Source organism: Talpa europaea (assembly GCF_964194135.1).
Source record: "Talpa europaea genome assembly, chromosome: 15".
Lineage (NCBI taxonomy): Eukaryota > Metazoa > Chordata > Mammalia > Eulipotyphla > Talpidae > Talpa > Talpa europaea.
The window spans coordinates 69,771,909-69,841,437 of record NC_140083.1 but is presented as its reverse complement, the minus strand read 5'-3'; the positions used below and the strand labels follow the sequence as shown (position 1 = coordinate 69,841,437).

Here is a 69,529-nt window from a genome sequence, read left to right as displayed (position 1 = left end):
CGGTTGAGCGCTAGGTTGCGAAGCTGCCCGCGGCCTCTGCGGCGCCAGTTCGATCCCTGGCTGCTCCCCGGCCACCAGAGGAGGGTCCCACATGGCTCGCAGACCTCTCCTGCCGCCCACTGCTCCCCTCAGCAGTGTCCTTCGGTCCTTCTGCCTGCTCTGCTCCCCGCTCTGGCTCTGGTGAATTCTCTCACCCTCCCTCACTTCTGACTCTACCCAGTGCTTGTATAAACAAACAAGCAAACAAACAAACAAATAAATAAATAAAAACATGCCTCTATAAAAAAAATAATAATAATAAAAAAATAAAAATAATAATAAAAAAAAAAATAAAGCCAGGGCCTCCCTGGCTCAAGACTAGGTCTTGAGCCTTCCTCCTTTAAGGTGATCTGGCAATGTCCTTTCAAAGAAAGGATTCTCATCTGGAAAGACTCTCTCCAGCACTATACTCTCACTTTCTCACTCTAGTCCTGCTTGTCCCTTACTCCCAAGGCCCGGCAGAGTACTAGAGGGCACCCGTGAGCATGATGGGCGTACCGACTTCCCGAAACCAAGGGTCTCATCTTCCAAGTACTGCCAGGCCTTGGCTGTGGGAGTGAGGATGCAGGTGTTCTCCACAATAGAATAACACAGAATCAACAAGGCGTCCACGTGGGGCAGATGCAGGAGGCTGCAAGAAGACAGTGCTGGCTGGTGGGGACGGGCCAGGGGGCTGGGGCGGAAGCCACAGCCACTCTCTTCTCCTCCCCTTAGCATGTGGCCATGGGCACAGGCTTTCAGCATGCTGGATGAGGCCTCTGAGGCCTCTGAGGCCTGTGGACAAACTACCTCCTTTTACAAATGAGGAACTGAGATCCAGGAAGGGGAAGTGATCTCCTCACGGTTTAATGCCAACCAGGGCCTGAGATAAGACCAGAAGCCCAGCCTGGAAGCAGCAGGTATAGGGCTCTTTGCACTATGACACAGAGAACCGGCAGCCCGGACAGGGGTTAAGCCAGTGATGGGCCCCGAACAGGTAAGGCTGGCAGTTGCCAGGTGCACCTGAAGGCCAGGCAGGGCTGAATGGGTTGAAAGCCAAAGCCGGGAATGTGGACTTCTCATTCCCAAGCAGGCAGCAGGGAGGACGGGGCCGGAGGGAAGGGGGTGGTCAGAACTTCCTGTACCTGCCAGGGCTTTGGTTTTTCCAGATAGAGTCTTCATCGTACATATCACTCACTTCATCCGTTTCCTGGGCTGATCGAATAAGCTCCTGGATGTTCTCCATCATCAGAGGAGAAGAATCCACTTCCCGCACCCGGGGAGTGAAGGAGAAAGGTTTGGAAGACATAAATTCAGCCCGGAGCTTAGACTTGGCCTCTTTCTGCAGCCCAGACATGGATTCCTGTTCCTCCTCTGTCCCCTGTCCTTCCTCCTGCTTGCCCTCCTCCTCCTGCTCCTCCTCTTGCTCTTCTAGTTCCAGCCCCTCCTCCTGCTTGTGCTCCTGCTCCTGCTCCTGCTTGTGCTCCTGCCCCTGCTCCTGCTCCTGCTTGTGTTCTGATGGTTGCTCCTGGCCTCCCAGGGACAGGGAGGACTGCAGCAGCTCCTCCACGTTGTTGTTCAGCCGCTCCGGCCAGGGCTGGAAGACCTGTCGCTCTGTGGCAGGTACTGCAGGGTTTGGGAGGGACGACCGAGAAAGAGAATGGAAAGGGACATCAGGCTCCAGACTCCTGAGTGTCTTTGTCACCTAAACATAAAGGCAGAGCATAGCAGCCCAGGCCACTATTTTTTACAAAGTCAAGTATAAAAGACAGAGAAAATAGGAACACAAGTAGGAACACAAAAGACTACCACCAGCCATGGAGGTGGATGGTGATGGTGGTGGGTGGGGTCACCTTCCCACCAGCTTCCCAAGTGTTCCTCTTCCCTAACACCCACCTCAGACACCACCTCCTGGCCCTCTCACTTAGGAAAGCCCGAGTATTCTGAATTCTCAGCCACTCATCCTTTCTAGGGTGAAGATGCTCCTTCTTTATAAAAGTCCCAGAAGAATTCCAAGTGTAGGGGCCTCCCCTGGTGGTGCAGCGGTTGAGCGCTGGGCTGCGAAGCTGCCTGCAGCCTCTGCAGCGCCGGTTCAATCCCCGGCCACTGGCGAGGGTCCCACATGGTGCGCAGACCTCTCCTGCCGCACCCACTGCTCCCCTCCGCAGTGTATTTCTTCCTCAGTCTGCCTGTTCTGTTCCCCATTCTGGCTCTGGTGAATTCTCTCACCTTCCCGCGCTTCTGACTGTACCCAGTGCTTGTATAAATAAATAAATAAATCTTAAAATAAAAAAAAAAAAAAAGAATTCCAAGTTTAGGAATGTCCCTGGCAGCTAGGAAAAATGGAGCTGGGGGGCCTCCCCGGTGGCACTGCAGTTGAGCGCTGGGTTGCAAAGCTGCCCGCGGCCTCTGTGGCGCAGGTTCGATTCCCGGCTGCTCCCCGTCCACCGGAGGAGGGTCCCGCGTGGCGCACAGACCTCTCCTGCCGCCCGCTGCTCCCCTCAGCAGTGTACTTCGGTCCTTCTGCCTGCTCTGCTCCCCGCTCTGGCTCTGGTGAATTCTCTCACCTTCCTGTGCTTCTGACTGTACCCAGTGCTTGTATAAATAAATAAATCTTAAAAAAAAAAAATGGAGCTGGGGCTAAATTGTAAGTCACATCAGGAGGAAAATATCTGGAGACTAGACAGCCTGCTCTCAGATTAATAAGAGTAATACAGCAGGTCCTCAAATAATGTCATTTCATCCAATGTCGCCATTTCACTATAACACTGATGAGTAAACAAAGCAGTGCCCCCAGGGGTTGCTGTCTGTGTGGAGCCTGCATGCTCCCCCATGTTGTGTGTGGTAAACTATTTTCCTCCCACACCCCAAAGACGTGCACGCTCACATCTGGGTTGCTGGGGTCTGAGTGAGTGTGGGTGTGCATGCACGTGCCCTGAGAGACTGGGTTCAGCCTTGTGGCCCCAGCCGCAGGGACGGGCTCCAGCCCCTGGTGACCCTGAACTGGAAACAGCGGGGTGGGGAATGAATGAGCACAAATAATTGTTCCATAGCACATGTGTTTGGGGTCTTTACTGAGAAGTTTGGTGATGATTTTGTGACCATAAACATGCCGGAGGAACTTAGCTCTTGTTTTTATCAGTTGCTCTATGGTCAATTTGGTTTCATTATAGGTCGTCTTGGCTCAAAGTTGCAGCTTCCAAGAGCCTATCCACGACCTAAGTGAGGACTTCCTGCAGCTGCCCACGGGCATCCCTCCTCCCGCTCACCATCTTTCCCCCTTCCCTACCACTGCTGCCCTAAATCCTGGGCTCTGGAATCGCGGAAATTGGTGCTGGTGGTGCCCCAGGTACCGGGAGGGTCTCACCTGTGGCATGGGAGGAGGCAGGGGAGGTCAATGTGGTGGGCTGGGCATCAACAGAAGTGTCCAGCTCCTTGAGAGTGTTAGGTGAAAGAATTGAGACAGGCTGGGAGCACCGGACTCTCTGCAAGAGAAGGGAAGAGGCAATGCCTTTCCAAAGCGTGGACTGCTCCCCCTGCCAGCTCACCCCTCAGGCCCCCACTGGCACGTTTTCTCTCCGAGTTCTGGGCAGGGATGAAGGGTGGAGGTCCCTGGTGCCGGGCTAGACCTGAGGAAGGGTTTCCCCTGCCAGAAAAAACTTCCTTTGTTTGGGTCACGCCCCTGACTTCCCTCTTTTGCACTGGACTTGAGTGAAGTCACTGGCCTGTTAGAAGAAATGGAAGGGCTTATCTATTTGCTGCTTCCTATCCCTCCCCTGGATTTTTCTGGGAGTAATGGGGTTGTTCTGACAGTCTGAATGCCCAAGGCGAGGCTGTGTTCATATATAAACTGGGTAAATGATTGACAATCTGGGTAAATGATTCCCCCCCTGCAGAGGGGGGGAACCCAAAGACGGCCCTTGCTGGTGCGTCCCCAGCTCGGCACCGCCACCACCTCTGCGGGCCCTGGGACTCCAGACCCAACCTTTGTCCTGGGCCTCACCTTGGCATAGTAGACGTGGTTGGAGCAACGATATTGAGTAAACTGGCAGAAGGACTCAAACCAGGAGGCATAAGGAAGGTCAGAGCAGACAGCGCCTGAGAAAGGGAAGGGTGGAGATTGGGGCTAGGGAACGGCGTCAACTCTCCCCGCACCCAGTCTCCAGGGCACGCGCGGCTGCCCCCCAGCCGGCCCTCACCGTCGGGCACCAGGCCGTGGTTTTCGTATTGGTCCAGCTGGACCAGCGTGGGGTTCCGGCAGCCGTGCGTGGCACGGAGACGGCAGGTGGTCTCTGCCTTCCAGGTTGGGGTCAGCAGCGCGAAGAAGCGTTCATACTCGGTGGGAGAGAGAGGGCTGCCCGGCGTGGAGGTCAAAATCGAATCCTGGGCTGGGGCGGATGCCGGAAGCCGGAGCAGAACTGCGGGCCGGGGGAACACAGCGATGGATGGACCCCAACTCCAAAACCCTCCCGGGGCTCAAGTCAGACCCAGCAAGTGGGGCTCCGTGTCACCTAGGAATGACGGGCACCTGACGGGCCACCCCTGCTAATAGGGCTGAAAGGTTCCAGGGGCAGGGGCAAAGGTCCGACCCCCGGGGACTGAGATGGGGGAGCTCAGAAGTTGGGGAGCACACTCAACGCGACCAGCAGAGGAAAGCGGTTCAGAGAGCGCGAGGGAGGGGCTCTCTGCAGGTGGCGGCTTGCGCGGGGAAGCGCACTCAGGCACCCCTCACCCATCAGCAGAGGCAGCGGGACGCCAGCAGCGAGCTTTCTCATGGCCCCAGACCACCCGCCCGCGTCCTCCGGACCGAAGCTGCTTCTAACGGGCCAAGCCGGAGAGAGCCCGCAGGCAGGCGCGAGTACTAGGGTGCCGCCCCGACGTCACAAAGGGCCGGGGGGCGGGCCTCGGGGGCCCCAAGGGCGGGGCCTCGGAAACTGCCTCGCTAGGGTCTCCGGGGTCTTATTCTAGCTCCAGAAGATAATGGCAAAAGCTACCCGGACTTGAACCTACAATGGCACACGTGCCATGTGGTTCTTTATGTGTCTGTCACTCTGTCGTATTGCCAAGGTCATCCCATAAGGTGATGACCATTTTATCCCTATTTCACAGCCGACCAACTGGAGCTTAGAGAAACGCTTGCTCAAAAGCTGGTGAGGACTACACGCGCCTACAGGCGGGGTCTGGAGCAGGCAGACATGGGGCGGACAAAACAAAGTGATGGGCTCTTTGGGTAGAAGGTAGAGAGGAAAGCTCCAGAGAAGAGATGAGCCAAGGCGGGAAACACCTGTGGGGTGCAGGCAAGGAGGAACACAGGTGTAAGAAGGGCTCAGTCTAAGGACATGGCTTCCAAGTGGAGATGAGCAGGAAAACCCACTGACATAGGGGGAAAAATACTTGCTTTTGTTTAGAATAAGGAGCCAAGCTAATATTTAGTATAGGATATGTATGAAACACAAATACACATTTATTGGAAATGAAGGGAAAGATGGAGAAAAGATGCAAGATTTGTAAGGTTTTGGAACCCCCTGGGCCGAGGCATCCCCCAGCAGCTTAGATCTCCCAGAGGTGAGAAGTTGAAGATTTAGCACTGAGGTACCACTCCTGGTTCCTTGCTTATCCCACTATTGGCGTGTCATCCTCCAACCTCTTATCTCACCCGGAGGATGCAAAGGATGCTTAGCATGTGTATTAAAATGGTGTCTCTACAACAAACACAGGCAGCCAACACATACTTTATTCACCTACCCCAACGCTTTTACATGTGAGTTATCTGCATTTCACCTCACCCCCACTCCCATTCGCAAGGCCAGGATGAATCCATTTGGCACAGAGGAGGGGATGCCCCTTCAACTCAGGTCAAAGCCCAGGTGATTTGGGGGAGCCCCCACCATGGAAAAAGCAAGAAGAGAATGAAAAGTTTATCACACCATAGTCCCCCACGGGGGTGGGGGCGGGGGGTTAGGAGGGCCGGGGGAGTGTCCCCACGACACTGCCCCAGTCCTTAAATACAAAGCAAGGGGAGTAAGGAGGATCATCTCTCGAAAATACAGCACCAACCTCAGCATGGAGGCAAAAGGACAGTGGGCAAGACCCCTTCCCTCTGAAGGGGTGGGCTGAATGAGAGCACATACCGTTAATGGCTGCAGCACCCCCCACCCACCAGGGTTTGGATGCAGCCTCAGCACCAGGAGTGGGGATGGGGGAGAAGGGAGGACCACACTACGCCATCCACTTCTCCCTGAACCCCCATGGCCTCAGCACAGGCTTTCCTCTCCCCACGAGCCCAGGTCAGGGGATGCGGAAGGAACTGTGTTGGAATCCAAGGCCTTTATCTATTTCTTCTTCCGTTCTTGAGAGCAGCGTGGGCAAAACCTAAAAAGGAACGTAAGAGAGATGGGAAGGGAGAGTGTGAGTGAAAGGGAAGAAGCTGTCCACCTCTCAGCTTCAGGGCCTTCCCCCTCCTACCACAGCCCTCTCACTCACCATTTCCCCCGAGGCTTGGTTGTCAGCCCCACACAGGCAAAATGGAACCACTCAATGGAACACTGGTAAAGGAAGAAGTAGCAGTCAGGGGCAGAGGAAAGGAAAGAGCACGCCCCAGAGATTCCTCAGGAGCATTTCCTTATTCTGTCCCTCTGGGGAATTCTTGGGGGTCCCAAGGCCAACCAACTTATATCACGAAGTTCCACTCGTCAATCATTTCTTCCCCTCTTGTAACCGCATCCTTCAAGTCCCCAGAAACACCGCCCCCATCCTAAGGCAAAATGGTCCTCACATCAGGGTTGTCACAGCCAATCATCTCTCCATAGGAGACCTGGTGACAAAGGCAATAAGTGGGTTCGTTGGGGTCCACAGGCATATCCAACACATCAGAGGGGTGGACACTGCCAAAGGTCACTGAGGGCATCCCGTACTCAGGACTTCTGCGTGCCGAGAGGAAGAGAAAGTGTCATGTGCAGGAAGGGAAGCTGCCACTTGACTCTCAGAGGTGACAGGAGGAGACCCTGAGTGATGGTGGGGCAGGTCACTTGTGCTTTCTCCCCTTTACCCAGCAGATACCAGAACGGTGAGGCGCCGAGTTACTGAGACAGACAGCAAAGTGGCAAGGGCAATGCAGGGCGGGAGGGCAGCGGGATGGGAGAGGGCAGCGTGTCATTTGGCGGGGTGCCCCCAGTTTCACTCACGAGCGCACAAGCTTTAACTTCTTCTGGGCGGCCTTGGGGGCTTCTTCGTCTGAGTTTTTCCCTTTGGAACGCGCACGGGCAGCTTTCTTCTCCTTCTGAGTCCGACCTTCTAGGGAAAAGGGGGAAAGCCAAGAGGCAGGGACACAGAAAGATGGGTTAAGTCCTCCTCGTCCCCACTCCTTCCAACCCAGTTCTCCCCCATCATAGCTGACGTGCTGGCGGCTTCTCCCTCTGGCTCCTTGTCCCAGCCCCACCCCCCTCCTCACTCTTTTTGCCTTTGCTGGAAGAGCTGTCATAGTCACTTGACTCAATCTGTTTCTCCTTCAAATCAGCCTCAAAACGGGCCAGGTCTGTGTCCAGTCGCCGAATGTGTTTGTCCACCTGGGTGGGAAGGAAAGAGAAAGGAGAGGTATAAGGCGGGTCCCAGCAAAAGTAAACAGGTTAAGGCAGAGTCTATGGATCTCCCAGACCCAAAACAGACCCCGACACAGCCGAAGGAGGGGTCCAGGACCCCAAGGATTAGATGGGAGGTAGGTGGGGAGCCATGAACAGGGCCATACCATCTCATAGGTCTGCATGGCAAGCTGCACCTTGTCGTCACCAAATTCCTTGCACTTGCCATAGGCTTCCTGGATCTGTTTGAGAAGGGCCAATTTTTCCTCGGAGCTCAGGCTGCGGGCGCTACTCATATACTCAGTGGCCAACTTGTCAATTTCAGCCTTCAGGTCTACAACAGAGACAGAGGCCTGGTCACAATGGCCCCTGGGTGGCTAGGTGAAACACACTTCTTCCTCTTGTTCCTCGGACCTTTTCCATGACCATCATAACCTTCAAACTAAAATGTACCGAACGTTCACAGGTACTGTGCCATGTACTCAAGTAATGCAACACACTGACAATATCTGCTTTAAAGGCGCCTTCAGATGCTGACAACATTGCTATCACAGTTGAACTTAAATTACTAAAACATAATGAAGAGTCCTTTGCATACTGCACTAAGATGAAGTATACTTGTCGATGTCCGACGTTTCTTGGCAGAGCTCGCCATTTCTTGAATCATGAATTTCGTCTTGAAAGTCACTTAGCTTCTCAAAAACCTCCCCGAGTAGCTCTGAGCACTGCAAGGCAGGCTGGGTTATCTGGGGCTGGCATCCCGGTCTGTACACCTATCTCATCATTTACAATGAGGGCCTACTTCATTCACATAATAGTTCTACTTATTGTCCACCCTATTTTGCTCATCAGTTGCAACTTGCTTATATTTCTCATCACTTTGTCTTCCGTTTGTTCATCTTAGCTACTGCTCCAAACTCTGGTGATGTCCGAAGACACTCAGTCTGTAGACGTGTGCTGCCTCCTATTTGGCAGGGTTCATAAAACAATGTTGATGGAAAGAGACACAAGGATGACCGTTGCAGAGTGCAGCACCAGGTGACAGGGAGGATCTGCGCATATGCTGTGTTTATGTCGCACATCATTTGAGGCTCTTGAGGAAGCTGAAAAGCGTATATAGTTCGATAATCGCCAACTGCTCTTTCTGTGCATCAACTTAAGAGCTGGAACTCTATTACAAGGAAAGCATTCCTCTATGTCCAGGGTTGGAGATGATCACCTTTTCATGAGTCAACTTACCCAAAAGAGTTTAAATAACAGCTTTAGGTAGTCTAACACCAGCTTGCTATCTCCTCAAGCATGGCTACCTAAGGATGGAAGAACAGACCTATATATCCTTCAGCAGGTATGGGGGTAGTTCCCACAGACATCTTTGACCTTGAAGAGACCAACCTGACCACTGTAGTGTAGCCTCAGGCTCCAAGTGAACGCCTCCGAGCAGCCCAACATGCTCAACGTCTAAGGCCACAGATCGTATCTAGTGCTTCTGCAGGGCTGAAGGATAGTGCAGAGATCCTGATGTTAATTGCTGCTTTTCGTTCTTCTTTCTTTCTTTTTAAGAACGCCTCACACAGCCAAGCTCCTGTCTATCACCGTGAGTTGCAGTCTAAAGTCATATGGAATTTTGTGAGGGTAACCAAGAGTTACAGTGGAAAAGAGACAGCCTAGTCTTCCTATAAATACGTTGCGTACGGAGAACAGAAATGATCTGAAAGTTGACTTTGGCTGTTTGAATTCTTCTTGAGGAAGATATAAGAAACAAAGCATCTTTGAATTCATGAGGCATGCTCACAACATTTCATTTCTTATGGAAAGGCTGAGATAGAAATTCGGATCATCGTTACTCTCCTTTTAAGAGAGAATTGCAAGAGAGAGCGAGAAGCCACAGTTCTCCAGAGCAGATGAGCTGATACGGTTAACACCAAAGAGAAAAAGAATCACGCGCACTCATTACACACGTCCACTCTACTTGCTACATACCCTCCGTTCTTTGGTCCAGGTCCCTCATGAGCTGGAAGTTTCTCTGCAGTTCAAAGGGGAGGTTTTCAATGCCTAGGGAGAAGAGGGGAAACTGAGAATCACTGCAGCTCACAGGACTACTAGCTAATTTGCAAATCTGGGTCCTCCTTCAACCTGTTGGCTTTATCTGTGTCAGTATTCACCACTCATTCATCTGCCTCTCTCCATAACCAACCTCTCTATCTTTGCATGGTTTTCCCACCCTCTCCCTTCCCATTCAATCTCTATCTCCATGTTCTTTGTCCTCAACTTGCAAATACATTCCGGGTATCCTCCACCTCTCATCACACACACACTTCCAACTAGAAGCCAGAGGTGCTTTAAAATATGCAAATCTGATCAAGTCATTCTGCTTATAAGCCTCTAGTAACTTATCATGATTCCTAGTCCAATCCTGCATTTTCTAGCCCTTGCTTGCCTCATACCCAGTCCCTTTTGTGCTCTCTACTCTGATCACACTGGCCTTCTTTGAGTTTCTCAAACCTGCCAGTGTTCTTCCTGCCCCTTGCTTTTCCACATGCTGCTCTGTCTGGAATGCACTCTTCCTCATCCCACCTCCACTATACCTCCTGGCTGATAAATTCTTGTTCATTCTTCCAAGTTCAGTTTAACCCTGACTTCCCCAGATTCCTGAATCATGTCACATGATTCTACTCTACCCTTTTGACACTTATCCACTGTCATTAAATAAATAAATGTGTGATTAGTTATTTGGTATCTGCCTCACCAGCCCTCCAGGAGGGCTGGACATTTGTCTTCTCTCCTATTCCCCTTGTTTTTAGAACTATGACTTCTGTACAGAGGGTCCTCCAAACTTTTTACATGCCCTCGCTCCTTTAACCTATAAACCACCAGTTTACTGAGATTAAGTCACCAATGACTTACCTAGTGAAATGATCTGTTATTAGTTCTATCCTACAAAATATGTCTGCAGCAGCTGGCACCATCTTCTCTCTTTCCAGTAACTTTCTTCCTCTTAGGATTCCAAATCTCCTCATATACTTCCTGGTAACTCCAACATTGAGGTTTTCCTAGCCTGTCCCTTAAATGTGAATGTTTTCTTGAGATTACACTTTAATCCTCTCATTTTCTTACTTATTTTTCCTGAATGACCTCATTCACTCATGGATACAAGGACCATTCCTACATTTAAGTCTAAATTGAATCAAATATATGGCTACCTGATATTCCCATCTTATTGACGATAGACTATCAACCTCACTTGCCAACTAGGAAGTCAAAAAAGTCACCTTAGATTCATCTTCTTTCAACTGCGAGGTCATTCAGTCAGTCCTGTCATTTGAATGATTCCTAAATACTGTCTCTCCCACACATTAGTCCCTTATCTCTCCTCTGAACTACTGTCACCAATCTCCCTATTTTCCCTGTTTTCATGCTCAATTTACTGTACTATTTAAAAATCTGCTGGTTCCTCACTTCTGAAAGTAAAAACTCTTCTTGGCTTAAAAAAAAAAAAGAAGTGAAAACCTCTTGCACAATCTAGCCTCTGTCTCTTTCTCTAGTCTCAGGTCCCATTCTCCCCACCTTGAGAAGTCCCATTTATCAAACACTCTGATCTCACTTTTTCTTGATTTTGACATGGTGCTACCTTTGCTGCTACTTCCCCCAAACTGCAGCTTCCTTTCTCTCTCCACACCAATAACTAAAACACAACCTCCAAGACTCTGTTCACACTTCACATCCTCTGTAAAACTTTACCTACATCCCCTGTTAAGCATCCCCTTTCTCTGGTGTAACCCACTGTTCTTTTAATGTATTTCCATTATTTCATTTGTCATAGTGCTTAAAAAGTATTAGCAGAATTTGCTTCCTTCTAGCCCAAGAGCACTTGAGGGCAGAGGGCAGAGGCTGTGTCTTAGTAATTTTTGTACATCCTCAGTACCTGCCCTTGTGTCTGACCCACAGCAGGAACCTCAAATTTAAAAAGTGAATGAACGAATGACTGGTAACACTGAGACAAATAAGGGGTTTTGTGAGGGGGTGAGTTACACAAATGGCACGAGCAAAACACCAGATTTCCACTTGATGGGAAATTGGATCTTTACTCCGAGAAGTGTTCCAGTTCATTTGTCAGCGATCACTCATAAGCCCCTTTCCCCAGGAGAAGCGGCTTCTGAGAACTGAGGAGGAGCCGCGAGTATGTCTTTGTCACTGCTCCAAATAGCAGTGAGTGATATACTAAAAGGACCGATTCTGAACGATCTGGGGAGAGGGTGGGAAAATCCTGAGGCTGGAGACCTTGAAGATGGGAGCAGCAAATATCTTCCCGGCTATGCCCATCAGCCCTTCAACAGACACCCCTCGGTCCCACCACTCAGCCCCTCCCTCGTCTACATCCCAAAGCGAGGCCTCGACCCTGCTGCCCCGCCCCCTCTTTCTTCTCACCCTCCAATTTTTTTTTCACAGAACCACCTTACAATTGTGACCTTCTAACCACCGGGACTTCGGGGCCACAGATCTTCTCAGCCCCGATCCCCCCGCCACCACACTATGACCCCTGACCCCCTCCTCCAGCCTGCTCTTACTGTCCAGATAATGTTCCAAATACATCCCCGCGGCCATCTTGAAGCAAAACAAAGCAACTTCCGATCCGCCCCCGGAAGTGACTGAAAGCTGCAGGGGCTGAAGTTATTATACTAGGGTTAGAGCCTTTCCGCCCTTACAAAGAGAACTTCCGCCCTTACTTAATTATCCGCAGGGACACATCCGCCCAACGTTGAAACCTTTCCTTTTGCGAAGGGAGCCAGAAGCGCCCGTAAGGAGGCACCGTTAGCCACTTCCGCCCTTACTGAAACCCCAGTACGCGACCGAGGCAGGCATGACGTCACTCGAGGTCGCCATTTTGCCTCTCAAGCAAACTTTTTTTTCCCTCCAAAACGGGTCTGTGAAGTAATGAAGCAAAGAAAACTTTTCCCTTTAGATCTGTTATTTCATAAATATCTCTTTTCCCTTTTGCAAAATATGAATCTGGTGACCAGAGCAAGTCCCGGCTGAATCAAGACTTTCCCCAGGGTGGTGTCTTAAAGAATATTTAGGAGGAGTATCTGGTTGATTTTAAACGTTTACATTTCTGTCCACTCACACAAACATCATCTCCCCGAGGTTATTTTTTAACGTGGAAAATTTTTGTTATTAATATATGAATTCTACTTACAAAGAATCACAAAGCCGTAGTTCTCCACATTTTTCATGGTTCCTTTTACATTTGTATATATTCTCACATATGACGTACAGTACTTCCGGTCATATCTTGTTTTTGCCTCCCTTCTAATTCGAGTGTACATGTGCTGTTAACTAGTACCACGATTCTGAAAGAATTGGGACTTGGAGTTCTGTTTCCAAGTTGTGACTGGGCCAATTAGATGCCAGTTATCACCCTAGTCACCTAGGGTACAATGAACACTAGGCTTTTCATCAGGATGTAAAGCAATCAAGCATATTACAGAGTGGTATCACACTAGGGAAACAGAATTCAAAACCCATAACCTAATAGTAGTGTAAGTAAAACAGTGTCTCAAGTTAGCGCCCCTAATTCACAAGTTCTAGACAATTACCAGTGTCACATGGCAGGTTTTTAATTAAAATCTTTAGCCACATAATTTAGACCAGAGTTGAAGAGTAAAGTGAAACCCCATTTACTACTGAACAGGTGGTAAAATACAGCAGAAGAATCTAGATGACTTCACCCTACAAATGATGAGTAATTTAATCAGTGCCTATTCTGCCATAAAATGAGTAACAGCATTTAAAGGTTGTTGCAGTAACTCTTTCCTTAGATTCTATTTCTAATATCTGTGAAGGTAGGGCTGTGAGGACCTTTCACCTCTTAGAGGGGAGGGCAAAAGAGCAGAGAATATTCAAAAAGCTAACAAATATTGGCACATTTGGTCCTGTGATACATTCAAGTGTCACAACAGACTGAGACACTATTTTGGATGGGCATGTGAGCTCCAGCCCTAACATAAGCATATTTGACTATTCACACTCCACTGGGTAATGAAGTTACCCAGCAGTCCCATAGAAAATAGCCCTGTTGTGAGATGTGGGCGCTTTGTCACCCCTTTTCGGTTAAGGTTATTTTTAAAAAAGTAATCTTGGAGGTGATCTAGTCAAATTCCTTCATTTAACAGCTGAAGAAGCATCTTGGTCACCCAGTTGATGGCAGACTTAGAGCTGAAGATCGTGTTTCCTGTCCATGTTCGACAACTCAACCATTAATTATCCTGCATCATTATTCAATCCTAGTTAAGATTTCCATTACTGGAAATGTCTGGTTTTTAGGTGCGCAAGATAATGAACATAAGTGGTATACACACCAAGATCTGGAATTAGCACTGAGCCCACTGATGCTCAGGCAGTACAGAAACTTTCAAAACGTACAACCATCTCTTAGGGAGTTTAGTTGTTTTGTTAACATGACTAGCATTCTGCTTACTTATTTAGACAACGCAGTCCCCAGGACAGGATTTGTATGTAGAAACCCTCATTTAACAAAAATTTCGTTTTAGAAATACCAAGCTATATATACCTTTCTAGGTTGATACACACGTGGAGCCTTATTACCACACAACATTCATTCTACACACACGCAATCCTGAACTTCCCTCCAAACAGCTTTTTCCCATGCTCACATCAGTAGCTCCATTGCCTCTGATCCTTTTACACGAATTTATTTCTATACAAGGTTCTAAAAACACCCCTTGGTTTGTACATAAGTTTTTTTTTTTCTTCATTTTAAATTGCTTTATAACAACCGGTTTCCTGATTTTTTTTCATTTTCTCTTTTCTCTGAAATCTGCCATGGTTTAAAAAAAAAAAAAAAAAAAAGGAACTAAAAAAGCCATTGGCCAGAAGACAGGGTGGAGGAAAAAAAGAACAAAAATAAACAAAACGTCAAATATGAAAATTCTCAGAGATAATGCATTTATAAACACAGAAATGGTTACAACAAAGATGGCCGTGATGAGTGGGTATATATATATTTATATATATATATTTATATATAAATCCATGTCCGGCAACTGACCGTGGCACCTAGGGAGCTAGTCCAGTCCTCGTGTTTGCCCTGAACTCCCCCTTCTCTGCGATACCCCTCATTCTGGGGTTTTATAAAGAACACAAAGCTCCCACAGCTCCTTAGGCTTTAGGATGGGGAGACTGAGAAGATAGGGCCTTGGTTGTCAGAGAAGGGAAAAAACCATAACCCACACTTCTAAGCCACCCCTGACCATCTTGGGGATCTCCGGCCCCTTGGGGACCACATCTCAGCCCTTGCCCCCTTACAAATAAAGGGGGTCTGACACCCACCCAGATCTCCTCCTTCCAGCATTAGGTAGGAAATGAAGTGAGACCACGGAGGGGAAGAAAACGGCTCCCAGGGGCTGGGGTACGTGAGATACCTCTCTGTTCTTTCACAGGCAAGAATAGAACAGAAGGCTGGTTGCATACAGGGCTCCCTTCTCTCTCATATCTGGGAAGGCCAGCCTCTAGTCGTCTATCAGCCTGAACTCTGAGGATTATGAGGGTAAGGAGAGGGTAAGTGCCCACACTGGAAAAATTTCTATGAGGTCATAGCAACTCCCTCCCTTGAGCACCAACCCCCAATTTTTAAAAGCTATGCTTGGGAGGGAAGCTGCTGGATTACACTACCAGCTCAGTAACCTTTGCCAATCAGGAGGGCTGATATTCCTTGTGAAGAGGAGTTGAGAATAAGGATGATATCCTGTGAAGGAAGGCTGTGCCTGAGGCCCAAGGAGATGGAGCCAAGGCCTGTCAAGGAAGAAGAGGACTTTTCCCACCAAGAGAAGTTGGAGAGAGAAAGGACCAGAACTTCTTTCCTCTCTTCCCAGTGGGTTGCAGCACAGGTCTCTATGAGCTGGCCAGATGCTCCACCTGGATGGTGCTGGTGGTGACAGTGAGGCAGATGTCCTTATGATGCTCCGCCGTCTTGTAGGGGGTCAGGTCAAAGGAACACTGGGGTGGAGGGTTGGGGTTGCTGTCCCCACCACCACCACCCTGGGGTGCTGCCCCAGGGGACTGGAAGTGTGGTGGCTGTGGCGGCTGCTGCTGCTGCTGTTGCTGTGATGCCTGAGAGGCCTGGGCTTGGGCCTGGGCCTGGGCCTGGGCCTGGGCTTGAGCTTGAGCTTGGGCCTGAGCCACTGCTGCTGCTGCTGCCGCTGCCTGCACTTGTTGCTGGAGATCAGGAGGGTTGTGTTTGCGCATATGTTTCATAAGATATGTTTCCTGATGGAGAAGGTAAAAAGGGAGTTGAGGGAAGAAAGAGAAGCAAAGAAGTAAGTTACTTGTAACCAGTATCCTGGGCTTTTTTTTTTTTTTTTTTTTGCTTTAAATAAAGTAATACTGATATAGAGATACTGTGGAGCACTGATAAGAGTCAAGTCACCTTAAACTGTCACATTCTCACACACCTTTGAATTGAATTTTATAACCCTTTTCTGGAGTCTAACATCTAGCTGAACCCCTCCTCCCCGCCCCGACACACACACACACACACACACACACACACAAAATTTCAAGCTGCTTCCATTCTGTCTTATGTTTAAACAAAACGAAGCATCACAGTTTAGCAGTCCTATTGGTCTAAGGGATCAGGCACCTCCCAAGTTCCTATCTAATGTCTCTTCTCTTTACTGATTCTGGTAAGTTGGAGCTAGGAAGGTGGTACATTCACTACACAGATCTATATTCAGAAAGATGGGGGACAAGTGGGTTAGAGCTTACAGGCCTAGACACAGGGAAGGAACGGGTAGGCTTGCACTCACCGACGTGTATGCCCGACTACAGATGGTGCAGGTGTACACCTTGGCATGCTTCACCGTATGCGTAGACAAGTGCACTTCCAGTGAGGCTGCGTCTGTGTACGCCCGATGACAGTTGTGGCACTTGAAGGGTTTATCTTTGTTGTGCTGCCGTCTGTGGGACTGAGAATATTGGGAGAAATCAGGAGCGCACTGAACTCTTCTCTCCTGCTTCTTTGACCTTAGTGGAAATCCCTGAACTGGGTGTCAGGCCCCCCAAGATCTCTTTCCATCTAAAGGTGGCAGCCATTGCTTCAAATGAAACTTCAGGAGCTACTGGTTAAGGGAAGAAGCAAACCTCATGCAGCACATACCAGGATCCTGAAAGTGAGAATGACGACCATGCCTGGTCCTACTAGGCCCGTGGTTCTCAAAGTGAGGCATGGGGATTCGCCACGGAACACCAAGACCTTTTCACGGGGCCCACAGGTCAAAACTATTTTCAGAATCATAATTAGACAGTTTGCCTTTTCATTCTCAGTCTCTCGTGTGTACAGAGATTACGAGACGTGTACTGTCACAGTAGACTGAAGGCAGAGGACATGACGATACAGCCATTTTCTGAAAGCCAGACACTGATGAAACGTGCAGCAATGTAAAAACATTCTTCTCAACATGGGGGCCAAGGTATTTGAAAATATGTGATTTATATTAGCATGCAAGGGTTCTGCTGGCTTTACTTATTTTTACCACTACCACATAGGTTTTTGTTTTTTTTCCAGATATGACCCCCATCAACACAAGCCCACCAGACTCCCCAATAATTGTTAAGAGTGTAAAGAGGTCTTGAAAAAGTTTGAGAATGATTGTACTACTTGTTAGTTGGCACTGTGACACCAAGTCTTAGATTCCAGGCCTCGGGCGGAGGGTAAACTTTACCTGCAGATTGGAGAGCTGTGTGAAGGCTTTCTCGCAGCCTGGGTGTGCGCATTTGTATGGTCTATCTCCGGTGTGGATTCTGCATGGGATGAGAAAAGAAAGGGAGAATGTCAGCCAGGCCACTCAGGGACTGACTCCTCAGCAAACCTCAAGGTCATTCCTGTCCTCCTATGAGATGGGTCTCCAGGAGGCACCAGCCTGAGCTCTGACCCGGCTTAGGCCGTGATGCCTGCCTTCTGCTCACTGCCTGCCACGCGGGGCTCCTCTCTGCTGGGGGAAGAGGGACTGTGGTCCAGCAGCGAAGGGACAGGCAGTCCACAGTTTACCACACAAGTCAGCTCCTACAGTAACTGTCCCTAATAAATGTTCAGAAACATAAGGAAAACACAAAGGTAAGGAAAAAAACACAAAACACTTCTTCCTTGGCCCCCACCCTACAGTCAGAAACTAGCCCCTCAGCTTTGAGAACCACTCCCAAAGAAAAGTTCTGGTATCAAAGCAAAGCAGAGTTACACTAAATTACGGAGAGCAGCAGTGCTACCAACACTCGTGGAACCTCCTTGGGGCTTTTCCCAGTCCAGACCCGAATGGCAGGAAATGCCTAATTTAGTGCCAATTTGACCTCTTTTCAAACACTATAGGCCCCTGTGCTGAGACGAGTCAAGGACTTGAGAACATGTGGACACCCACTCCTCCTCAGGGACTTCAGACCATCTTTGTGACCGGGTGCTTTACTTGACCTCTGGTGTAAAACCTTGCAAACATGGCGCGACACATCCCATCTCCTCCTGTGAACAAAGCCCAACTCTCAGGGACTGCCACATCCTGAAGCAGCCGGGTGACGAGAACTCTGGCTGGTGAGAGTGCACATTCCAGCTCAACCTGAGATGTCACTGAAGGTGATCACCAACTCTCCCCGCTGGCAGCTTCATTTCCTCTTGGCCACTCCAGGTTCACGGGCCAACAGCAGGCCTCCTTCTTTCCAATGTGCCAGTTCTCTCTATTTCACATGTGCTTTGTTTCGTTTGCTACTCCATGCATCCCGTGAAGCCTTGCTCTCTAATTAGGTGTCCCCAGGCTGGTGCCCAGCCAGTCTCTGAGCATGTCCGCCGTTCACAATCAGTGCCTCCGGGGCTGGAGGTGGGGTCTTCTCCAATCATCTTCTCTAATCCAATGCCCCTGCTTTGGCATCAAGGAGAAAATCTTGCATGATGTGTGCATGGATGATTTCAGGGAAAGAAATGCAGGAAAAAAATCATCTCTGCCCCAGATGTCTCTCTTCTCCACAAATGAGGGAATGTCACAGTCACTGCGTCTCCCCGGTGCAGCTTTTGCCCCAGCCAGACTCTCTGAGATCCACTTGTGTTTCCAGTGTTGTCGCTTGTTCCTTCTCCCAGATGCCAGTCGTTCTCTCTCCTCCAGTCAGGCCTCTCCCCCGCCCCCCGCATGCGGGTTGTTGTGTGTGTCCGGGGCGGGGGTGGGGAGGGCATGCCAGCGGGGCGGGGGCAGTAGCCCGCCACTCTCCCTTACCGTGTGTGCTGCTGGAGGTGGGAGAGCTGGCGGAAGGCCTTCTGGCAGTAGGAACAGTTGTAGGGCTTGGCCCCCGAGTGGATACGGAGGTGCTGGGCCAGGTAGGAGGTGTTGGCGAAGGTCTTGGAGCAGTGCGGGCACTTGTGGGGCTTGATGGTCTCGGTGTGCATCTTGGAGTGGATCCTGCCGGAGAGGAGAGGAGGGAAGGGGGGGAGGAGGAAGCAGTTCGACACCAGGGGCTCAGCTCTCTGCTGGGTGAAATGATGTTGCTTGACGGATGAGAGCACCCCCTCCTCCCTCCTCCCAAACACACTCCGGCCTGGAGAGGCTAATGAAGAGGACACCCAGATCTAGGTTGTTGCTGATCTTAAGTCGGCGGCTAGAATGGCAGTGAGATGATGAAGAGCTGCAACCCATGGCTCCTGGTAACCTCAGGTGTCCAGTCTTGTCAACCCTCTGCTTTGTTCTAAGGTTACATACACACTCACCACAGATACCCTGCTTCCAAATAGAAATTTGAACAAAGACAATACCGCCTGTCCCCATGGACCTGAAGTTGAATGCACACCTTGGCTCTGAACTGAAGCAGAGAGTAAAAGCAGGGGCTGCTCTGCAGAAGATTTCCAAACACAGACACAGAGAGAAGCCACAGAAACCGCTCCAGACTTTGGGATTGGAGACCACCATTTTCCAGGCTCCCCCAAACTGCTAGGAGATATGGTTTTATTTTTCATAGACAGTAATGGGAAAGAATCGAGGCTCCCAGACGGCAAGGTCGAAAGGGGAAAAAGAAACATGGAGAGAAGAGTAGGCACAGACCATGTGGCCTTGGGGTGAGGGGTTCACAGCCAGGAAGTGGGGTGAAACTGAGAGCAGCCTTACCGGGTGTGCTGCTGGAGGTGAGAGAGCTGGCGGAAGGATTTCTCACAGAAGTTACAACTGTAGGGCTTGGCCCCTGAGTGGATACGGATGTGCTGGGCCAGGTAGGAGCTGTTGGCGAAGGTCTTGGAACAATGTGGGCACTTGTGGGGCTTGGTCTCGGTGTGTGACTTGGAGTGGATCTGCATCTCCGACTTTGAGTAGAATGTCAGTGAGCACATCCGGCACCTGGGCCAAGTGAGGGCAGCAGTTAGAAGGCTTCCCATCAAGAGGCATTGCTAAATACCTCCCTCCACTTCCACAGAAGCCAACCTAGCTGACTCTCCTAGCCCGACAGCACTGACACCCCGAGAGCAGACGCTCTGTTTTACTCATCTTTATGGCCTAAGCGCCAAACACAGATTATTAGGAGTATTCAATAAATGCTTGCTGAATGACTGGACTCCCTTAGTGTGCACAAAACCAAGAATTCAATCAGGTCAGACAGGAAAATCTCACTGGCTTTGATCTGATAAGAATTTCAGGGAACCAGGAATATCAGCTAACTTCTGCTTCAAACTATCAGGTTTTCCTCAAGTCCCAAGATGATCATGAGGACAAACTATCTAGATTCCCCAGAAGGACTTCTCTTCTGTCTCCTCACATAATTGTCTTCTCCAAGATTCCCTTCTACGTCCTTTCTGCCAGTGATTCCTTGAGGGATGAGGGTAGGATTACCTGGAGGGGCTTTCCCAGACTATGTCTGTCTGCCCTCTGCATTATAACATTTCACCAATCACCCCCACCTCCCGCCTGTTGGCAATCAAGTGAGCACCCCCTTTCCACAATGAGCCAACATAGTAACTAACCATGACAAGTGGGTTATATTCCTCAAATATTTAGGATTTGCAAAAATGCTGAACTTTCATGCTAAGCCTTTCCTCCTTCCTAGTACATGGAGCTGTGGTGGCAGTTTGGGTAGACAGCAATAGCTTCTGAATACACTTAAACTCATCATCTGAGTTGATAATCCTTCCTGCTACAACATTGCCCCAAACTATCAAATAAGGAGGTCTCTGAACAAGATAAGCAACTGCTACTGGGTAAAAGCTATCAACATGTGATCTAGAACCCTATCATTTTCCAGGGCAATTCACCGGCACAGAATTTGGGCTAGTAGGTAGGGATATGGCCTAGAAGCTAGGGAACTGGGGCAACTCACTCTATTTTGGGGACTTCCCCAATTTATCACTAAAGAGGAGCTTTGGATATTGTGATGATTTGTTTTTCTCTGATCCAGGAGGATCTAAAGAATAACTGAGACCGGGCCTCCCCGGTGGCGCAGCGGTTGAGCTCTGGGTTGCGATGCTGCCCGCAGCCTCTGCAGTGCCGGTTCAATCCCCGGCTGCTCCCCGGCCACCAGAGGAGGGTCCCACATGGCGCGCTAGACCTCTCCTGCCGCCCGCTGCTCCCCTCAGCAGTGTACTTCTGTCCTTCTGCCTGTTCTGCATCCTGCTCTGATTCTGGTGAATTCTCTCACCCTCCCGCGCTTCTGACTATACCCAGTGCTTGTATAAATAAATAAATAAATAAATCTTTAAAAAAAAAGAATAACTGAGACCAAGACTAAAAACAACTCTAAGCTCATCAGAAAAACAGAGGACTAGGGCTGTTCATTGAAGAATGATCTTTTATATGTCAATGCTTCTACTAAAATTCCAATCATTAAAGCCAATTTCTATTTCTCTAGTCACCTGATAATCCCAAAAGAAATCTAATGACCAGTTTACCCATCCCTGGCTGTTGTCCAAGATGCCCCACCATTGTACAGGAGGTAGGAAGCGTCTGTTTATCATTTATAGCTAGCATGGTCCAAAGGACAGTCGTGAAGTCTGGACACCTGGGCTTTACTCAGAGTACAGTTATAGGCTGGCTCATCAATCTAGACCTCAATTTTCTGGTCTGTAAAATGGAGAGATAAATATCGGTCCCTTAAGGGCGAGCAAACAGCTAGGCGGGTCGGAGGTAAGCCAAGTGTTCGCTAATGATACACTGCACTAACGCAACTAGCATCAGAGCTGATGGATGAGCTCATGCTACTACATATTTCCCTGAGACCAGGGTTAGAAACTCGACACATTGTCACTTGGAGGTGAACTATATACTAGAGTTACAAAATTTCCCTTGGTTGCTAGAATTTCTCATACAGGTAGAACAACACTTCCATTTAAACTCAAAATCTCTAGTATGTGTGACTACTGAAAAACAACTGCACCCATAACAGGAACTTAATTATAACCCTCTTCATCAAAGTTTTCTACTAGAGAAGAATCTGCAAAACTTCAGTTTATTGATTATGCACTTGCAACAGAATGAGTCAACTCCAAAGGCACCAAGTATCATGAAGACAATAACAGTTGCTGTCAGGCACAGTCTGGCACTTTAAAAACACATTGTTTCTACTCATCACAACAACCTGGTAAGTATTATTCCTGTTTCACAGAAAGGAACACAAAGGCTCAGGAAGTTAAGTGATTTGCCAAAGGGGAAAGTCACACACAACCCTGCTTTGACCTGAAGTTAAGAAACCTCACAGCAGAGGTACTCCAGCCAAGACTGGACAGTCATGTGTCAGCAATGCTTAGGAGACGAACACTGCACAGAAGGAGCTGGCTCAGGCGCCCATTAAAGCATTTCTAGCTCTGACATCCTAGGAAGTCAAGCGCAAGAGTGCAAGTCCTTCAATGCAAAGTGCTGGGTGGTCAGAAAGAAATCTAACTTAATAGTAGTGATGGCATGGCCATGGACAGTGAGCAGGGGATAGAAAAGCAAGCACTCCAGTTCATCACTCGGTGCAAAACCCAGGGGACGCCATTCACAGCCAACACGAGAAAGGTGCCCTTTGGCGGCATGCAACACAATGGACCCTGATTATTAATGAGAACCACTTTGAATTATCACCCCATTTTTTCCTAAGGTGTTCATAAACCATTTTCTATACTCTTGATTTATATATATTCTTGCCTACAGTTCTGTTTCACAGCTGAAAGTCATGAGCTAGAAATAAGGTGACTTGCCAAGAATAACAGCACCCATTTCCACTGATACCCAAGGCCACTGACCACAGGAACAGACGTGGCTGACCCACACAGGGATCAAAACAGGGATTCTCTGTAATGAAAACGATCCCTCTAGAACTTCAGAGTTCTGAAATTCCATTCACCTGGAATATAATCAGTCTCCCTCAATTTTCAGAGTTCTCTTTAGTCACCCAGGCATGGAGCCTGTCAAGAATCCCCAAAACATGAAAACAGCAAGGGCATGGCAAGTCCTGTCATTGGGGCTTCCTTCCAATGGCAAATTACCTTTTCCCCATATACAGTCTGGGAAGTTCAGATGTAGCTCTAATGAGTGAAACTTAATCAAAATCAGAGGCTCCTGATCCATGTGAAGGGAGCCACCAGGTGTCAAAAAGCCTGCCCACAGCTCCTACATTTTCTACAGGTGGAGCTCCAAGTCACATCAACCTCACTTCAAGCAAACACTTAACCATTCATAATTCTACAAAATAAATTTAAAAGGGATTTTCATTGTATGAAATGACATGTAAAAGAAAGCCTTTAAATGAATCAAACTTGTCAGGTACCTTTATAATATGATATGATGTAAACATTTTCCAGGAACACTTTTATTGTATAAAGTGGGGTACACCTGTAATAATAAAGCTGCAATGAACTTTCAGATTATGAGCTAAAATTCTGCAGTGCTCAATACTGTCTGCATAGCAATACTCCCCTCGTTTTCACTTACAAAGAGGGATTTCAAAAGCTCTGTAGTTGAGGCTACGCTCTCCACAGTGGAAGTATACCACACAAATAAAAAAAAAATGCTAAATGAGGACTACTTCTTATCTCTTCTGAAGTTCCCAACATTTCAGGTCTTAATCTGAGATATACTCCCAACAGGTGGGAAGCATAAACAGAATTCTCCCCATTTTACAGATGAGGAAACTGAGGCCCAGAGAGGGGAAAAGGACTTGCCCAGGGTCACACAGCAAGTTCGTGGTGGAGCCGGGAACTGAATCCATGAGCCCAAGGCTCTGTCCATTTCCTGTGCCGCAGTTCCCTTCGCTCCTAAAATGGGAACAACATTGCCCATCTCGGTACACTAAGGACAGACCCAGTCTCCCAGCCATGCACACCTGCGTCAGAGCTGTGAAGGTGGTTAGGCCACTCTGCACACTGGGACCAAACTCCCCAAACCCACTGGGGCCCTGAACAGTTCTCAAGGGGATTAAAAGGTATCCAAGTTTCAAAGGAGGGAGTTTACTTAAGTAATGCTCTTTGTATAGTACCACATGCAAATATGCATATAATGCTTGCTGGCAATGGACAATTTAGAGGAAGTAAAGAATCAAAATGACCTCCATGAATTAGAAAGTGAACAAACAGTCATTTTATAAGTACTGCAATGAGGGGAAGGAGAGGTGTCCTATTCCTCCCACCTTTTTACACAGACCCCTCCCATCATCCCAACCATGCAGGGTCCGGCAGGCTCAGGGCTCAAACATGGCTCAAGAACTCACAGATGGCAAGCAGGTTAAGGTTTGGGGCTTACCAGAAAGGTTTCTTGGAAAAAATAGAAATGAAAAATGTAGAGAGCAAAGAGGAACTGGAGACATAGTCTCAAACCCAGTCTAAAGCCTCATTACAAGCATGAACACCATTATGTCACTCAAAAGCAAGTCAATGCTGATGACCCCAAGAGGAGAGGTGAGAGGGGTCTGCATCCTGGGGGAGGAGGCACCAAAGCAGCACTACAGCTCCCCCTTCCTTCCCCACAACAGAACACCTGGCAGGCAGGTGGCTCTGATGTGGAAGGCTGCCTGAGTGTAGAGCCTGACTGGGGCAGGACACAACGGGAGTAGGGTGATCCTCACCCCTACCTGTCCCTGGCTCTGCTTCTTACCGGTAGGTCTTGCCATCTTTCTGATGGTCATCATCCTCCTCAGGGGAGAGGACATACGGGTCATTCATCTCAGGCAGCCCTGACTCCAGCATCCGCTTCTTCTTTCGCCCCCTGGGGGGCTTAGGCGCCACACTGCCACCTCCACCACCTCCTCCACCTCCTTCCTCCGTTAGGGTTGATGCTACCTTCTTGGAGAGGTCGGGGACCACCTGCAGGGCTTGTGAGCCAGGGGGAAGAGCTGAGACAATCATGGGAGCCGAAATGGGGAAGGTCTGAGCTGATGAAGCTGTGGTCACAAGGGAGCCTGAGGGGGACGTGATTACCAAACCCGGACCTAGGATTGGGAGAAAAAGGAGATGGTGTCATGTTGTCCAGTCCTGATGCTAATCCTATGTCACTTCCCCCAGATCACTGTCGAATGAACCCCTTACCACCACCCCCAGCCCACAATATACAGGAAATCCCAAACCCTGTAGCAAATAATGGTCTCCTAACCCCTGTCCCCACCCCACCCCCGGTAACAGTGAGATTTACCCCTTGATTGACTCCCTTCTCTTCTCCACCTCTGAGAACAGGAGACTCCTTGATTCAGAGAAGGAAAGAATGTCACCTCCTCAAAGGCAGGGACCGCATCTTCTACTTCTTTGTATCCCCCACAATGCCTAGTGCATTGCTAGGCATACAGTAGGCACTTAATAAAAATTTGAGTAATCAAACACAAATCCCGCTCCCCATGTCCTTGGTGCCCTCCAGCCTGGGGTACTGATCATGGGAGATCAAGACCTCAGATTGGAGAAGAGCAGAGGTGCTCACCAGCAGTCATCAGTCCTGTAGACGGCACAGGGACCACCGTGATATTCTGGGTAACAGACGCCTGGCTATGTGGAGTCAGCTGGTCTGACTTGGACTCCGTATCCATACTGATGCCCGAGGGCAGGGACACTGAGGCAGGCACTGTCAGCAAGGTAGGGTAGTGGGGTGGAGCCAGCCCACAGCCCTTCTCTGGCAACAGCTGATCCTTCATCTTGTTGATGAACATCGTGTTCTCAATCTGAAAGAAAAGGACAGGGGAAGAGGTGGCCTCTTCAGGAAAAGTCTGACTTGTTTGTTCCCTAAATACTCTGTCTAGTCTGTCCTCCTCTTGGAGACCAAGGAACGATCAGTTAACACAGGCACACCTCAGAGACATTGTGGGTTCAGTTCCAGACCACCACCATAAAGTGAGTATCACAACCGCGTGAAGTCACACCAACTCTCTGTCTCCTGGTTATATATAAGTTACATTCACACTATAGTGTAGTCTACTAAGTGTGCAATGGCATAATGCCTGAAAAAGCAAAGTATATATACCTTAATTAAAATATACTTTGCTGGGCCTCCCCGGTGGCGCAGCGGTTGAGCGCTGGGTTGTGAAGCTGCCTGCAGCCTCTGCGGCGCTGGTTCGATCCCTGGCTGCTCCCCAGCCACCGGAGGAGGGTCCCGCACATGGCGCACAGAGCTCCTCTGCCGCCTGCTGCTCCCCTCAGCAGTGTACTTTGGTCCTTCTGCCTGCTCTGCTCCCCACTCTGGCTCTGGTGAATTCTCTCACCCTACCGCTCTTCTGACTGTACCCAGTGCTTGTATAAATAAATAAATCTTTAAAAAAAAAAATATATATATATATATATACACTTTGCTGCTAAAAAATGATAACCATCACCTGATCCTTCAGGAAGTTGTAATTTTTGCTGATGGAAGTTTCATAGAAAACAAGTTATCTGTGGTGTGCAATAAAGCGTTCAGCACAGTAAGACAAGGGTGTGCATGTATCTTTGTGCTTTCAGATAGAAGCTAGAACTTAATCCTCAGTAATGGGGTACCAACTGAGCCAGCACCCAGTTTGTCTTGCTTCAGTCTCCACAGTAACAGAGACTCATGGTTATCAGATTGCTCAGAACTGAAGAATGAAGGACACAATGGCGAACCAAAAAAAAAAAAAAAAAAAATCAACTAGCACTTACCTGTCCTGAGACTGTGGGAATAGAAGGCCAGAAGTACGGGTTAGAATTGAAGTGAGATTCTTCCATTCTACCTGAAGAGAGAGAGAGAGACCATATCACACTCAAGAATAAATCTGAAGAAAGTCAGCAGAAGGGGAGTGGAGGAGTTCCTGGTTTCTTCTCTGTTACCTGACCATGTGCCTGGGAATCAGCAGTCAAGATCTCGGAATCGAGAGCTAGTCCCTTTGGTCAGAACCACTGACAGCGCCATGTCCCCTCCAACAGAGGCCCTCCAAGTTCAGATGCTTGTGGAAAGAACTTACACACATCCCATTTACCCACAGGCTCTTTCCTACACCCCAAAGAACAGAACTGGCATTACTTTCCTTCGCTGACAAAAAGAAAAACTGAAATGAGGAGAGGAGACAGATTATGTCCGAGGTCACCAAAGCAAATCACCGACTGGCTTGGAAACAGGGTACCAATCACTGTTCCTCTTTTCTCAAAATATCCCTCAAACCCATCTTCCTTAAAATAAAAAGCTTCACTGAGTTCCAATCGACACACCTACAATTCAACACAGCTTGAAAATGTTGTAGACTAGAACACAAAATGCCTAAGGGAGTTAAAGAATGAAACTGGCAAGAATCAGAATCAATGTACTTCTTGAGTGCCAGGTGCTACGTGGGGACCACACCCACCAATCCCACCAAGGTCTAAGGACATGTGTGGTGCTGCACTGGGACCACACATGCTGGGCTGAGCAGTGTGAACCTATATGTTCAAAAAAGGGCTCAAGCGCTAGCAGTCTAGACTTCCGCCCATGAAGGGATTCAGAGTAGGGGCAACAGTGGACCAAAGCACCTACACAGTTTGGACTCCTGCTTCAGAGCATTCAAGTTCTTCTCTGTAAGTAGATGATGAAGAAGCTTAAAATTTTAGCAGTGAGGAACAAGGAGAAAAGTAATTCCTTAGACTCGCACAGCAAGTCACAGACGGGTACAGCACGCAGGCATCCTACCCTCAGCTTTACACTGTGATCACTTCTAGCAAAGTTTACTTGGCAGCACGCTGGTGAAGAGTAGCTTCCCCACATCCCAGACCAAAAGAGACTGGTCCAGCAGAAGAGGAAGTGGGAGGAAGGAAGAATATAAAACTGATAAAATAGAAAAAAGAGGAAAAGCAGTAGTAAACAGTATAAACATGCTGCTACTGTGAGCCAAGACCAAGCGAGTTTTAGGTGGGAATAAAGACTTGACTTTCAGCTCCAGGTACCACCAAGGATCTGCTGGAGGCAGATATCACATACAAAGAGTTGGAGGGTGGACTACAGCACAGAAACTGGGTTCCAAGCAGTGACTATAGAAACTAGCATATCTCTCAACATCACCCCGGTCCTTAACCTTCTCCAGAAAACTTTTCACATTTTTTGCTCTATTAAACAGCATTCTCAATTATCATAAAATACATAAAGAGAAGCAAAACTGAACATCAGCCTACTTTTTTCTAAAAAGTAACAAAGGAGGGCCTCCCTGGTGGCACAGGGGTTAAAGTCTCAGCACTTTCAAGCTATCACTGGCCACTGCAGCATGAGTTCCATCCCCAGCCAGGGAGCTACCCACATGGTGCAGCAGACCTCTCCTATCTCGCCCACTGCTCCCCTCAGCAGTGTATATCAGTAGATCCGCCTGTTCTGCTCCCCACTCTGTCTCTGTGAATCCTCTCACTCTCCACACCTCTCACTTTACCACACCCCAGTTCTTGCATGCATAAATAAATAAAAATAAATCTTAAAAAAAAAAAAGCAGCAAAAGAGAGGTGAGGAATGCACCAAATCTGTGACTACAACTTCACACAAACGTGGCTCAGCATCAAATGACTTGAGGATCAAGCACAGCAACTGCCCCCCAAGTTATAGGACACAGTATAAAAGTCTCCCACTCAGATGCTAATCTTTTTCTTTCCTTCCAGCACAAGCTTCATAAAGAGATCTCAGCTCCTCCTCAGGAAACAGACAGAAATCAAGAAACAGATCACAATATAAGGGGATCTAATCTTACCAAGCTTTCTGGGAGACAGGGATCACATCCTGTACCTCCCCACAGTCTCTAACACAAGACTTATCACCCGGTAAGAAATTCCACATGTAATGAACTGAATGACAGCAGACTGCACATACACAGATTTTGAAAACAGTGCTAGGGACTCAAACCTTAACCCACAACTCATCTGTCTGACCTCTTAGTGGAAAGGAAGTAGAGAACTAGGCTGGAGGATGAGAGAAAGGAAGGTCTGATACATATAATTTCCCCCTTAAAAAAAATCACAGAAATATACACATTACCAATGTTAAAATTTAGGAGGAACTGAAAGCCTGAAAGAAAGAATGTCCTCAGATAGGATTTCTATAAACAAGGCTCCTCCCCTCAAAAAAGATTACATTCATTCATAATTTCCTACCAGGGGCTCAAGTGAAGCAGCTTTGAGGGAACTAGTCCCTGTAGGTCCTCCTGCAGGGGACACACAAAATGACATGGTGGGCGGCATCACCACCACCATCCCTAATATCTACTAAGTGCTGTTTTCTAGGTACTATTCTAAGCACTTTACTAAAACTATCATGTTATTTAATCTCCACAACAAATTCAATGAAATAGATACTGAGATCCCTATTTTTAATATAAGGAAATAGGAGGCACACAGTCAAACAGTAAGTAACAAACAGGGATGTAACGGTTGGGGTCAAAGAGCAAGTCAGAAAAAGGGTTGTGATGAAGAGACCAAAGTCACACCTCTGTGTCACAACTGATAGACACACTCTCTGGATGCTCTGGCTTAATTCATGAATTACAATTTAGAATATTCCCGGGCTGAACAACACATTTTTCAGTCAGCTCTCAGTAAATGAAGTTTCTGGTAACAGCAGAAGGCAGTTATATGATATTCTTTATTTACATCCTTGGCCACCAAGATAACTGATGTCAGAATGATGGAGTCTGAGAAAAACATCGTGACTATCCAGAGAAGGTAGACTGAATAAAGGCACCCCCCACACATATCCTGGGCACCCAGTCTATCATTGTTTGGGTTCTTATGAGAACAGAGCTGAAGATCAGAACCAGTCGTTCCAAAAACAGGTCACCACACTTGCCTTGTGGGCTTCACCATACTTATGTCAGCACCAAAGGTGGTGGTGGTGGGGGGAAGGGTGGGTACATGGAGAGCAATGCTCACCCAAACTAGAAGCAATATTTGCCTGCAAAGGAACACCCAAGAAATGCTACTCCACTATTCTGATAAAACTGACCAAAATCTCTGTATCATGAAAATGAAAGCAAATGGAGAGTCCAGAATAAATGCTATTGCCAGAGTATAATGTAACTGATGCCTGCCCACCCCGGTTGTGAAACAGGGTGCCCTGGGTGCCAGATCACTCAGCACCTCTCTACTATCCATTTTCCCACTTTGCCACTTCTCTAACTTTCATGGAGAGCAGAACGCTCACCAAGCTCCCCAATATCCAAGCTGGGAACATAATGTTCTTAAAACACAAAGACGCTCAATGATACCAGAAAGGAACCTCACAGCTAGAGAGCACAGGTTTTGATAATTATGCTAACATACAGGTGTGTGTGGCGGCAGGGGGAAGGGGGGTTGGGAGGGGGAAGGCCCTGTCTATCCTAGACTGGAGTAGAAGAGGAAGGATCTATTTTGTCCCAAAAAGCAGGAAAGAAAGAAAGACACTAATAGGTGGAAAGAAGAATCTTGGCAGATTGAAAATCTGGGCTCTAATTTTAACTTTACCAAAGCACCCTGCCTCAATTATTCTATTAAAAAGGGAGATTTACTATAATTAAGCTGGACGACACATTTCTTTCAGGAGGCTCAAGAAACTACATATTCCTTTTCCAATCTCAAAAGAATCTCAGAAGCACTGAGGACATGAAGGGGAAAGATAGTATTAAGTAACACCCCTGAGACATATAGTAGGACTTGAACTCTTGTGTCAGAACTGTGTCCACCTGTCCATCCTTCCACAGTGCACAGGGAGAGAGATGTCACAACTTCCAACACATGGTTTTGGCAAACATGGCGAAGACTTTCTCAGTACAAACTATAATTTTTTAGTTGTTTCTCAAATAAAGCATGATTTTCTTTTCTCAAGAAAAGAGCACTCTCAACCAGCCTTTAGAAAATCATGAAGTACTTGCACCAACCAAGTTTAGTGGCGAGAGCACAGATGGAGGAATCAAGACTTCTGGAATCTAATATCCTATGCTAGTAGATGACTGAATAATTTATTATTCTACTAAGTTCCTAACTGGGTAGAAGATGGAGAAGAATAAACCCCTTCAAACAGACTCAGAAAACACGGTGATGGAATGCAGCAGCACAGAAATGAGGAAGAGAAAGTTCGGGTGCTCCTCAGATGAAAACAGAGAAAGAGTTCCATGTGATGAAAACTATTAGTGGCAGTTAGTGGGAACTACATAAAGACCACATCATTACAAAGGAACCACCCCAAAGTATCAGATCTATAGCCCCCGACTTAGTAATCAACTAGAAGCACTAGTAAGAAACAGAGGTGCAAAGAACAATCGAAGCTTCACCCAGAAAGAGAAATTGGACCCATGGATCTCAGACATTCCATTGAGAACAACTGTTCCTAAATGCTCAACTACAAATGTTGCAGTATCAGTTAAAGATTTGAAGTGAAGATACACAGAGAACATTTTTTTCTCTGTAAGGAGACAAAATCTTTTCCTCAGGTCCTAAGAACATTCAAGAAGGGCCATTGCAATAGGATGTGGAGTCTTCCTATTATTTGTTAACTCTGCCCAGTGCAAAATTCAGAAAGGGTTTAATTCAGTTCCACTGGGAAAGACCATCAGTCCACCCTTAAAAAGACCAACAGGGTCCACTACCACTACATAGCTGGCAACCTGGGCCAGCAATGTCTACTCTGGGCACTGCTGGACCACTGTACCCTGCAGGAAAAAAAGAGTAGTTCCCCTTGTCCTGTCCATTCCATAGGAATGAAGGAGTCGGGCAATCAAGAGGGGAGAAAAAGAGGGGAGGTTATGCATCCAATATTCAAACATCACGTGGCTCAGAAACCTGTGGGGAATATCTTCCGTGAATCAGAAAAGATCTCTAGGATTATAAACTCTGAACTCACACTCCTGGGGACATATATTGTCATTTCAGACTGCTTAAAACTCTATCCCCATCAAGTCTGATAATTTGAATTTTGCAGACATACTTTTGGAGTCCACTTCATATAGTTTTATCCACTTTACTTTAAACTGCCCATGAACCAAGTTTTTCCTGAAAACTTCACCCTGCCATGTCAAAGTCAAATAACACTGTGCCACAGATTCTAATCACTCAACAGATCCAGTGCAAACACCCCACTGCAACATTAAGGATATACACCCCGCTCTCACCTCAACTCTGCTTGTTCCAAATTCAGGAAAGCAATTCCATAAACTATGCCACAAGGACTTTACTGGCAGCTAGGGCCCATTTGTCCCAAAAGCAGAATAAATTTCTCCTTTAAATAGATGCAACATTACTTAATGATTGGCCATTTCAGTCCTGGTGAAGGCTGCTGGGAATGGAAGGTGATGGGACACAGCACCAACTTCTTACACACAAACTTCCTGGACACCCTCAAGAGATAACAGGAAAAGGCTGATTTTCCTTTCACAACAAACACCAGCATTATAATAGCTCTTACTTGGAGAATTCTGTCCCACTGTCCCAAAAAAGCCCATTTGATTATGACCCACTCTCCCCCCAAACCAGAAAAGCCATTAACCCAAAATTGTCTTACCCTCTCTCTCTCTTCCTCCTGTCGTCTTATTCCTTCTCCTTTCCAGGGCTCCTGAACTTTCTGTAAACAAAGTGTCTGAGTTACAGGGGCCAGGGAAGGTGCAGCCACCAGAGAATTGTGAAGAACTTCAGGAACTCTCTGACTGTCAGCAGTTAGTCTGGAAGGCAGGCAGACCCCCAAGCAACGATCCAAAGACGCACGGATTATTAACAACAGGAGGGCTGTGCCACCCCCTATGTGGACACAAGGGCAATAAATCCAGTTCCTAGCAATTAAGGTGAACTCTATCACCAGTGTCGGGGTTTCACTCCTGGGCTCAGACACTACTTCTTCGTTCCCCAGGGCCACGGGTAACCACGGGTCAAAGGACAGAAGAGTTGGAGGAAGAGAAGTGTCCCTGCCCCCTGAGGATGGGCTCAGAAGGCAAAACTGAGGACTGGGGGGTATGCACAAGCCTTGTGTCAGGCACAGTGCCAGTTCAGGCCCAGCCACTTCCTCTGGCCTCCCCCCCACTTCTGCGAGGACTTCGCTCCTGCCTACCCAAGGCCTTGCGCCAAGAAGTACCTCCCTCAGCCTGCACAGTGTTCTATCTATTGGAGACCCCAGTGGTCCCCACGAAACCTTCGCTCCCCGGCGACAGCCCCTGGAAGCCTTCTCCTGAGGTCGTCCCCCACCCCTTCCTCAAAGACCCTTCTTTGGGACGCCCCTCCTTCCCCTCCTGGGAGCTGAACTCTGCCACCCACCAGACAGACACCCGCCCCCTAAGCCCCCCCATTCCTCCCCATCGCCCGCTCCTCCACAACCACTTCCGGTTCCGGGACGGACACACATACAGTCACACCGTGGACCCCCCCTTCCCCGCCCCCCCAAGGAAAAGGGGAGGGGGAGGAGCAGAGAGCTTGGCGCGCGCCGGCTGCAGCGGCGCGAGACTCACCCGGCGGCGACGGCTGCGGCGGCGCCAGAGCCAGAGCGCGGGAGGGGCGGCGTTTGCTGGGAAAGGAGGGAGCCGCGCGGGGTGGGAGGATCAGGAGGGGGCGAGGGGAGGGGGGAGAGCGCGAGGCGGAGCGCGCGGGCACGCACTTTAGGCGCGAGACAGACCCACACACTCACACGCACGGAATGCGCGCGAGACACCCGCAGGGCGGGGGCGCCAGGCGGTGGGTGGCCCCCTCCCTCCTCCCTCCTCCCTCCCCTAACACTCACCCGGAAGTGGTGCTGCAGCTCGTGCTCTCTAGAACCCCAATTCCTCCACGCCCCCTCCCTCCCTCCCTCCCCCCACTGGCTCGGAGTCGGGCGGCCGCGGAGAGAAGGCGGGAGCGCCGGAAACGAAAAGGGGGGAGGGAGGGAAATAGCAACGTAGGGGGGGCGGTAATGGGGAAGGGGGGGGAAATGCAAAGGTCGAGTCACTTCCGGGAGCGGCTATAGCACATCCGGCGTCTTTAGCGCCCGAGGATACTCAGGGCGGAAGTTACGACAAGCAGGGGCGGAAGTGGCTTCTGCAGTAGACTACTACAGTAGACGCCCTCCATGGACGTGACGTCACGGCGGAAGTGAAGCTGGGTTAAGCTAAGGGCAGAAGCTGAACCCTCCGAACTTCGGTCCCGGGCTTCCGGAAGGGACTTCTGGGGATGTGGGGGGTGGAGGCGCGACGGGTTCATGAATTATGCATCAAGGTACGAGGGGACATATGGATTCCTAAAATACGGGTCCCGGACCCCTTCCTCTGGGTGCCATTGACCGATACAGGCAGTTACTATTATTTTTCCTTATACTCTCAGGAATGTCTCTATTTGAATATGCATTAAAGGTTACTGTGTGTAGGTACTTTCCTGAGGTCGGTACTTAATCCCAAAGAGTAATGAATAATCTTTTCAGCCATCAGAATTGTACCCATCTCTTCCCTGACCATCTTATTCTCAACACCCCGTATTCTCTTCACTTGGTGTCATTTATTTTTTTTTTTTTTGTTTTTTTTTTTATAGTTTTTTTTTTTTTAATAGAGGCATGTTTTTTTATTTATTTATTATATTTGTTTGTTTTGTTTATACATGCACTGGGTACAGTCAGAAGCGCGGGAGGGTGAGAGAATTCACCAGAGCCAGAGTGGGGAGCAGAGCAGGCAGAGGGACTGAAGTACACTGCTGAGGGGAGCAGCGGGTGGCAGGAGAGGTCTGCGCACCATGTGGGATCCTCCTCCAGTGGCCGGGGAGCAGCCGGGGATCGAACCGGCGCCGCAGAGGCCGCAGGCAGCTTCGCAACCCAGCGCTCAACCGCTGCGCCACCGGGGAGGCCCGGTGTCATTTATTTTTAAAGATTTATTTATGCATACAAGAACTGGGGTACAGGCCAGAGGTGGGGGTGTGTGTGAACGGATTCACCAGAGACAGAATGGGGAGCAGTACAGGCTGATCTACTGAAATACACTGCTGAAGGGAGCAGTGAGCAAGACAGGAGAGGTCTGCTGTGCCATTTGGGTAGCCCCCTGGCTGGGGATCGAACTACTGCTGCAGAGGCTGTGGACAGCTTCATAGGTTGCCTCTTAACCCCTTGTGCCACCAGGGAGGCCCCTTGATGTTCTTTATGTTCTTCTTGCTCTCATCTCTATCTCCTCACCCTGCTTTGCTTTATTTATTTTTTTTAAGATTTATTAATTTATGCATACAAGAACTGGGGTACAGGCCAGAGGTGTGGGGGGTGGGTGAGAGGATTCACCAGAGACAGAGTAGGGAGCAGAACAGCCAGACTGACTGAGATATACTGCTGAGGGGAACAGCAGACAAGACAGATCTGCTGAGCCATGTGGGTACAGGAGGAACTGGCTGGGGATTGAACTTGTGCTGCAGTAGCTGCGAGTAGCTTCATAGTGCTGCCTCTTAACCCCTGTGCCACCAGGGAGGCCCCAGTTGTTGTTGGTTTTTTTTTAAGATTTTATTTATTTTTGCCTAGAAGAGCAGAGGTATAGGCCAGAAAAGGGGGGGGGGGCAGAAATGAGAACATTCGCCAGAGACAGAGTGGGGAGTAGAACTGGTGGACCTACTGAAATACACTGCTGAGGGGAGAAGAGGGTGGGACAGGAGAGGTCTGCTGTGCCATACGTGGGTTAGCTCCCCGGGCAGGGTAGCTAACTCAAACTTTAGGGCCTCCCTGGTGGTGCAGTGGGTTGAGCGCATCGCTGTGAAGCTGTCCCCAATCTCTACAGGCAGACCTCTCCTGTCGCACCCACTGCTCCCCTCAGCAGTGTGTTTTGGTCCATCTCTCTGTTCTGCTCCCTGCTCTGTCTCTGGTGAATCTTCTCACCCTCCTATGCCTCTGGCCTGTACCCCAGTTCTTATATAGAAATAAATCTTTAAAAAAAAAAAAAAAAAACTTCAGCTGTGAGAGTGTGTGTAGGGTAAGGTAAAAAGTATCAGGCTTTTCTGCCCTCCCGCTGTAACAGGGTGGTCCCCAGAAAAGGGGGAGGTTCCCTGCCCCACCCAAGGGAGGGTGGAGCTGAGCAGGAAGAGGAAAAGCTGCAGAAGAGACTGAGGAAGGAAGAAACAGGATGGAGCCAGGAGACCTGGAGGAGGCGCATGGAGCCTAGAGACATGTGAAGAAACTGCGCTTGTCTTTTGGTTGTGGACTGGGTGACACAGATGTGGGTGAGACCCATGGGGAGGTGACAATGGCAGCTTTTATCTTGATGTTAATTTTGCTCTTTTCCTTCTGGGTTTGTCTCATTGTTTCTGACCCTTTTCTGTGGGTCCCCACTGGCAGATGCTTTAGACTTGTGGCAGGCTTTGGGACCTTGCTCTGGGCCATTCCCATATGGATGGACTTTTACCCACGAGGGGATGGGTAACTTTGGGTGCTTCATTTAGAAACTAGACTCTTGGCCTTACCTGTATTGTTTCCTAGTTTTATTAAAGTTCCTTCCCATTAAAGTCTTATATGTTTTGTGTTGATGCGGCGGATGGCAGAACCCATTTAGAATAGGCAGGTTTGCGGGGTTTGGGCTGCCCCTCTCCCTGTCCTATAACACCGCCATTAGGATTGATAATGGAACTCTGTGGTCCTCAATGTATGCCTGATGGACACCTGGAGTAGGGTGTGGGCATGCATAGGTGGGTACACCTGGGCTGAGAGACTGGGCTTATAAGGGTGGCGTCATGGGGATGCCAGTGGAAGAGCAGAACTACAAGAAAAAGCAGAGCATGAGAAAACACTGGAGATCCCAGAAAGAGTGAAGGCTCGCTGGGGGGCTGGGAGGTCTGCCAGCCCCCCCCCCCCAATACCCCTGCCTGCCGTGTACCTAGTAAATCCCAATAAAAGACTGCAAAAGCCACCGAGGGCACCAGGAGAGATCCTTTACCCCGTCTGCATGAATCATAGAAATCCTGCACTGTACCTTTTTGCCGCTACAGTGTCATAGTGCTGAGACTTAACCTCTGTGCCACCGGAGGGACCCTGCTTTGCTTTTAGATATAGCACTCAACACTACCTGATAATAAGCTGTCTATCTCTTCCCACTAGAATATGATATTGGAATAGAATACCCATCCATGAGGGTAAGTACTTTAGCTAGGCACTTAGTAAGTGGTCAGTAAAGGTTTGTTACATAAACAAGCAATATGAACTCTTTCAGGAAGCCTTCCCTGATTACTCCAATGCATGAGGGCCCCTTTCTCTGAATTCCCGCAGTGGTCTGTACCTTTCATTGCCTTTTACCCCTCTTTTCTTTTTTAACTATTTTGTATGTGGGATTCCTCTGCAAGATCGTCAATCCCTCAGTGAAGAAACAGTCTCCTATATATTATCATTCCCAGGACTTTGCTGAGCACTTAGTAGATGCTGAATAAATGTCTTATCGTTGGAGTGTAACAGAATGGTCCTTAGGAAAGGGGGAGGTTTCCTGCCCCACCCAAGGGAGGGTGGAGCTGAGCAGGAAGAGAAGAAGAAGCTGCAGAGGAGACTGAGGGAGGAAGGAGCAGGATGGAGCCAGAAGGAGACCTGGAGGAGGTACATGGAGCCTAGAGACACGTGAAGAAACTGTGCTTGTCTTTTGGTCGTGAACTGGGTGACACAGATGTGGGTGAGACCCGTGGAGAGGTGACCATGGCAGCTTTTATTTTGATTTTGATTTTTCTCTTTTCCTTCTGGGCTTGTCTAGTTGTTTTTGACCCTTTTTTGTGGGTCCCCACTGGAAGGTGCTTTAGACTTGTGGCAGGCTTTGGGGCCTTGCTCTGGGCCAATTTCCTTTGGATGGAGTTTTACTCACGAGGAAACGGGTAACTCTGGATGCTTCATTTAGAAACTAGACTCTTTGCCTTACCTGTATTGTTTCCTAGTTTTATTAAAGTTCCTTCCCATTAAAGTCTCCTATGTTTTGTGTTGATGCGGCAGATGGCAGAACCCTACATAAAATAGGCAGGTTTGCGGGGTTTGGGCTGCCCCTCTCCCTGCCCTATAACAGGAGTAAATGAGTGCAACCAGCAGACTACACCCTGGATCTGACAGAATTCCTCTATTTTGGCTGAAGTAGAAGTGAAGTCCCACCTACTAACATTAATAGCGCCTTGCTTTGTGAGCAAAATAACTATAATAGACACTACAGATCATGAAAATATCATCCTGAAGGTTTAGTTGTATTTTCCCCCAAGTTGCAGCAAGCAAGAAGCAAAGAACTCCTAAAAGTATTTAAATTACATGTTTAAAAAACATATATACATCTTTGACCTGTAATTATGGTTTGTATCTTTTCAAAAGTGTCCACGCTTTTCCCTTGATCACATTTTGGGGCATTGCACTGGATCAGTGTTGAGTGAGTAGCAATGTTTGGCAGAATTACGATCTTAAAAATTCAGATGAGACCAGACTTAGTTACTACACAGGTTAGAAAGTACTGATTTGAGAAACCTTGACTTTGGGCTCTGAGATAGAAAAATGGGAGCAAGATAGTAGTAATCATTGTAAGTGCTGGTTTGCCTCTTGTTCTTTTACATTAATTGGCCTTCCCTGGGCCTCAATATATTCTCTTGTCAGTCCTGCTCCAGCCCTTGCTATAAGAAGCACGTTTTAAACGCTTTGAACTCCTTAGAGAAAAGCTTTAAAGAGATAAATGTGGGGTGTAGGGGGAGGAGGGCTGTTAATTTTAGCCTGGGGTTTTCCAGCTGGCATGCTCTTCCCATTTTGAATCACTTCCACACCCTGCGCTCTGCCTGGGAGATCCCTCCTCCTGGGGGCTTCCCCATTCCCTGGTTTGGTCTGAGCCACAATGGTAAGCATTCAAGAAAAATGCTCGAGTAGCTGGCTGAGTCATGTGATACATAGTACAGGAGGCGAAGAAAGCACGATGTTCGATGAGATGCTGAGTCCTGTGGTGCCTCTGATGTGAGACCTCCAAGAACCAAAAGGTGATATTGTTAGGGGGAAAGGATGTCCTGAGCTAATCCCATACAGGCTTTGTAGACCCCACCCCCACTCCAGACTAAAGCCATCAAGACATTGGGAAAGACAAATCCCGTCACCACCAAAGGGAGGGTGGCTGGGACCTGAGGGTGGAGTTGGGCAGCCAGGTTGGATATAAAAACCAAACACGTGGGCCTTGGGGTGGCTCGCTTGTCGCTCGCCTCCTGGCTTCACGGCTCCTGGCTTGCAGCCAGCTCTCAGGATGCCATTTGGGATTCCAGATCGGCGGATCAGGTAGGACGCATTTAAAACTTTGTCTCCCGGGCCTCCCCAGTGGCACAGCGGTTGAGCGCTGGGTTGCAAAGCTGCCCGCGGCCTCTGCGGCGCCGGTTCGATCCCCGGCTGCTCCCCGGCCACAGGAGTAGGGTCCCACATGGCATGCAGACCTCTCCTGCCGCCCGCTGCTCCCCTCAGCAGTGTACCACAGTCCTTCTGCCTGCTCTGCTCCCCGCTCTGGCTCTGGTGAATTCTCTCACCCTCCCGTGCTTCTGACTATACCCAGTGCATGTACAAACAAACAAACAAATAAATAAAAAAAAATGCCTCTATTTAAAAAAAAAATAAATAAATAAATAAATAAAACTTTGTCTCCCACTTTTCTCCCTGAGGTGTACATTTCCTCCTTTCCCCTTCCCTTGTAAATAAACCTTTTATTAACCTTTCGCGTGTGCCTGCAGTAGAGCATTGATAAGTCCTTTTAAGCGCGAGGGGGAGGGCCCACAGTCAGGCACCCCGTTTTGTATCGGGGTTGCTCTACAACAATATGGCTGTCACCATGTTCTTGATCTGTTCTAAGCAGTGACTCTCTGCTCCACCTCTTGCAACCTTCTGAGGGGACCCCCCAAGGCCCCATAGTCTCGAGTTGCCATGAGAGAGAAGGGTTTAGATCTGTTCCCAGGCCCTCACAACCTGGCATGGTTATTGTGACCATGTGATTTCATCTGGGGTAGTTCCTTTAGGACAACTCAGGAGACTAGGCCATCTCCTTCCTCTTCTCTCCTTTTGGAGCCATTTGACTTTCCATGGGGAAAGAGGGCACTTAGGGAGAAGGAACAGGTGAGGGTTTCCAGTGTCTCGCTGGTGTATTTTAATTTATTTAAATGTAGAGAAACAGCAGTCTAATCAGGGAATAATTAATTCCCTCTTCATTAGGGGCCTTCATGTGTGCCTTTTGCATATGGATGAGCCAGGAGGTCACAGTGTCCCTCTGAAGAGAGAGTTGCGGAAGGTGATGGAGCCAGCGGCTCCCCAGGCACCTGGGCTCCTTCCCTTCAGAGCCTGTGCTGCTCTTCCCCCCACCCTCACCTGTGGGGAGAGCAGGGAAAGGTTAATGAGGTTTCTTTCTCCTTCCTCGAGAGACCCCTCCCTCATTGCCCCCACCCAGCCCCTCAGGCCCTCTTCCTGCATCCCCAGGTCCCACCCTTCCCTCTCCCTTGCACGAGCTACAGCCCAGATCTCTTGGGGGGGGGGTGGGGAGGGGGTGCTCCACTGAGTTGACTCAGTCCCCTTCAGTAGCTTGTTTGCCTTGCACCTCTGCTCTTAGGTGGTTCCACACTCCTCGGTGCCGCTCTGCTGCTGAGCCCTTGATAGCAGTCTGTCTTTTTCTTAGGGAGTCTGACGCCCTGTGTACATGTCTCTGCGGTCCTGAGAAATACACTCCCTCCTCCCCACTCGCTACTGGTGATGCCTGGACACAGCCACACTTCCCTGAGTGCTCGGTGAAACCTCCCCAACACCTAGAACACATATCTACCAACACTTACGCATCCTCCTTCAGGCTGCAAGGATAAACCCAAGGAGGCAGACACAGCGTGGGGCACCCCGACTGTCCTCGTGCACACTGCAGTCCCCTCTCCTCCCTGGAGCTACCCCATTTCCCCGGAGCAAGTGGGGCACGGATGGGATGGGGGGAGAAATGGGACCTAGGTGGTTACCATGACAACAGAGCCTAGCAACTGCCAGGAGGCCGATGTGTGGGCTTCTGCAGGGCGGTTTAAGAGCCAAACCTGGAATTGGGGGCTCAGAGGTGACTGATCCCAGCTGGGCAGTCTGTGTTCCCTCCCCCAGATACACCCATCCCGCCCCCACAGCCCAGAGAGGGCAGGGAGGGCAGAGAGGGGGAAGCTAATGAGAGTCAGTCATAGGGCATCTAACGCTGTACAGCCTTGGGGGAGGGGGGCAGCTGTGGGTGGGGGCAGGGTTGGGAGCAAGGCTGAAAATAAACCAAACAGGGCAGCTCCCTCTCATCTCTCTTTCTCTTCTTTCACCTTCACTCTGTCTCATCAGCTTTCTCCTTTTTCTTGCTTGCTCCATTGTCTGTCTTTCTACGTCATTTCCTCTTTTACGCTCCTTTCTCATGGTCTTGACCTTCTCTGGCAAGTAATAAGCAAGACCCTCTTCATTCCTCTCATGCTCCAGTCACTCCTTCTCAGGGCTGCCCCCTTCAGTTCCTCCGCCTTCCTCCTCCCTCCCATTCTATCCCCAGCCAAAGCCCCCGATGCCAACTCTCCAACATATAGTCCTTCAGAGCAGGCCAGGCCACATCCAGTCTGGGAGGTGGGGGGGTCCTGTCCCCTGCACATCCTTCTTTTCCTCCCTCTTGGCTTCCTATCACCTTGCCTCTCCCCTCTCTGCAGGGTCAAAAGGCAGGACCAGGGGACGCAGGTATCTTGCAAAGGCTTTATTTGAAAATTTTGAAACTTACATCCCACAAGAATTCAAGATTATCACCACAAGAAGAGATAATACAAAAATATATATCACAGCATAGGAGCCAGGTAAGAGAGGAAGAAGGAAGGTAGAAGGTGGGGGAGAACAAAGGAGGGAGGGCAGGAGGGGTGCGAGGAAGGCTGGGGCGGGGAGGGGTAGATTGGGAGGCAGAGCTCCCGATGGCCTTGAACCAGCTGGGTCCAGTCCCTGGCAGCCTGGGTGGGTTAGGGGAGCCCTAAGGGAGACTAGGGAGTGGAGGATTGGCTCAGGGGCTCTGAATTCCAGAGAGTGATGCACACAGACAGACAGACAGCCAGGACAGACAGACAAAGGGACTTCAGAGGGAGGGAAGGGCAAATGGGAGCCCCTTTCTCATGTAGTGCAGCCCTCAGGGTAATGCCAGGCCCTGGAAGTGGGGTGGGGGAGACCATGAGACACGCGACATGGAATGGGATGGGACTGGGACAGGCAGGGGCACACGGAGCCCCCAGCTCACCTCCCACCCACGTCTGGGACAGCATGCAGGGGCCACAGAAACTGGATCAGCAGGTGTTCGTGAGGGAAGTGTGAGCACGACACGTAACACCACGACATGGGGGGAGGAAATGCACAGGAGAGTTTTAATGGTCAAGTCACCCACTGACCACAGCATGACCGAGCTGAGTAGGAGATGTGGGGGGCAGAAAGTGACAACTGAAACAGAAGGGAGACTGTGAGAGACCCGCGGGGAGGAGAGATGTGCCTGGGAGAGGGTGCAGAAGACTGGACGAGAGCATGAGTGTGCGCAATGGCCTGTGAGTGTGCAAGGCTTTCATGTGAGTGTGCAAGGGTGGAGAAGGGGTACCAGACACCACCAGTATGGACGGCCCCCACCTAAAGGAGGGTGAGCAGCTAGGATTGCCTAGGGGGCCAGTGGTGTTGCAGCAGGGGTGCAAGGGCAGGAGCCAGGAGCACCTGTGGGCCCCCCTGCTCCCACAGCAGCCCCACCCTCACTGGGATGGGGGCCATGCCAGCCCCTTGGCCTCCTGCTTGGCGGCACCCCAACACTGGGGGCATCACAGATTCACCAGGGGAATCCTGAGAGGAAGAGGGAAAGGGCACAGTCAGGAACCAAGGGGTAGGCCAGTAGCAAAAGGGAAGGCCAAGACAAAGAACAGGAGTCCGGGGTGAGAGGCAGAGCGGGGAGTTAAATGGCAGGACCAGGACCGGACATAGATCCGCAGAGCAGAGGAGGAGGGGTCCCCCATGGAGAGATGCGGGGTCCAGCCCCGGTGGGAGGGCCAGCCTCCTGCCTCCTCCCCACCCCCCTGGAGGGAGCACCCCCACCACAGCTCCAGACACCTAAGTTGTCCGCCCACCCTGCCCTCCCATCCCTGTCCCTTTGCCCCTGCCCTCACCGGTTCAACTGGAAGGCTGGAGCCCCCTTGGGCTGGGGCATCCCAGGCCGGGGTCCCCCTCGGGGCTCCTCATGGTCAGGGGTGGGGGTGGGCGAGTCCCCGAAGGCCCCCAGCACAGTGACCCCGGCAGGGGACAGGTCTGTCAGTGGCTGCTGGCTCTCCTCCTGCCTCAGGGCACCTTGCTGTCCCGAGGGCCTGCGCCGTTTCTGGCTGCGGTCCCAGCTGGTGCACCGGAAGGAAAGAGGTTCTCTCACACACTAAAGAAGCCCCCCGGGAGAAGGGGGGGCCTGCAGCAGGTCACCCCCAGCCTTCCTCAGGTATGCCCAACACCCTACAGCAGAGAAACTTGGCCTTTGAAGAGTTCCCTACTCCAAATTCCCTGAGACCGTGTCTCCAGAAAGTCACTTCTGTCCCCCAAGGGGCTAGAGGTCTAAACCACCCTCCCACCCAGATCCAGATCCACAGAATTAGTACCTCCTTCGGACCAACACATAGAGCCTCTCCCCCACTCAGACCCAGAAGAGCCATTTCTCTCCTCAGCAGGCGCCTGGCAGGTTTAGTTCTAGCCAAAGTCAGCTAATGACCGGGACACCTCAGTCTAATGATTCTCTCAGTAAAGTGTGAAGGACTGAGTGACCCATTATTAAATGTGCTCAAAGAAAGCTCCAGATTTTTTCCCTCCTTCCCAGGAAGCAGACTGAGTCAGGTTCTCTGTCTTGTTAGACATGGGAACAAGGGGTGTCTACCCCAGCCCCAGTGCATGTAAAGAATCCCCCTACCTTTCCCACTACCCCTCTGTTTACTTGGGGGAAAGAAGCAGCCCTGACTTCTCACTGTTTCACCCCCCCCCAAATCCTTATCACCCTTTCCTAAGGTCTCTTCCAGTCCACCACTTTCAATCCCACCTCCAGTGACATCATTGCCCTCACTCCCTCCTTCCAGCCCACATTGAGTCCCCATCTGCCAGCACCCTCCTCCCGAACTTACCAGAACTTGAAGATGATGCCAGTGGCCACCAGGACAATGATGATGGAGATGGTAATTGTGACATAGAGCTGAGGGTCCACGCCTGATGAGGGTGGAGAGAAAGTTTTAGGGAGACAGGAAGTGGCAGGAACCAAGAGGGAGTGGGGGTGGGGTTAGGCTGTGGCATCTGTAAACATGAGCAGCGTTTCTATTTCAGTCCTCAATGCCTGGCTCTTCTGGGGCTCTGGAGCTCCCCACACTCCCTTCATTCCTAACAGCTTTCCTAGGAGGGAAGGATGTTTTAGCACTTTTCCTTCCAAGTCCTTTCCCTCTACTTTTCCAAGTCTTCTGTAGAGATGTGATGAGGGGGAGTCTCCAAGATCAGAGAGAACCCCTCTCTTTGAACAGAAAGGAGAGGGTGGGAATGTCCACCACTGCCCTGGTCCCACCCCCAATCCACTGGCCCAGTTTGGGCATTCCCCAAGCCAAGCCCAGATGTCACGGTGGAGGCCCCCCTCATCCATGGCGCTCCTCTGCCTGCAACACTGCCACTCTGTCTTCAGGGTCCAGCTCAAGTGTCAATTCTTGGAAGGTATCCTGATTCCCAGGCAGAAGTAGTCTCTCCCTCCCCTCTTTTCCTAAAAACATGCTGTGCGTGCCTTTATTACAGCAATTGTGACATTGACTCATCCCCGAGTATGGTCCTGAACTCCTGCTGGTTTTAGCTCCATCTCTGGCCCCACGCCAGCAGAGTGCCTGACACAGTTGTGGAAGGACAAACAGACAAGGCTTCTGTTGCAGCCCTTAGAGTTTCCCACCTGCCTCCTTCAGTCCCACTCACCTTCCCCACGGCCCCCAAACAGGAATGGCCGCAGGGTAGCCGGTGCTTCTCCAAGGATGAGGCCATCTCCATCACCCCGCATGGAGTCTGAGTTGGGGTGTGGGGTAGCCAGCCCATGGGGGGCTGCAAAACCATAGTCATGGGGCAGAAATCCAGGATTGGCAGAGTTGGGGTCTCCCCCATCCTCTCGAGAGACTGTAGGGCCCCAAACAATAGCCCAGGGGTACTGGGATGAGGGAGGTCCCTCCTCAAAGCCTGATGGGGTGGCAGGGGGTGCAGTGCCCGGCAGGACTTGCCGACGTGATCTTGGCACCCGAGGGGATCGGCTTGGTGGGGGTGCCCGCTCCCACACGCACACATGGCGTGGGGCCGAGGGGCCGCCCCGGGCACATGGGGGGCGGGCTGGGGCTGGCGGGGTTCGTGGAGAGGAGGAAGAGCCATGAGCAGGCAGGGGAAGGGGCAGCAACAGCAGTGGCCAGAGAGGGAGGAGGTGGGACAGCAGCAGTGCAGGCCTGCAAGAAGGGAGAGAAAGTGAGTGAGGACCAAGTCCATCTCAGGCTGGTGTGGGGAGGCTACCTCCCTCCAGGTCTCCCTGCAAAAGTATATGGGCCTTGGGAAGACTCTGCTCTCATTTCCTCTCTTGCAAGGGCCTAGTTCTCAGAATGGAAGGCCGCGGGTAGATCTAGGAAGGGAAGGGCCAAGACCTCGGGGATAGCCTCCAAGCTCCCGCTGCTGTGCCACACTTACCACATCCTGGACTCCATGTCCGAGATCTTCCTCAGCTGTGACCCAGATTTTCAGCCCTTACTGAGGGAGAAAGGGGGTCGTCACATCCCACCCTGACGCCAGTACCTTCCCAGATGATTCATCTACTAGCTCTACCCCCATGTCCCCGCCCAGGCTGCTGGCTGCCAGCTTTGCTGCTGTCACCCAGCACCCACTGCTTCTTAACATCCACCGGGGGAAGAAAATTCCCAGGGTGGTTTCCATCTAGCCCCCAGCCCCTCTCGACAACTTACCCAGCCCGGTTACCTCCCCACCCCAGGGTCTACTCTCACTTCTCTGGCTTCCTTCCTTCTCACTTCCTCTGCCCACAGCTCCAAGCTTTTCTTGGATCTTAATTTAGAGTCAAGAACCTTGTGATGCCTTGAGCACCTACAGAGAGGGAGGGAGTCTGGGAGTGGGGGAGGGAAAAGGAAGTCAATCTGAGACAGAGAGAGCGAGAGAGAGCAAGCAAGAGCGAGCGAGAGCGCCAGCGATGGAGAGAGGAACATCCCAGCCTGCCCACCCCACGTGGAGTCCAAGGCATTTGTCTTATGGTTAGGCCCCAGGAATCCGTAACTTCAGGAGGGGAAAAGAGATGGAGGGAAAGAGACATAGAGAAAGAGAGAAGGTTGGTGGGCGCAAAACTACAGAACATAATTTTGCTCAGTGTTTAATCATCCAAATGCCTAGGTGCCCTCTGAAGGGAGGTGGAGTTGGGGAGAGGCCACCCCCACAAATGTAGCTCTCCTGGGTAAAGACTCCTGAAAGAATCTGCATGGTTGGTTTTAAAAGAAGGGCGGGGGGGGGGGGGCTGCGCAGAATGAATGAGGAGATGGACACATGGATCCTCTGGATTCTGGCCCTGAATGTGTGTGTGAAGTCCTCTTAGAGAACAGCGGAATGGGACGGGAAAGGCGTGGGGAAGTGGGCAGTGCCCAGTGAAGTTAATGAAAGAAGCTGAGAGGGAAGGTGGGTTAGGGGGGAGAAGGGACCAGACGGTGAAGAGGAGGTGGCACGGGGCCGGGGCCAGGGTCAGTCCTGAGACAGCAGGACTGGGAGGAGGCACCACGCTGCGAAGCCTGCAGGATGCTCAAGGAGAGCAGGCTAGGGGTGATGGAGAGGGAGGGGAAACAGGGTGCAGCGGCCACAGGAGCTGGGCAAGCAGGGGGAGAAGCAGGAGGGAAGATCCGGGTGGACAGGACACGGGGACAGGGAAAAGGGAAGGGGGATAAGGGTGGAGATGGGGAGAAAGGATGCGGAATGAAGAGGCCCTGATAGAGCGACAGAATGGAGAGGAAGGGACTGTCTGTCCCCCAACCCGACCACGAGAACAGCAAAGATGGAGGAGTTAGAAATTGTTCCTTCCAATTTAAAGGGATCTACAGCCAAGGAAACAGGGGTGAGGGCCAGGAAGACAGCCCAGCCAGGGCGACGGCGAAGGCGTGCGCGCGAGAACCAGTGGAGCGGAGCGGGGCTCAGAGGGGCGCCCGCGGCCACTTGGCTCCGGGACCTCCAAGCCTCTGCACCCAGGACACCCCCTGCAACCGCCGCCAACTCCAGCCCCCGATCGCGCGCCCCTCTGGTCACCCCCTCCAGGAAGCCCGCAGTCCCCAGGCCGGCGCGCCACCCCCACCCTCGCGCGCTCGCACCGACCTGTTGTGCGCTGGAGACGCGCGGGGGGTGGGGCGCGAGCCGGGGCCGGGGGAGCCGGGCCGCCCCCCGCTCTGCCCCTCCCACCCTCCCACGGGCGGCCGCTCGGTGGACCGACAGGGAGCGCGGCGAGAGGGGGCGGGGGAGCCCCTCCCCGGGGGTCCGCGGAGATGCTCCGAGGAGGGCTCGCCGGCGGCAGCAAGGGACCCCAAGGCAGGAGGCTGCGCGCGGCCCCGGGCAGAGCCGCCGCGGGACGGAGGCGGCCGCGGGGCCGGTGACCGCTGCGCCGGGAGGGCGGGATGGAGCGGGGCCGGCGCGGGGAGGGACAGCGCGCGGGGACGGCGCCGGGGGCCGGGGCTCGGGCGAGGACGGCGCGGGCGGCGGGCGCGCAGCGGCGCGGGCCGGGCCGGCTCCCGCGGGTGGGGGCCGGGGTCCCCCTCTCACCTGCATGCCGGGCGCGGCGGCGCGACAGCTGCGGGCGCGCGGGGAGATGCGAGGCTGGGGGGTCGCGGGAGCAGGTGGGGCGCCGGGCATGGTCGGGGGGCGGGGGAGGAGGTCGGCCGGCCGCGGGGCGCTGGAGAGAGGGTGGGGGGCGGGCGCGCAGGGCGCGGGGCGGCGGCGGCGACGAAAGATGCTCGGCTCGGCTCGGCGGAGCTCGGCGCGGCGGCTCGGAGCGCGGGTCTCCGCCTCTCCCCCTCCCGCCCGTCAAGGTTTAACCCTCCTGCTGCCGCGCTGCGGGAGGCGCGCCCTCCCGGTTAGGGGGAGGCTTGGCGTGGGCAGCGGAGCGGCCGTTTGGCTCCCCGAGTTCTTAGGGGCATGTTCTCCATCCCTTCCATCCCAAGTCCATGGACACCTATGGTCGCCCCACTCAGTTTTTGGGATTCTGAGTCATCCTGCTCTAACCGTCCACGTCCTTCGCCGGCCCCTGGCGGAGCGTGCCCTGCGGAGATCAAAGCCGGGGCTGGGGTGGGGTGGGGTGGGATGGAAGACCTCACCCCATGTTTGGGTTAGCACAACAGCTTCCTTCTTATGCGGCCCTGCAACAATGCACCCTCCTTGAAGTAACCCAGTTATCTTTAACATAAGTAGAGCAAGTCGCAATGCCCAGCTTTCCTAGCTCCGGGAATGTCAGAACTCCTTGCTGTGACTTACAAGGCCCTTCAGGACCTGATCCCCAGGTGGCTCTTTGCTTTCCTCCCCTAACGCTCCTTGTGCCCGGCCACCCCGTACCTGATCGTGTTCCTAGAAATAAAGGAGCTTAATTTGCCACAGGGCCTTTGTGCTTGCTGTTCCTTCTGCCTGGTGTTTTCCCCAGAATTTTAACAACGACTCCCTCTGCTCATTAAAATTTCACTGACGTCCAATAACATCTCCTCTGGGAGGCCTCTCCTAACCTTTCCATCAACATTTGCCTTCCCTGTTCCCACCTCATCCCACCCTCTCCCTCTCTAGCACATTACTCTGTGACTCTTGTACTTCTAGGACACTGCACTCTTCTGTTTCCCTCCAGCCTCATTGGCATTTCCTTCTTAGTCTTCGCTTGACCTCTACCGATACAGCTTCCTATGGCTTAGTCCTTGGCCCTCTTTCCACATTCTCTGGCCAGTGATGTCATCCAGTCTCAGGACTTAAATACTATGTAAATGTCAGCGAGTCCTAAATTTATTTCCAGAGCTCCAAACTCATTTAGCCAGCAGCCTCCTTGACATCTCCACTTGGCTGTCTAACAGCCAAGCGAAGCTAATGTGGCTAAAATAGATGTCTTGAATTCTGCCCCACCGATTCATTTCTCTCCCAGTGTTCCCCATCCTAGGGCAATGTGATTCCTACTTACACAGGCTGAAAACCTAGACAGCATCCTTTCTCCCCTTCCCTTTTCTTACTGATTCCCACCCTGTATCTAACTCATTAGCAGGTCCTGTGAGCTTCGCATCCAAAATATATACTGGATTAATCCACTTCACTCCACCTATTTTGCTATCATCCTGGTCCAAGACACCATCTCTCATCTGTGATGCTGTAGTAGCTTCCTAACTGATCCTTTGCTTCTGTCCGTGCTCTTGGCAAACTGGTCTTCATGATGTCTAATATTTTTAAAATACCTGAATCATATCATTTTCTTCACTGCTTAAAATATTTGGCTTTTCATTTCCCATTCACTTTGCAATAAATCTGAAATCCTTGTTAAGAGAGACTCTCTGACTTCTACTCCTCATAAACAATGTTTGCTTGTTTGCTAGATCTGAATTCTTGATGTTCTAGAACATCCCAAATCATTCTCTAAGCGCCGTTGCACTTTGATTTCCCTCCTCCTTGAGTGCTTTGCCCGCCTCAACCCTTTCTTCACCTTGTGGGCTCTGTCTTGTCATTCAGTTACCCAATCTACTTCCCAGTATGTCTCATTGTCCTTCTAATCCATCACTCTCTGAAATGAACTGTATTTGTTTACCCTTTGTTGTCTGTGCTCTCCCTGCCACATTTACTAGAAAGCAAAGATCTCAGTTGTCTTCTTCACCCCGTATTCTAGCTCTCCCGCAGTGCCTGGAACCCAGTAGGTGCTCGATATTTATTGCTTAATGAATTTCAGCTGGGGCGCTTGACTGCTGGGAACTCCTCTCCTGCTCCCCAACTGTCTTTCCTCTATCTGCCTGCCCTCCCTGATCTCTGCCCTGTGCCCAATGCCTTCAGCTGAGTCTCTGCTCACACCCACACCCCTCCAGCCTCTGGCCTTTCATTCCCTGCGTTATTACTATCCTTAGCTTGGCACTCCTGCCTCCCAGAAGGAAGCTTGCTGTTCTGATCAGCATCTGCAGCGGCAGCCCTTCTGCTCCACTGTCCCTGACAGCCCGTCATTCCGAAGTCAGAACAGCTATGAGCTAGCCATCCTTGTAGTGTCTCCCAGTGGCCTGGGAAAGACAGTGCACGCTGGTGCACTGTGAGGTAGGTTGCACAAATCATACTACAACCTGCATTTCAGGAGCCCCAGTGCATCCTGAGGGTCTGCAGCTAGGGGACTCATTGTGTGAGTATTCCCTACCAGCCTTTGGAAACTGAGGACTTTTGGGTCATTCTCAATTATTTCCTGTTGTCTGGACTTCCAACAGTTTTTTTTTTTGTTTGTTTGTTTGTTTGTTTTAAACATCTACTGCATGCTGGGTACTGTCTATGGGCCTGGATACAGTGACAAGCAAGAACAAAGTCCTCCCTGTCATCATGGGATTTAGAATCTAGTGAGGGAGACAATGAAATGGAGCCACGTGTCTTCAGATGAATTTGACACCTTCCCACACTCCACAGTCTATACCTTCTCTCCCTGTTTCTGGGCTCTCCTGCTACCTTTATTATAATCTCTGGGCTCATTTGGGGTTCCCAGTATCTGTCAGGGTAAATTTTTGTTTCCTGTCCTCCAGTGACCAATGTCTTTCTCCTGCATTCTTTTCACTCTCAGTGGATGTTCTTGCTTACTGCTTTCCTGGGGAAAAAGAGAAGCAGACAAAAGAGAATTTCCACCACATTCTAAACCGACTGTCCTTATTGGGGGATCCCAGGCCTTTTCAACCACCCAGAATCACCTCTCTAGCAATGAACCTCCACCGCTCTCCCCCAGCCCCTCTCTCCTCCTCTCTATTGATTATTCCAGGAACATGCAAGCATGCTGTCGTTTCTTGCAGCTTAAAATAAACCCTCTTTATTCCATGTTCCCAACCAGTGTCTGCCCTTTCAGGCTTTTTTCTAGCAATCATCTCAGAGGATGATCCCTATTCACCATCTTTTCCATTTCTCCCATTCTTTCTTGTTCTCTTTTATCAAATTAAATTCAGCTATTTAATTTTTATCTTTTATTGAGATAACATTGGCTTACAAAACTGTATATGATTTAAGAGACTAGGTTCAGCTCTTTAATATTTGTAATTCATTGTTTTGAATTGGTAATACATCCACATGTTCAAAAAAGTTACAAATACATAGGAAGTATTTCGTGAAATTCCTGTTCTTACCCCTGTCCCCTAACTTTCCAGTTCTTCCTTCCCCCAAGGTGACTGATTTCTATGTATCCTGCCAGGGTTTCTTTAAGTATAATCAAAAAATAGTGATATAAATTCTTATACCTTGTATATTTTTACATAAAAGTCAGCATATCACGGGCCTCCCCTGGTGGCGCAGCGGTTGAGTGCTGGGTTGCAAGGCTGCTCGCAGCCTCTGCAGTGCCGGTTCGATCCCCGGCCACTGGTGAGGGTCCCACCAAAAAAAAAAAAAAGTCAGCATATCACGTGTACTATTGTAGACTTTTCTTTTTTTACTTAATAGTGTCTCTTTGCCACTTTCCCATATCAATGAACAGGGAACTTTCTCATCCTTTTACACAGCCTCGTAGTATTCTGAAATCCAAAGGTCAATTGTCAGTGTTATTTTACTCAGGGATCAACAACCCTGGAGACAGTCTATTTTGTTTCTTTTAAAAACACTTTGTGACATGACTTTCAAGATATAACACATTCCTCCTCCACATTATTAGTTCCTCCTCATCTTCCTGACTGCTATTTCTTGATTTCTTCTCTATCTTTGGTCTCTTCCCACGGGAATGAATTCAGTTTCTGGATTTTAAATATCTTTTTTTCTGATGATTCCTAAATTATCTCAAGCCCAGTCCCTTCCTTTCTCCCAGGCATGTCTATCCTACTGCAAACCACAGCGCTCTTAGCATTTTCTTTCTTAATTGGCATCAGGTCAAAAACCTTGGAATCATTTTTTAGATGTCTCTGTAGATGGCTAACATTTTCACTTATTTAACTTTATTATCTTTAAACATATGTATGTCTAACATATATAACATGATATGAATATCTACATATATAATTTGGGACACCAGAAGCTAATAGATATGTTAGCTATAAAGAAAGAAAAGAAAATGAATATTTATGAACCCACCACCCAATCCAAGGTCTAGAAAGTCACTAATAACTTGCATCTATGTGATTCTCTCATCTTCCTCCCTATAATCACTATCTCCTCAATTTTTAAAAATTATTCTGCTGTTTAGTGTATTTCAGTCAATTTGCCTGTTCTGTTTCCCATTCTGTCTCTGATGAATCCTCTCACACCCCCCCCCCACCCCACCTCTGGTCTACACCCCAGCTCTTGTATGCATATATAAATAAAATAAAATCTTAAAAATTATTCTGCTCTTTTTAAAATATAGTTTTCTTACAAATGGGATATGAACTAAAACAATATATTGTTAGTCTTGCTGATTTTCAAGCTCTATAAGAAATGATACTGTATGTAGTCTTCTGGTATACCTTTGTTTTTTCACTCAACAGTATATTTCCAAGATTTATCTATATGATTGCATGTAGCTAGAGCTCATACACTTTCACTAAACTACAATGCACCACTATGTGACTAGGCTATATATATCACTTCTTCTATTGGCGGATTTATAAATTGCCTCCTCTTTTTGCTATTATAGATGTTGTTGTTATGACCTTGTGTTTCTCTCCTGTATGTGTGCAAGAGCTTCTCTAGTGCCCATATCCTGCCATGAGATTGCTAAGTTGTGAGGTGTAAGAGGACCCATCTTAGAGAGAATGCCAAGGTGCTTTTCAATTGACATCTTATCATAAATATCTGAGTTCCTGCGTTCCCATCAACTTATGTTCTCTCTAACGTGTATTTTCAGACTTACTTTACTTTTGGCCAATCTTGTACGCATCTCTCAGTGTGTGTGTTTTGTTTTGTTTTTGGCATTTCTCTAGTGACCATGCACTTGAGCATTTTCCATATGCCCAATTTTTTAATCTCCTCTTCTGGAAAATGCCTGATCATTTGAGTTGCTTGTATTTTTCTTACTCATTTGTAGGAATTCCTCACACATTCTGGATACTGATCTTTCGTCAGTTATATGTCACCTTTGTCATGATATATTTTGATTGTCAGAATTCTTAATTTTAATAAAAACATTTATCAACACTTCACTTGAGGAGTATCCCTTAACAAACCACTATTTCCTGTTCAGAAAAATATTTTCTTACATGTTCTTCAAAAGATTTTAAACTTTTGCTCTTTATACTTAAGTCCTAAATCTACCTAGGATTGATTTTCATATATAATGTTTGTAAGGATCTATTTCTCATTTATTTTATATATTTTTACATCATTTTTCATTTTTGCACAATGTATGCATTTTTATCTTGGTTATATTCCCCATACAATTCCCACCCCCTTATTTTGACCCTAGTGGAAAATGAGTTATTTCACTTCACTGCTTTGCTAACTCTGTTGCACATACACATGAATCAGTTTGGATACTATGTATTGTTCCATTGGTCAACTTTTAAAAACCTCCACCAGGGGCCTCCCTGGTGGCACAAGGGGTTAAGCACTGCACTGTAAAGCAATCCGCAGTCTCTGCAGCATGAATTCCATCCCTGGCCTGCCAGAGATCAACCAACATGGCGCAGCAGATCTCTCCTGTCTCACCCGCTGCTCCCCTCAGCAGTGTGTTTCAGTCAGTCTGCCTGTTCTGCTCCCTACTCTCTCTCTGGTGAATCCTCTCACTGCCCCCCTCATCTCTGGTCTGTACCCTAGCTCTTGTATGCATAAATAAATAAATCTTTTTTAAAAAAAAACCTGCACCAATAACACTTTTTTTTTTAAGATTTATTTATTTATACAATCACTGGGTACAGTCAGAAGTGCGGGAGGGTGAGAGAATTCATCAGAGTCAGAGCGGGGAACAGAACAGGCAGACTGATGAAGTACACTGCTGAGGGGAGCAGAGAGCATGGCAGGAGAGGTCTGCATGCCATGTGGGACCCTCTCCAGGGGCCAGGGATTGAGCCGGTGCTGAAGAGGCTGCAGGCAGCTTTGCAGCCCAGCGCTCAACCGCTGCACCACCAGGGAGGCCCAATAACACTTTCTTAAATCCTTTAGCTTTAAATAAATCTAGACATCTTCTTGAGCAAACAGCACTTACCAATATACTCTTCTTTATTTTTTTTTAAAGATTTATTTATTTTTATGCATACAAGAACTGGGGTACAGGCCTGAGGTGTAGGGGGTGAGAGGATCACCAGAGACGTACAGGCCTGAGGTGTAGGGGGTGAGAGGATCACCAGAGACAGAGTGGGGAACAGAACAGGCAGACTGACCGAAATATACTGCTGAGGGGAGCAGCGGGAGAGACGGGAGAGACGGGAGAGGTCTGCTGCACCATGTGGGCTGCTCCCTGGCCGGGGATTGAACTCCTGCTGCAATGCCTGTGGATTGCTTCATAGGTTGCATCTTAATCCCTTGCGCCACCAGGGAGGCCCAATATATTCTTCTTCAGAAGTACCTTGCCTTACTACTTTGGGCCATTGTCTGATAATCAATTTGTCAAGTTCCACAGGATTTTGATTGGCATTGCTTTGAATCCAAGGTCCAATTCAAGACAAACTGGCGTCCTTTTTATACTGAAGCTTCCTGTCATGGATTTGGGGAAACTCTTCACTCACTTAGGTCTTTAATGTCTTTCAATGAAGGTATATACATTTCTACATGCAGAGCATGCGCATCTTCAGTTTTATTTATCCCTAGGTACTTTATTACTTTTCTGTTATGGTAAATTGTATTCTTAAAGATTACTTTTCAAGTTATGGGTTTTTTTTTCTTTTGTTGGTATATAGAAATGCAGTTAATTGTGATTTTTATTTTATTTTATTTTATTATTTTTTAAAAGATTTATTTATTTTCTTACAAGAGCTGGGGAACAGGCCAGAGGCACGGGAGGATGAGAGGATTCCCCACCAGAGAGAGCGGGGAGCAGAATGACCGAAAACACTGCTAAGGGGAGCAGCAGGCAAGACAGGAGAGGTCTGCTGTGCCATGTGGGAATCTCCCTGGCCAGCCAGGAATCGAACCCGCACTGCAGAGGCTGTGGACAGCTTCACAGGGTGGCGCTCAATCTGCTGCGCCACCAGGGAGGCCCGCGATTTTGATTTTAGACCCAACCACTTCGGTAAGCCCTTTCTTCCATACAATTTTTTTTGTACACTTTCTATTATTGTGGAAGCATAATTGACATAGACTTTAATGTTTTTTTACAAAGATCATCATGTCATCTGCAAATGATGGTGGTTTGCCTTTTCCTGTCTAATATTATCCCTGTAGTTTCCTTTTCTTACACTGACTAGGATTTTCAGTACAATCCTGAATATAAGCAGTGATAGCTGGCAACCTTGTTTTGTTCCTGGTTTTAAAGAAAACACCTCCAATGTTTTACCAGTAATATAGTGTCTTTAAAAAAATAAATATTGTCAAATTAAGGAAGATCTCTTCTATTCCTAGTTTGCTTAGAGTTTTGATATGTATAGTGTTAAATAAAATATATTTTAAGGTACATTTTTATTTTGAAGTATAATACAAATAAAGATAAATGCAACAAAGCCTAAATAAAAAACATACTGAATGCTTACAAAAAGAATCCTTATAGAGGGAATTCTTGTGTAAACACCTTCCAGACCAAATAAAAGAATCTTTCCAGTACACAAAATTAAATTGTGTTTTCCTACTTCTTCATACACCATGACTTCTTCATGATGGATAAGTAGTAGTATGACTTGAAGACAATTGCTTCCTTGCTTTTCTTATTTGTTTTCCATATGTGTGTATATTCTTTAGTAATATAGCTTCTTTTGTCTACTTTTGAAGCTATATATGTAATAATACTATATATATTTGTTATATATCATTGCCTCATAAGGTTTCTTCCATTTTATTAGATAATACAAAACTCTTCCAAGACAGTTTAACCTTGAACTCTCATTAGCTGTAGAGGAGTTTCTCATGCTCTATATTCTTGCCAACACTTGATATCTTCAGATTTTAATTTTAGCTATTCTGGTGTATTGATATTGCATTATGATATTGCATTATGGCTTTTGCATAATGCATACTACTCTGGCTGGGATGCCCATTATAAGAATTTGCATTCCCCTGATTATTAATGAAGTTGATTACCTTTACATATGTTAGTGACCTTGTAGATTTTTTCTTGTGAAGTGCTAGTTCAAATATTCAGTTCAGATTTGTAATTTTCATTGTTAGGTTTTTTTTTTTCTTATTTGTAGTTCTTTATATATCCTGGACACATTCTTTTTCAGTTATGTATCTTGAACACATTCTTCCTTCCATTCTGTGGCTTGTCTTTAGATGAACAGATGTTCTTAATTTTATTGTACTCAAATTCATCAATCTCTTCCTTTATGGTTAGTTACAAGAGCCTAAGAAATATTTCACTTCTCTGAATTCATGAATATACTCTTTGAATATATTCTTTTTTATTATCTTCTGAAAGCCTTTCAATTTGCCTTTTCCACTTAGTCTGTAGTATAGTGGGGAATTTTTTTTATGACTTAAGGTATGGGTTTAATACTACTTTTTCATGTAGATATGCAAATGTCACAGCCACACTGAAATGTGTGTCCTTTCTCTCCTGTTCAAAAGTGAAAGCTCTGTCATAAATCAGGACATATATGTGAAAGTTTCTGGGCTTTTTATTGTGTTCCAGTGGTCAGTTTGTCATCTACCTCATGCTGATGCTGTATTATGTTAATCATCATGGTTTTGTAATTATGTCCTATAAAGCAAGTCTTCCTTCTTGTTCATCTTCATGAGGCTTCTTGACCTTTTGCATTTCCATGTAAATTTTAAAGATTTATTTTTATTTATTTATGCATATAGAAATTGAGGTGTAGGCCAGAGGTATGGGGGTTGAGAGGATTCAAGAGAGACAGAGTAGGAAGCAGAACAGGCAGATCAACTGAAATACAATGCTGAGGGGAGCAGCGGGCAAGACAGGAGAGGTCTGCTGCACCAGGTGGGTTAGCTCCCTGGCTGGGGATCGAACACATGTTGCAATGGCTGGGGACAGCTTGATAGTACTGAGACATAACCCTTTGTGCCACTAGGGAGGCCCCTCCCATGTGCATTTTAGATTCAATTTGTCAGTCTCATACACTCATCAAAAAGCTTTTTGGGGTTTTGCTTATAAGATTGTACTGTATCCTATAAGTCACATTATGGAAAATTGACTTGCTCCTGATATTAGGGCTTCTAATCTTTGAATATGATAATACTTTCCATTTATGTTAGGTCTGCTTCAATGTCTTACAATAAGTTATGATTTGTTACATTTAGGTCTTACACATATTTTGTTATATTTATACCTTTGTATTTGATATTTTTCATACTATTGGAAGCAGTAATTTTCAAAGTTATTGTCTAATGGTTTGTTGTTCATATATAGGTATATAGTTGATTTTGTGTATTTTTTTATCAAGTAACCTTGTTAAGCTCTTGTTCTAATAATTTACTTGTAGATTTTCTAAATGTTAATCACATTTTCTTTAATTCTTTTACCATTTTTCCCCTTCTCTTACTACTCTGACTGGGATGCCCATTATAATACTAAATGGAGTTGGTGATACCAGGTATCCCTGCATGAGATTAACAAGTTCCCTCCTAGTTTTCTAAAAGATTTTTAAAATCACAAGTGTTCATCCATTTGTGATAAAATTAATATCTCATTATATACCTTTTCTGTATTTATTGAGATTGTGTGATTTATTCCTTTAACCCATTAATATGATGAGTAAAATGAATGTATTTTCTAACATTACGCTACCCTTAAATTTGTATTATCTTATCTATTATAATACATAGTTTATGTATTATCTTTTTTGCACATTGCTAGATTCAGTTTGCTAATGTTTTATTGAAGATTTTTTTAAATCCCTGTTAATAAGAAAGATTGATCTGTAATTTTCCTTTCTAGTATTTTCTGACTTTGTTTCCTTTTCTGATTTGCTTATCAAGTCATCTGGCTCCATAACATGAGTTTATCAGTATCTTTTCTTATCCTGTCTTGGAAAAGTTAAATTGAAATGCTCTATACTTTGAAAGTTTGGTGCAACTTGTTTGTATGATGTCATTCTTAACTTTCTTTTCCTTTCACACTTTACATTTAATCCATTTGTAAATTATGTTCACTTTAGCTTTAAATCAAATTCAGAATTGAACTACTTCTCACTTCCATTGCTACCACCTTGGTTCAAGCCATCAACATTCTCACCTCGAACATTGTAACAGCCTCCTAATTGGACTCATTACTTCTGTTCATGGAGCCATTGTGGTATATTAAGCATATGGGTCAGTTCCTGTTACTCCTCTGCTCAAATCTTCTATCGGCTTCCCATCTTATTCAGCATAAGAACCAATGTGCTTATAATGGTCCACAAAACCTGAGATGAGGGCCTCCCTGGTGGCGCTAGGGGTTAAGTCTCAGCACTATGAAGCTATTGCAACAGAGTTCAATCCCTGGCTAGGAGCTAACCCACATGGTGCAGCAGACCTCTCCTGCCTCGCCCACTGCTCCCCTCAGCATTGTATTTCAGTTGATCTGCCTGTTCTGCTCCCCACTCTGTCTCTAGTGAACCCTCTCAGCCCCACCCCGCACCTCTGGCCTATACTCCAGTTCTTGTGTGCATAAATAAATAAATCTTAAAAAAAAAACAAAAAACCAACCTGGGATGATCCAGTCACTCTCCTCTCTCTCAGACCTCATCTCCAACTTCTTTCTCTCGGTCACTCGGCTGTAGCCACACAGATCCCCTGGCTGTTCCTTAAACACATCAAGTATGTTCCCATCTCAAAGCCTTTGCACTTACAATTTCCACTGCCTAGAACACTTACCCACTGAAATCCATATGACTTACTTCTTTTTCTTTTTTAAAGTCCTCTGAAAGAGAGGACTTTCACTACCATATGCAAAATAGCAAATATCTCTTGCATTCTTCGCACCCCTCTCCTTGTTCCTGTTTTTCTTCATAATATGTACACACACACACACATATATATGTGTGTGTGTGTGTATGTATATATTGACTGAGTCTTACCACAGAATAAAAACATCAAGAGGGTGGGTATTCTATATTTCTAATAGAACAATGCCTGGCAACAAGAGGTGTTCAATATATGCTTTTTGATTCAATGACAAATATTTTATAATGTGTCTTACTCCTTGGATGTCGCTCAGGTTTTTTTGCTTTTTTTTTTTAGTGCATCCTTTTTACTATCTTTAGCATTAAAAAGCAGCCTGGCACTTGACCTCGAACATGACTGTCACTTAGTAACAAAGGAGTGAATAAATGTTAAGTCCTAGATTTTGCTTAAGTTTAATTAGCTCTCATTCTCCCGTTGAAGATCTTTATTTTTCTTCTGGCCACTTTCCCCATCTCTCTTTCTTTCTTTTCTTTTTCACTCTTCTTCCACTTCTCTCTCTGCTTTCTCTATTTCACTTCCTTTTTTTTTTTTTTAAAGATTTATTTATTTATACAAGAACCAGGGTACAGACTAGATGCACAGGAGGGTGAGAGGACTCACCAGAGACAGAATGGGGAACAGAACAGGCAGACTGACGAAATACAATGCTGAGGGGAGCAGTGGGTGAGAGAGGAGAGGTCTGCAGTGCCATGTGGGATACTTGCTGGGCTGCCGGGATGGAACCTGCACTGCAGAGGCGGCAAACAGCTTCACTGTGCGGCACTCAATTGCCTGCACCACCAGGGAGGCCCTATTTCACTTCTTTAGTCCATCACCTCCTATTCCTTTTCCAAATTCTCTTTTTCTGCTTATTAATCATTCTCATTTTCTCCTTTGACTTTTCCTTCTCTAACAGAACCAGACTATATCAGAATCAGAGTTGGTCTTAGAGATTTGATTGTCTAGTTGCTCACTTTGTAGATATGAAAAAGGAGATACCACAAGATGGCACAATTTGCTTTCAGGTCACAGCTAGTTTAAGGCTGAATCAAGACGTCATTTCAGGCTACCTCATTCTCCTTCCTCCACTCTATGCCCTTTCTGCTTTTTTTCTTCTCCTTCTTAACACAGCTTTGGAACCAGACAAGCTTTCACTTGGATCTCAGTTCCACCGTGTATACTAGTCACCTTCAACAAATTATTTATTTACCTTCTGCAATCCTCAATGTCCTCACAGGTTAACTAAGATATTAATACACAGTTAAAGGGTTATTGGGAAGATTGAATAAAAAATGGAACAACAATAAATCCCATAGTTAACATCATGTTTAATATTTAATAAAACTTTCCCACTAAGGTCAGGTATACAAGGCAAGGATGTCCCCTCTCACCACTTTCATTGAAGCTCTTGCTAATGCAAAAAAGATATAGGGCCTCCCTGGTGGCGCAGGGGGTTAAAAGCACCACACTATGAAGTAATCCTGCAGCCTCTGCAGCACAAGTTCGATCCCTGCCCAGCCAGAGAGAAACCCACATGGCAAAGCAGACCTCTCCTGCTGTGCCCGCTGCTCCCCTCAGCAGTGTATTTCAGTCAGTCTGCCTGTTCTGTTCCCCACTCTGTCTCTGGTGAATCCTCTCACCCCCCTCATCTCTGGCCTGTACCCCAGTTCTTGTATGCATAAATAAATAAATCTTTCAAAAAAAAAGACATAAATTGGGAAGGCACAGATGATGTAACCATTTATGTGGAAATATGAAATAGTCTTAAAAAAAAAAACCCTCCTGGGACTAATAAGTAATTCTAGTCAGATTGTAGGATACAGGTTAATACACAAAAATCAATGGCTTTCTTATATACTCAGTGAAAAGTGGGATTTGAAACTAAAAACACAGTGCCATTTACTAAAAACTAAAAACACAGTACCACACCGAGAGAGAGAGAGAGAGAGAGAGAGAGAGAGAGAGAGAGAGAGAGAGAGACTTAGGTATAAATCTAACAATATAAAAGATCTATATGGCTCTTCCCGTATGTGGCGTTAGTGATCTCTGAAAATGGTTCGCTACTCACTTGACCCAGAAAACCCTACAAAGTCATGCAAATCAAGAGGTTCAAATCTACGTGTTCATTTTAAGAACACTCGTGAAACTGCCAAGGCCATCAAGGGTATGCATATCCGAAAAGCCACCAAGTATTTGAAGGATGTTACTCTACAGAAGCAATGCGTGCCATTCCGTCGTTACAATGGTGGGGTTGGCAGGTGTGCCCAGGCCAAACAGTGGGGTTGGACGCAAGGTTGGTGGCCCAAAAAGAGTGCTGAATTTTTACTGCACATGCTTAAAAATGCAGAGAGTAATGCTGAACTTAAGGGTTTAGATGTAGATTCTCTGGTCATTGAGCACATCCAGGTGAACAAAGCCCCTAAGATGCGTCGCAGAACTTACAGAGCTCCTGGTGAATTCTCTCACCCTCCCGCGCTTCTGACTGTACCCAGTGCATGTATAAACAAAACAAACAAACAAACCAGCAAACAAATAAATAAAGCATGCCTCTATAAAAAAAAAAAAAAGAACTTACAGAGCTCATGGTCGGATTAACCCATACATGAGCTCCCCCTGCCACATTGAGATGATCCTTACTGAAAAAGAGCAAATTGTTCCTAAACCAGAAGAGGAAGTGGCACAAAAGAAAAAGATATCGCAGAAGAAACTGAAGAAACAAAAACTTATGGCAAGGGAATAAGTTCAACGTAAAATAAAAGGAAGCAAAAGTAAAAGCAAAACAAACAAAAGATCTATATGAGCAAAATGACAAAACTCTGATGAACAATATCAGAGAACAAAATACAAGGAGAGATAGTCTGTGAATAGCAAGATTCAATATTGTCAAGATGTCAGTTCTTCCAGCTTGATCTATAGATTCAGTACAATCCCAGGAAATTATTTTATGGCTATTAATACAGTCATTCTAAAGTTTCTATGGAGAAGCAAAAGACACAATACCCAAAGGTGGGAGACTTACACTGTCTGGCATCAAAACTTACTATAATGTGATAGTAATCAAGACAGAGTACTATTGGTGAAAGAATAGATAAATAGATCAAAGAAACAGAATATAAAACACCAAAATAGACCCCCTCAAAAAATACAGTCAACAATACATTTGACTATACTGACAAATGAGCAAAGACAATAAAATGGATCAAAGATAATCTCTTCAACAAATGATGCTGGAACAAATATTGAATATGTTCACACTGCAAAAAAATGAATCTAGACATAAACTTTTTCTTTTACAAAAACTAACTCAGGGCCTTGCCGGTGGCGCAGCGGTTGAGCGCTGGGTTGCGACGCTGCCCGCAGCCTCTGCAGCTGGTTCGATCCCAGGCTGCTCCCCGGCCACCAGAGGAGGGTCCCACATGGCGTGCGGACCTCTCCTGCCGCCCGCTGCTCCCCTCAGCAGTGTACTTCGGTCCTTCTGCCTGCTCTGCTCCCCGCTCTGGCTCTGGTGAATCCTCTCACCTCCCACATCTCTGGCCTTACTCCAGTTCTTGTATGCATAAATAAATAAATCTTTAAAAATAATAAAGTATTTTAAAAGTTGAATAAAGACCTGGTTCATAAGAGTTGTTCTCTTATGAGAAGTGTTGGCAATTTTCTCATTCTTTCCACTTATATTTTTTCTTTTTTCTTCCCTCTTCAATGGGTAAGACTGGACTAATTAAATCATTAATTTCTTCAGACTTTGAATATTTTATTATGCTGTTCTCACTTTTACATGTCATCTCTTCTATTCATTTCTTCTTTTTCTCCTCCTCCCTCCCACTCCATTTCTCTTCCTTCTCTGCTTATTGCTTCTCATTATCTATCATAAACCAAGCCACGTGCACCATAAACACTGAGTTTAAATTTCCTTCAACTCCAACATGTCCTCTAGCCCTGTGATTTTTCTCATGTGTGTTTCTTTTTCCTCTTTTCTTTACGTATAAGTTACTTAACTTCCCTTGAACACAGTTTCAACCTGGAAAAGGAAAAATAATAGATTGTGGTTAGCATTAAGTGAATCAAGTAAAGCTTTCAAGATGTTAACTTTGTTCTTATTTGACTGTCTCCAAGTCTGGTATAAAATATAAAACACTATAAAAAAGCTAATTATTTTCCAAATCATGGTGAAACTTCGGGTGGAAAAAATCTGGGTTTCAGGCACGTCCCTGAATTACAATGAACTTCAGGTTCTTCATGTGTAAAATGACAATAACATACCTATCTTTCACCTAAGCTCTCCCCCCAAACCAAGGGAATGAAGACTCAAGGCACAGGACAGAGGCAGCCTCCCGGAGTATCCTGGATTCACAAAGGGGACTAAGTACAATTGTAAAAATTCAATGGGATAAAGTTTTAAAGGATGCCTGACCGACAGGAAGCATTCAATAAATGATAGCTTTTTTTTTTTTTTTTTAAGAATAGAAGTTTAGGGCCTCCCTGATGGTGCAAGTTGCTAAGACGCAACCTATGAAGCTATCCTAAGCCACTGCAGCATGAGTTTTTTTCCCGGCCAGCCAGGGAGCAACCCACATGGCGCAGCAGACCGCTCCTGACTCACCCGCTGATCCCTAAAGCAGAATACTTCGGTCATTCTGCCTGTTATGTTCCCCACTCTGTCTCTGGTGAATTCTCTCACCCTCCCGCACCTCTGGCCTGTACCCCAGCTCTTGTTTGCATAAATAAATAAATCCTTAAAAAAATAGATTTTATAATCCAGTCAAAAAATGGGCAGAAGAGCTAAAAAGAAACTTCTCTGAAGAGGAAATGCAAATGGCCAACAGGCATATGAAAAAATGTTCAACATCACTTGTCATCAGGGAAATGCAAATCAAAACTACCATGAGATACCATCTTACACCAGTGAGAATGGCACATATTAAAAAAACTAGCAACAACAAATGTTGGTGAGGGTGTGGAGAAAAAAGAACTCTTCTGCACTGTTGGTGGGAGTGCAAACTGGTCCAACCACTGTGGAGAGCTGTGTGGAGATTTCTGGACCTACTAAACATAGAGCTTCCATATGATCCAGCAATTCCACTCCTAGGTATTTACCCAAAGGACACAGAAACATCAATTCCAAAGAACACCTGCACCCCTATGTTTATAGCAGCACTGTTTACAATAGCTAAGCTTTGGAAACAGCCCAAATGCCCAAAAATAGATGACTGGATCAAGAAGATGTGGTACATATATACCATGGAATATTACTCAGCATTCAAAAAAGATAAACACATGGAATTTGCAGCAACATGGATGGCGCGGGAAGGGATCATGCTCAGCGAAATAAGCCAGAAAGAAAAAGAAAAATACCGGATGGTCTCACTCATAGCAGGAATCTAGAAAGCTTAAATAAGGGACCAGGAAAATGAATAACTATAAGAAAGTGAAAATCAAAATCAACAAAAAACTATGAACCAGAGACACTTTTAGGGGGGCGGGGGCGGGAGGGGAGGGATTGGGGTCAGAATGGGGGGGCTGCAATTGTATGGGGAATATAAAAATAAAATTTATTATTTAAAATAAAAAAAATAGATTTTTAGCATCAGAGATCACCTGGGTAGTTAAATCACTATTTTATTTAAGACATTTTTATTTATGCATACGAGAATTGGGGTGTAGGCGGGGATGGGGTGGAGGACAGATGGATCTACTGAAATACACTGCTGAGGGGAGCAGCAGGACAGATCTGGTATGCCATGTGAGTTAGCACCCTGGCCCAGGAAGGCACTTGTGCTGCAGTGGCTGCTGATAGCTTCAAAGTGCTGAGACTTAACCCCTTGCACCACCAGGGAGGCCCCAAGATAGCTATTATTACTTCCTTTAACTTTTCCACTTCCTTTCCCTTTATCACTGGTGGTGCAGGGGTTAATGCTTCAGGGTTATCAAGCTATCACTCACCACTACTGCATGAGTTCATAATGAGTTCCATTCCCAGCCAGGGAGCTAATCCACATGGCACAGGAGTCCTCTTCCATCTAGCCTGCGGCTCCCCTCATAAGTGTATTTCAGTTGATCCACCTCTTCTGCTCCCCACTGTCTCTGGTGAATCCTCTCGCCACCCCCCCACCACTTCTGGCCTACACCCCAGTTCTTGCATGCATAAATAAAAATAAGTCTTAAGAAGGGCCTCCCCAGTGGCGCAGTGGTTGAACACTGGGTAGCGAAGCTGCCCGCAGCCTCTGCAGCGCCGGTTCGAGCCCCGGCCCCTGGCAAGGTTCCCACATGGCGCACAGATCCCTCCTGCCGCGCGATCTGCCGCCCGCTGCTCCCCTCAGCAGTGTATTTCGCTAGGCTGCCTGTTCTGTTCCCATCTCTGGCTCTGGTGAATTCTCTCACCCTCCCCCGCTTCTGACTGTACCCAGTGCTTGTATAAATAAATAAATTAAAAAAAAAAAGAATGAATTGCTAAAAAAAAATAAGTCTTAAGAAAAAAAAATTAGTGGTTTAACTACCCATATGATCGCAGGAGCTAAACTTCTGTTTTATTTTTCTTCCTCTTTCCTCCGACCGTTTTTCTTCTCTCTTTCCATTACAGCTTTCCTCTTGTCTCAGGCACACTGAGCAAACCCCAACCTCCAGATCTCCAGCAACTTAGAACTAAGTCAGAACGACCCCTACGTGCAAGACATCCGGGTTCGCTTGCATTTAGCGTCTGGCGCTTTTTCCACAATAAAGTTTTATTGAAACAAAAGGGGGGGGGGAAGGGGACACCTGTCAGTCTTCCCTCTACAGCCAATCAAAAAGTAGAACGCGATGGTGTCACTTACAAGAGCGTCCCCAGTCGGAAGGCAGGGGCGGGGCATGTCCCGCCCAAAACCTGCCCTAAGAACGGAAGTACTGGCCGGAAGTCAGCCATAGAGTTTAGTGGCCAGAGCGGCCCTGCTGGGAGGTGGCAGGAAAGGCCCGGAACAGCTGCCGGAGGTGACGGCGCTTCGGCCCCGCCCGGCGCGCTGGAAGAGGAAACTTCCAGGTTAGCTCCCCGCAGAGTCTGACCCAGGGTAGGACGGGGCGGTTGGCGGGAGCCCACGGCCCTTGGGTGGCCTCTTTAAGGAAGGGGGCGGAGCCACGTGGAAGGTTCGTGAGGGTGAGGTCACGTGGTCGAGGGCACCTGTGGGGCACCGTGGCTTGAGGGATCGTCGTCTTTGGGGTGGACACCATATGATATTTTTCCCCCTACTGCATCCGAGTGCCCAGGGGTTCAATAAGGTGCACTTGGTGGGGTTTGGGATTAGGCCCGGGTGGCGAGGGTGAGAGGATGGGCGTGGCAACCCTGTCTCAGCCATTCTTCCATCAAAGTGGCCCTTCTGAGGATTCCTACATCTGAGTTCGAGAGTATTCTATCTCTGATTACCTCCTGTAAACGTGACTCAGTACCTCAGTCCAGCCCATATCCCCTGTGTTTCCCACCCTTCTAATGGCCAGGGACCTCCAGCTTCATGTCCTCTTGCTTTGCAGCTCCAGACATCCTGAGCCCTGGTCCCCCCAACCAAGTACAGCCATGAGTGCGGAGGTGAAAGTGACAGGGCAGAATCAGGAGCAGTTTTTGCTCTTGGCCAAGTCAGCCAAGGGGGCTGCACTGGCCACACTCATCCACCAAGTGCTGGAGGCCCCTGGTGTCTACGTATTTGGGGAACTTCTGGATATGCCTAATGTTAGAGAGGTGGGTTCCTACCCTGACTAACACACGTGGAAGCTTGGGGCTAATCTTTGAATTTGAAAATGGGTGGGGAGGGCTCATTTTGCAACCCCATAACCATTCGGTTGAACAAGAATAGAGTGTGTTCAATATTTTGCAATCTGATGAACCATAGGCAGTCTGCTGCACTGTCCGGTTCAGGAGGCAGGACTCTCCTGCCTCAGCCTCACTCACCTCTGACAGCTGTACAGCCTAGGCAGGCACTGGGAGCTGTGGCCCCTTCTTCAGATGAACCTCATCTTGGGTGGCTTTCAGATATAAAGGATCGGTAAGACCCAGTGTTATATATATATATATATATTTTTATATATATATTTTTTTTAATAGAGGCATGTTTTATTTATTTATTTGTTTGTTTCTTTTGTTTATACATGCACTGGGTACAGTCAGAAGCGAGGGAGGGTGAGAGAATTCACCAGAGCCAGAGCGGGGAGCAGAGCAGGCAGAAGGACCAAAGTACACTGCTGAGGGGAGCAGCGGGCGGCAGGAGAGGTCTGCGCGCCATGTGGGACCCTCCTCTGGTGGCCGGGGAGCAGCCGGGGATCGAACCGGTGCCGCAGAGGCGCGGGCTGCTTCACAACCCAGCGCTCAACCGCTGCGCCACCGGGGAGGCCCTATATATATATTTTTTTTTTTTTTTTAAGCAAAAGAACATGTAATTTAGGATTGAAGACCTGCTTCCAGCTTATCTCAACCAGAGTAATTGCTCTTAATATCAGGTTGCCTTGATCAGGTCACTTATTTTAGGGCTCTGGTTTTCCCTTTTGAAAATGAAGGTGATGCTACCCCTCACTGTTACTGTAGAAATTAAGTGAGATTATGGAAAAGTATAAAGTCTGGTATAAATGGAAGGACTAAACATCCGAAATGGCCATGCCCTGTTCTCCCACTTTGCACCATTTGCTAATTCAGTTAAGTCAGATAAGGTGGAAAGGTATCTTTCCCCCAAACACACATGGCAGCATGCGAGGAGCAGAGTTAAGAATTTAAAGTCCAGAGTGGATGGGTTGCAGAGACAGGTGACAGGAGCCTAAGTTCTGAGATGCTATGACAGTAGTATGTGAGCAAATATGAATTAAGTTTGTGAGCAAATATGAATTAAGCCTTTGGTTGAATCAGTGGATTTAGCCTTCTGGAATCACTGTGGTACAGAGAAACGATGGCTACTTTTTTGTTTTCTTCTGCAGTGGAATTAAGGAGAATCAAGATGTAGAAAAAGAAGCATTTAGGGCCTCCCCGGTGGTGCAGCGGTTGAGCGCTGGGTTGAGATGCTCCCTGCAGCCTCTGCAGCACCGGTTCGATCTCCGGCTGCTCCCCGGCCACTGGAGGAGGGTCTCGCATGGCGCGCAGACCTCTCCTGCTGCCCGCTGCTCCCCTCAGCAGTGTGCCACCCGCTGCTCCCCTCAGCAGTGTGCTTCGGTCCTTCTGCCTGCTCTGCTCCCCGCTCTGGCTCTGGTGAATTCTCTCTTCTGCCTGTTCTGCTCCCTGCTCTGGCTCTGGTGAATTCTCTTAGCCTCCGCGCTTCTGACTGTACCCAGTGCTTGTATAAATTTAAATAAATAAATAAATAAATAAAGCACAAATGTTTATTTAAAACAAAAAAGCATTTAGTGGGTGCCTCTTTAGCACTGCTAGTCACCTGGGAATATCAAAAAAAGTACAAAACAATGCTTACCTTTCTACAACTTACATTCCTACTGCAGAGATAAAAGGATATGCATGTATAAATCACCTACTTAGCATATATTTATTGACGAGGTGCCAGAATGAGTGATAAGTAATAGAGGAGAGGAGGTCTGGGTCAACTGGACTGGGTGATGAAAGCCTCCAGATGAGGTGAGTCTGAAGCAAGGGCCACAACTTCTGGTGCCTGCCTGGGCTGTGCAACTGTCAGAGGTAAGTGAGGCTGAGGCAGGAGAGTCCTGCCTCCTGAACAGGGCAGTGCAGTAGACTGCCTACGGCTCATCAGATGCTGAGATAATGAACACACTCTAAGCACCAAACAACACACCTTGCTGTGTCTGATATGTGTGTGTCTGTTAGAGACTGAACATTGTGAATTTTTCAACTCTGAATTAGGGTAGGAATTGGTGGCCTATGGAGGATTGGAGGAACAGTGTAAACAAAGCTCTGGGGGGTGGAAATGAGTCCTGCCTATGGGGAAAGTGATCAGAGAGGGAGAGTTCCTTTTTCTGAGCTGGGAGAGGTAATATCGAGGGGAAGGATGGGGCCAGGAGTAATGTCGACGGGCGGCTGGGAGGGTGGATCATGAGCACCTTCCTGTTACCGCTTTTCTTTCCTCATGCAGCTGGCTGAGAGTGATTTCGCTTCCACGTTCCGGTTGCTCACAGTGTTTGCTTACGGGACATATGCTGACTACTTAGGTAACGGGAGGGACTGGAGTGCTGGAGCAGGGGTCATGGGAGAAGGGCAATTTCTGGAGGGACTTAGAAGAAATTCCTGGGATATCCTCATGAGAGACCCGCATATGCAGGGTTTATGTCCAAACCTAAACTGACGTGGAAAACTCAAAAAAAAAAAAAAAGAAAGGAAAGAAGCAGGGCGTCGCATAAAAGTGAAGTCAGGGTTGTCTGTCTGTCTTGTCTTTCTCTTTTTATCCCAGCTGAGGCCCGGAATCTCCCCCCACTCACGGAGGCTCAGAAAAATAAACTTCGACACTTATCGGTCGTCACTCTGGCTGCCAAAGTCAAGGT

The 69,529-nt window shown here is 48.0% G+C and overlaps 6 protein-coding genes across 25 annotated transcripts in view; 2 read left to right on the top strand and 4 right to left on the bottom strand.

Moving 5' to 3' along the window:
• The window catches only part of ACRBP (acrosin binding protein), a gene marked incomplete at its 3' end in the record, with an annotated part of 9,084 nt that extends 4,190 nt beyond the window's left edge, over window positions 1-4,894 (bottom strand). Inside the window, exons 1-6 of the mRNA XM_084254684.1 lie at window positions 4,751-4,894; window positions 4,218-4,436; window positions 4,022-4,116; window positions 3,386-3,503; window positions 1,164-1,644; window positions 538-670 (exon numbers count right to left, since the gene is read on the bottom strand). Of these exons, the coding sequence (XP_084110810.1) occupies window positions 538-670; window positions 1,164-1,644; window positions 3,386-3,503; window positions 4,022-4,116; window positions 4,218-4,436; window positions 4,751-4,793 (1,089 nt within the window). The 5' untranslated portion in view covers window positions 4,794-4,894. The remainder of the gene's footprint in view (window positions 1-537; window positions 671-1,163; window positions 1,645-3,385; window positions 3,504-4,021; window positions 4,117-4,217; window positions 4,437-4,750) is intronic.
• A 1,456-nt stretch (window positions 4,895-6,350) lies between these two features.
• ING4 (inhibitor of growth family member 4) lies at window positions 6,351-12,197 on the bottom strand (the record flags this gene model as incomplete). 4 transcript variants are annotated; one of them, XM_084254588.1, is made up of 8 exons in its annotated part: window positions 6,351-6,390; window positions 6,502-6,563; window positions 6,794-6,941; window positions 7,203-7,311; window positions 7,469-7,583; window positions 7,763-7,929; window positions 9,576-9,647; window positions 12,161-12,197. In XM_084254588.1, the coding sequence occupies 8 exons, from the start codon at window positions 12,195-12,197 to the stop codon at window positions 6,351-6,353; spliced, it is 750 nt and encodes a 249-aa protein (XP_084110714.1). The 4 variants fall into 4 exon arrangements, with proteins under 4 accessions (XP_084110714.1, XP_084110715.1, XP_084110716.1 ...); XM_084254589.1 differs by having other exon boundaries at window positions 7,203-7,308; XM_084254590.1 differs by lacking the exon at window positions 9,576-9,647.
• Window positions 12,198-15,449: 3,252 nt separating this feature from the next.
• On the bottom strand, window positions 15,450-27,029 carry ZNF384 (zinc finger protein 384). 17 transcript variants are annotated; one of them, XM_084255927.1, is made up of 10 exons: window positions 26,689-27,029; window positions 25,502-25,739; window positions 25,223-25,270; window positions 24,689-25,022; window positions 23,761-23,853; window positions 19,745-19,969; window positions 18,863-19,045; window positions 17,333-17,411; window positions 16,418-16,576; window positions 15,450-15,878 (listed from the first exon to the last, which is right to left on the bottom strand). In XM_084255927.1, the coding sequence occupies exons 1-10, from the start codon at window positions 26,752-26,754 to the stop codon at window positions 15,504-15,506; spliced, it is 1,800 nt and encodes a 599-aa protein (XP_084112053.1). In that variant the 5' UTR covers window positions 26,755-27,029; the 3' UTR covers window positions 15,450-15,503. The 17 variants fall into 17 exon arrangements, with proteins under 17 accessions (XP_084112053.1, XP_084112066.1, XP_084112067.1 ...); XM_084255940.1 differs by having other exon boundaries at window positions 18,863-18,888; window positions 19,771-19,969; XM_084255941.1 differs by lacking the exon at window positions 18,863-19,045.
• A 15,682-nt stretch (window positions 27,030-42,711) lies between these two features.
• On the bottom strand, window positions 42,712-45,624 carry PIANP (PILR alpha associated neural protein; the record flags this gene model as incomplete). The annotated part of the gene is made up of 5 exons (XM_084254967.1): window positions 42,712-42,733; window positions 43,054-43,275; window positions 44,041-44,122; window positions 44,861-45,372; window positions 45,608-45,624. 5 exons carry the CDS (start codon window positions 45,622-45,624, stop codon window positions 42,712-42,714), a joined length of 855 nt encoding a protein of 284 aa, XP_084111093.1.
• A 15,505-nt stretch (window positions 45,625-61,129) lies between these two features.
• Window positions 61,130-61,817, top strand: LOC311184821 (large ribosomal subunit protein uL22-like; the record flags this gene model as incomplete). The annotated part of the gene is made up of 2 exons (XM_084255041.1): window positions 61,130-61,529; window positions 61,657-61,817. The coding sequence occupies 2 exons, from the start codon at window positions 61,130-61,132 to the stop codon at window positions 61,815-61,817; spliced, it is 561 nt and encodes a 186-aa protein (XP_084111167.1).
• A 4,800-nt stretch (window positions 61,818-66,617) lies between these two features.
• The window catches only part of COPS7A (COP9 signalosome subunit 7A), a gene marked incomplete at both ends in the record, with an annotated part of 5,418 nt that continues 2,506 nt past the window's right edge, over window positions 66,618-69,529 (top strand). The window contains 3 exons of the mRNA XM_084255616.1: window positions 66,618-66,779; window positions 69,124-69,199; window positions 69,439-69,527. Of these exons, the coding sequence (XP_084111742.1) occupies window positions 66,618-66,779; window positions 69,124-69,199; window positions 69,439-69,527 (327 nt within the window). The remainder of the gene's footprint in view (window positions 66,780-69,123; window positions 69,200-69,438; window positions 69,528-69,529) is intronic.

What these genes read in the sequence shown, in the direction of transcription:
- ZNF384 (XM_084255927.1), bottom strand. Translation starts at nt 26,754, where the DNA reads ATGGAAGAATCTCACTTCAATTCTAACCCGTACTTCTGGCCTTCTATT. An exon ending in CACCTCCAGCAGCACACACG is followed by an intron (nt 17,412 to 18,862) that starts GTAAGGGAGAGT and finishes CATCCCATGCAG; the next exon opens with AATCCACACCGGAGATAGAC. An exon ending in GTAGTCGGGCATACACGTCG is followed by an intron (nt 15,879 to 16,417) that starts GTGAGTGCAAGC and finishes CTTCTCCATCAG; the next exon opens with GAAACATATCTTATGAAACA.